A 72,089-nucleotide genomic window follows, 5' to 3' on the forward strand; every position below is an offset into this window, starting at 1 on the left:
AGAATTTTAATGCCCTTATCAGCTTCTTAGTCTTAGCCCTGCCTTATTGGGTATATCCCGTAGTCAATGCATTCCAAGAGATCACATTCCGAACACGAAGCTCTTCAAGCACTTTTTGTACTTTATGAGATGTACACCACATTTGACGTACATGTAGACTTAGTAATGCTACTGGCAATATACCCTACTATCTATGAACTACAAGGGATAACATTTCGGACAATATTCTCCTCGAGCACTTACTCTATTGCATTCCAAAACCCGATCGAGAGCCAAAATCTCCCAGATGGCACTCCGGTCGCGAGCCGACTAGACTGGCACGGAACCGGCCCCCGGTGAATCTTTAACGGCCAATAACTTGGCAACAGTAACTCTGATCACTGATCTGAAAAGACCGACGTGCTCACAAAGTGAGCACTTCAGGCCCGTGCATTCATTTCATTTGTGTCACCTCAGCTGCAGTTGCCCAATCCGGTACGGCTCTACAATCAACTTAAACTTCAAACTGCCATAACTTTTGCACCGTAGCTCGAATCAACGATTCGTAAAGACAGGCTGGTAGAGCACTTCAAGCATTGCAATTTAGATCATAATATCCCATTTGTGCTCACTTCAAGCATAGTCCTTTTCAGCATCATTAAGGCATGTTTTGGCCCTTTTAGCCGCATTTGACATACATTCAGCATTAAACTTGGCATGTTACCAGGCCCTAAACATTGTTCATTAATCATGTAAGCTTCAAAAAACTTGACGTGCATTTTTCTGGTATCTTTCGTAGCATGCGAGCGGAGTTGCATGACATCGTGCTTATCATTAGTGTGCTTGGGGTTTCTAGTCTATGGTAAGTCGGACTTTGGTGGACTTGATGTGTGTAGGAGTTGATTGATTAGTGATTAGAGTATGTTTAGAGTTAGTCTTGCTATGGATTATCTCTACTTGCAATGGAGAGGTATTCTCTTGAATCCTCTATTTCTATTCATCCGATGCTCGTGCTTCCATGCCCTAGCCAGGTTGCCGATCCACGGATTTGATAATTTTGTGTGGGTTGCAATTATGTCGTTGCTACAATGCCTCCCTACATTTGGTGCCGTTTTCGGGGATCGATAACCTAAGCTAGTGAGTTTAGGATGTTTAGAATAGAGTAATTTCCCTACTAATTTCATTGGTTTTTGAGTGTTTGTAACTCATTTTTTGTTTGATTTGATGATGTTGTGCAAGAAAGTGAAGATAATTATTGGATTATGAATACTCGAAACCCCCCAATTTCACTAATTTCATACTAACCCTTGCTAATTTGCTAATTGTACTAATTTCATGCTAATTTTTACTAATTTTTGACTAACTTTGCTAACCTAAATGCTAACATGTGAAGTGTAATATATGATTAATCTCCTTTTTAGAGGTGTAATCATCACTCTAATCAAGTTAGTTGTGCTAATTTATGCTTGATTTGATGATTTGAGTGTTTGATTTTTGGCCTACAATGGTCAATTTTTGGGCCGATTTGATGGTGTACACACTTGTGTGTGCAATGATGCTTCTTTGCATGGAGCAAAGGAATAGCTTGGAGTGTGATTACGATGTAGGTGTACTCATTTTCTTATGTCAATTCTTGACCGATTAATGTGGTTCAATGTGTGCTAATTATTTTCTAAAATTAGGTGTGTAACTCAATCGACCTACACTTTGCAACTAATTTGATTCACTTGGAATGAAATTGATGGTCAAATTTTGACTAATGAACTTTTTGCGTATCAAAATAATGCTTAATTCTCACGAATTCATGTGTGTGCATAAAAATCATTTTGTGTGTAATGCACCAAAGAGGGAAAAAAACTGTCAAAAAATTCAAGTGTGTGTGCCCTAATCTTGAGTGTGTGCATGCACAGAAATTGATATAATTGATAATACATGAGTATGAAATCATGTAATTGATGAGTATGCTAGGCTAACTCCATTATTGGATAAGCCTAATTGCCAAAAATTTGGGCACAAATTGCGTGTGTGTGCCCATCTAAGACCACTTGATTTTCAATGATTGATGGTCAATTGAGGCACCAAAATTCTTTTTGATTGTGAAATGTGCATGAAACGTATGTGCAATCATTAGGTGTATTCCTAAATGCATTGCCAATTGAGCCAAATTTGAATTTTTGTGCTTAATTTTTGAGTATATGCATTGCTTGATTGGGTCAAAATAGTGTTAATTTTTTAGAAATTGAGCATGCATGCATTCAATTATGCTTGATCGAGCTTGCAATTTGTGCATTGCAATGTGAAATTGATTTGAATTGCATAAAATTTTGGCCTAAATTTGGGTATGTGTGCCTACTCAATGGCGTTTGGTATTCAAATTGGGATGAATAATTGGTAGCAATTACCAATTATGATGATTATTAGACCTAAAAGATCAGTGTATATGAGATTGCTTGACTTTGGATGATTCAATTGGTACTCAATTGAAGATGATTTATGTGCATTACCTTTGTGATCACTATGCCAATTGGATTGAAAACGGTAAAAATTTCATTGATTTGTGCATTTGCAAATGCCATAATCAAGTAGCCTCACAAACCAAGATGACCAATCCAACAGGGTTTGAATGATGAGGGCTTTGAAAGATGAGCGATTAATTTTGCAATGATAAAAAATAGGGTTTTGAATAGGCGAGTGTTTTGTGCCAATTGGGTTTGTCTAAATGTGGATATTTGCGGATATGAGCAACTTAAGTTGCAATGATTGATCTAGTTGTGCAAATGAGGTGACAACCTTGATTGATTTGCTTATGAGCATTGCCCAATTGAGTAAAAAGTTTATCAATGTCAAATTCAAAATGGAATTTTTGCTCTTGAATTGAAAGCAATATCAATTGAAAATGGATTAATATTATGCTCAAATTGATGAGAATTTAGCTTGATGTTTCCATGTGTGAGATCTCCTTGTAGGCTGTGTGAAACAAAAATGGCTTGAAAATGAACTAAAGGAGCTCACAAATGTCCGAAATAATGTCAAAATTTGAGACGACTTGAGTGTGTGAATGATTGCTTTAGAGCCTTGTAGAACTGCAAAATTGAGTGTAGTCATGAGAATGGGAACATCCTCTTGGGAGGAGTTTCCAAGAAAAACAAATAAAAATAAAAATAAAACAAAGCTCACTCACACACAGTTTGGCTTTGGAAGCGACTGATTTTGGTGCATCTAGATCACACACACACACACGCCTTGGCACGTCTCCATTCTATCACACACCACTTGCCTTCAAATTTTGTCTACATCCGTGACCCCACAATGTGCCCTTGACGCTTGCCTGTAACGGCTCATGCATCTTTTAAAATCCCTGCCCCACTAGGCCATTCCCCCTATTTGTTGTACCTGCTCGATGGCTCCGCATCTATTGCTACTCTGTGTACATGTGTATGTGCAAACACATGCATGAATGTCTAGAGTGCATGCATGTTTTTGTGTACTCAACGTAAAAGATATGATGAAAGCATTGAATGGTACTATGCCATGGTTTTACAATAAGACAAATTCTTTGTCTATTGATTGTGCTTCACATATAGTGTTTTTTGAACTTGATGGTGTGTACCATGTGGTCAAGGGATCTCTTTCTTCACTGACCGCCCATTATTATGTAAATCTGCTTTGAGCAAAATAATTCAATATGTTGTCTCATGAACTTGATATAGAAATTCGTTGGGTGAAAAATAATGTTGTTAATTTTCAGTCTCATTGTCATTCTCTTTTTTAAGAATTCGATGTTTCTGCATCAAATTTTTTTGAGTCTGTGTTTGATTATGATGTAACGGTCAAGCGTTATTTGGATTCTCTATTTGCTGAATTTGTGGACGTCTTTCCACCGTATTTACCAGATGGACTTTCACCGTCTCGTGGATCCGATCTTGATCACAAGATAGAGATTTTTCCGGGGAGCCAATCCTTCTCTTGGCAACCTTATCGATTTAGCCTGAAAGAGGAGGATGATGCACTATGCACTATAGACTATGATTTACAAACTATGCACTATGCACACTGTCCTGAATGAGCTATGAACTATACAATATAAACAATGAACTTTGATTTCTAAATTATACACTATCAAGAATAACCTATAAAATATACACTATGATTTATGAAGTCTGCAATATACACTATGTGCTCATTGCTAATAGTGCATAGTACAAAAAATTATGAATTAGAAATGTGTGTACCCCTTAGAGAGTGTCCATCCCTTATAGAATCGATCTCCCCTTATAAAATAAGTCCACCCTTATACAGTGGAGTGGACCCATAGGTAGTGCATCTTGTAAGACCTCATTGTATTTTGACATGAAATCTCATCCAAATTCCCCTAGTAAACTCACCTACCCTCAAGGATATCTAGGATAATCAGAGGTAAGAAAAGCTGTACCGGGGGCCAGTACATCCATGAGCTTGAAGGAAGAGGCCTTGATACCATGTCTTCAGAAAGACATCTTCACTATTTTTCATACGATCTTAAGTGCCCTGCATCCAATCCTATTGACCTCTAAGGGCGTGTATTAAATTAGACTAGAACTCCGAAACCACCTCAGCAGAAGCAGGCGAGGCAACTAGTCCCCAATGACCTGAGTACATCGTGCTTGTCAAATCGACCAAGTGGCCAAGCCACTATTGAGCCTCCATCTTTGGGGTCTCTCTTGCTCCCAAGCTAATCCATTGGTGTAAGGCATGTCCTCTACTACTAGCCTATCATCTCTCAACTCTAAAACATCAACTGGTAGCCTTAGTCTCATGTTTGATGAGGGGCTAATGATGGACCTCTACCACTAGGAATATGCATCACTATATGTGCTAGGCATACAATCATGATATGCCAAATGTGGTGGACCCACGGAGATCTCAACAAGAGCCCAAAACTTCTCTCACAAAAAACCCACCTTGAGGCCACATAAATCCCATTTCAAACTGCAAAAAATTCCCAAATTCCAAATTCAAGATGGACTTTTCGTTTTTCTTTTTTTGCAAAAAAAGATGGCCTTTTCTAATGTCAAGAAGGGTTCATCAAGAACTTGTGGAGTTTGTGGACATAGCATGGTTTAAAATTTCTATGTTACCATATGTTTCACCTAACGATTCCCAGAATGGGCATCATAGAGCATCGATTTTGATCCCGTGGTGTCACCAACATGAAGCCTTGATCCAAGGATAAAGGTGTAAAAATATGCCTTAGTTAGGGTCTAGGGTGTCAAGGGTATATACATCTTTTGTACCATTCAATGCTTTCACCATATCTTTTGTAAAACTTTGGGAAAAGATTAGACCATTTCTTGATGTACTTCTCATGATCGGGGAGGATCAAACAACACTGGTCCTCAATGGGAACTACATTCAAATAGGAAATGTTTGTTCTGCTCTTTTGGTTTTGTGCTTTCAAGCATTTGAACTATTTGATTGGTGCAAACAACCCTTTGAGGGGCATATCGCCACAATTTTGAGATGATTACTTGACCGTGTCATATACTCAAACCAGCATAGACCATGACCTATATATTTTTTAAAGAATGTTGCAGATGGCTCCATAAAATGAGGTCTTGCATATATTTTCAAATCATAGAACCTGAGGATGTAAAAATTCACATTTAATTACAAAAGGAACAAGACACATCACTATGCATGATATAGTTTTATTCTTAAATGTTCTAAATTGGAGTGTTTTTTTATGGTATTACCATCTACTCTAACTCTTTGGATGAACACAAGCGACATCTTCAGGTAATATTTCAAGTTCTGAGAAAGAATAGGCATTTATTAAAGAAAAGTGAATTTTTCTTGCAAGAAATTCAATATCTAGGTCACATTATCTCTCAATATGACATCCAAATGGATCCATCAAAGTTAGAGGTAATAAAAGGATGGCCTATCCCAAGGAATTTGGATGAACTAAAAAGCTTTATAGATATGTGTGCATACTATAGACGCTTTCTAGAAAAATTATCACTAATAGTAGTAGGACCATTGCATGACCTAACTAAAAAGAACATTAAGTTTATATGGTCTCTTGAGGAAAACAATGCTTTCAAAAAGCTCAAGGAAAAGCTTATCTCTCAACCTGTGCTTACACTGTTGGACCTCTCAAAGCCATTTGAGGTCCAATGCGACGCTTGTGGTGATTGCCTTGGTGCTGTTTAGTTCCAAGAAGGGTACCCTATAGCCTACGAGAGTCGAAGGCTTAACCCTATTGAGCAAGCTCTAGGCATATATGAAAAGGAACTCCTCGCAGTTCTACATGCCTTAGACTCATAGAAGCACCATTTATTAGGCACTCCTTTCATACTACGAACGAATCACCAAAGCCTTAAGTACTTCATGACATAGACTAAGCTTTCCCACAAACAAATGAGATGGACAAATTTTCTCTCACAGTTTCACTTTCATATTGCTCACATTGCTGGGCAAACATAATCTTGTAGCCATGCACTCTCAAAGACGAGCGAGAGTGAATGTGGTATCAATAGCTACTCAATGATCTATCTATTATGGTAGATGAGGACGCTAATGATCCCAATTTCAAGGATGTGATTTCAACCCTTGCACTAGGGAAGAAAGAGGAGCCATTTACCCTACAAGATGGCTATTTTCTCTATGGCAATAGGCTATGCGTTACTAGCTCACTATGTGAGAAAGTGATATACGAATCCCATGCTCCTCCTTATGCAGGGCATAGAGGGATTCAAGCTACCTTAAGAGGGATAGAAACCTACTATAAACTCAACTATGAACTATGTACTAACAAAGATGTTAGCACATACTATGAAATCAAGTGGACCCTAAGCCCTAAACCCTAAGCCATAAACCCTAAACCCTAAATCCTAAAAGCTAAGCCGTAAACCCTAAACCCTAAAACCGTAAACCCTAAGGCATAAACCCTAAACACTAAAACGCTAAACCATAAATCCTAAGCCATAAACCTTAAACCCTAAACACTAAAGTCTTGAACTATCAACTAAGGGTGTGCAAGCAGAACATATGTGTGGAAATATATTCACAAGCTGATTCCAAAATGTGGCTCTTGCACTAGCAACTCCTCGTTCATTGTTTATATTGTATAGTTCATAAGGCATAATCGATAGTTTGTAGTGTATAGTTTATAGTTCATGGCTCATATTTCATGATTTATAATTTCTAATTCATAATTTTTTGTACTATGCACTATTAGCAATGAGCTCATAGTGTATATTGCCGGCTTCATAAATCATAGTGTATATTTTATAGGTTATTCCCAATAGTGTATAGTTCAAAAATCAAAGCTCATTGTTTATATTGTATAGCTCATAGCTCATTCAGGACAGTGCATAGTGCATAGTTTATAAATCATAGTCTATAGTGCATGGTGCATATTTCATAAATCATTTAGTAACTTGTAACTTGAGGCAACACAACCCCACCATCTCCAATCCACAAAGATGCTATACTAAAAATATCTAGATATACATCTATCTATGTATTTACCTATCCATATATCTATCTATTAGCTAGATACACACAATTTCATAGTCAACATGGTGATTTTTAAAAGCATGCATCAGTTTTGAAAATCATAACACTTAGATGTTTATACCTCTACAAGGATAAACATGGACCTCTTGGTTCTTCCTTGTGCTATGCACCTCAACTTTGTTTCTTTTTGCTGCTGTGCAAGATTATGTGCCTATTGCAACTAAGGTTGCGTACCTATGTACTTGTATTATACACATATTATTAACGTACACTGCATGATTCATAAATTATTATCAATGTACAATGTATAGTTTATAATTCACAATTCATAGTGCAGAGTGCACTATTTATTATTGATATTGTATAGTTTATTATATACATGTGAAACATGCATGTATCAATGATAGTCCATAGCTCATTTGATGGCAGTTCATTCTTCAAAATTATATGGCAGTTCATTCTTCGTTCATTGTTCATATTGTATAGTCCACAGGTCATTTGATGATAGTACATAGTTTATAGTTTATAGGTCATCATGCATTGTGCATAGTTTATAACTCATAGAGTTTATATTCCATAGTTTGTATTTTATGCAAAATGCAACTAGCCGTGGTGCTGCCCTTTGCGAGACGATGACATTTTGAAACGCCGCCGATGGCTATACCTTAGCGATGATGGCTACCCTTCCACCTTCTCCTACCTGCTACATTTTAAAACATTGTCTAGTGATCTCCTTGAGACGGCGAGCCCCATGCTCGTAGCAACGACACCCTCTGTCATATCGTTTTAAAACACTGCCGACAAGGATGGTCCCTTGTCCTCCTTTGGGCACAACCGACTATCTTGGCATCATGGAGTGTGAGCTTGGTAGAACCTCCTTAACAACCGCTTACGAAGAAAATGGGCTTGAAAGAGAGACATAGAAGCAGCCTTTGGAGACCGAGTTCACGGAGGAGATCTTGTTATTGGTGAACGGCTTGGGATTTATGGAGGCTACTCCTTGGAGTGTGAGAAGGAAAGCATCAATTCATATCTTGTAACTTCAATTTGCCTCCCTCCCTCCCCCCCCCTTGCTTGACCGCTAGCAAGAGTGAAAAAGACCAACAAAAACCATCGGTTATGGATAATCGATCGACCAACCAGTTAACAACCTATGCTTACTTGAAGTTCTCAAGGAAACCGGCAAGTTTCTTGGCTCAGGATTATGAAGCCAAATGCAAATGCATGAATTCGCTAGAGGACAAAGGCAAAGGCAAGCTTGATAGGGATGGATATACCAGTGCTCTGGGTTGCATGATTCGTTATTTGACATTCATTTTATTCGTGAATAGTGGTCGGTTAATACGTTCTAAAGATTTATTTGTATGTATCATTCGCTGCCACCTCAGCTTTTTTCAAAAAAACGTCAGATAGGTTTTTGATTGATAGTATAAATCGATCTATATATTTTCAATCGATATAGTAGTAGTATATAAAGCTCAAATTTGCATGTTGTATCTACAATTCCCTTCACCAAAATGTCAGGTTACCTCCGACATAGAAAGGTTGAGTTGTCAACTTAAAAAATCTTTAATTTTTTAAGAAAATATTATTTTTAATGTTTATACATTAAAAATAAAATAATGATATAGATTTGAATCACTTATAATTCTTAACAATAGAAGTTATCCTTTAACTCTATTGATAAGATTAAATAAATTATTCTAAGCAATAGAGACTATACATTGGCTCTACTTGTTTAAGAATAGATAAATAAATAATTGTATGCATTAGAGGCTACTTTTTTAGCTATAGTGCGAATGTATAATCCTAAATATTAGAAGCTATATTGTCAGCTCTATTTGTTTTAAAATAGATACTAAAAGTGATATTTGATGGTTAAAGTCTATCATAGCTATAATATGTGCACAAATAATAGTGTTAGTTCATACATTTTGGAACATATACACATACATGTAGGGTCTTTTGGTTGTCATGAACAAATGTTCTTACCTCCGTATAGACATAGAATAGGTCCACTTAGTGCCTCTTGGTTGTTATGAGATGATTCTCTTACTTCCAAGTGAGGTTTAAGGTATGAAGTAGGATTCACTTGGTTGCATAGAAAAGGTCCACTTACTTAGGGACAGCATTTCAAGACACCCTTGCTAGTGCTAGTAAGTGAGTTTCCTAGGGGTTGTAGCAAAATTGATAGCCTCTCAAAATGCAGTATCATTGCAGGTGACTAGGGGGTGTGCTCTATGCATTTTGAAATGCATGCTATTTAGTAAAGGCAACGACGAAGCTCTCAACCTTAGAATTTCAAAACCTTGTTGCAGAGCACTCAGTAGAGCTCAAGGCCAGTGGTAGAGTGAAGGGAACCACACACACACACACACACACACACACACCCCGACGTCATCAGTGATGGTTCATGACCCGAATTTGCAACTCATTTTTTTTGTTTTGATGATTTGTGGAGTCTAATTATAAAAATAGACTTATTTTATCTTGAAGCATGTTTACATGAATGTAATGACAAGAATGATAAACCCCTCAAGTGATTCTCTTATGATTATGATTTTATTCTTGTAACGAGACTAGACTCTACCCCCGCGAAGATGAATGACATCGATGTAAGACCTTCCCGACCTAGATATTGACTGCCTTGTGAGCCTAGGATAAGTGCCCTTGTGAACCGTGGCAATGTATCTGCTATGACATTTGCCATGATGTATCAGACACTAGGCCTAGATGTATCAGTAGTTCGTAGGATTACACTTGTAAGCCAAGTTTGTTTCAATCCATCAACAAGTTTGTTTCTTACTTTCAAGTGAGGTTTAAGGTATGAAGTAGGATTCACTTGGTGGTTATCGAGCTTATGCTCTTACCTCCAAGTGAATATGGTGGATTACCTATAGAATTCACTAGGTTGTGATCGAGCGAAAGCTCTTACCTCCTAATGAATATTAGTCATGTTGCATAGTACTTAGGGAGTCACATGGATGTTATTGAGCTCATGCTCTTACCTCTATGTTGATATAGAAATTAGAGAACTCAGTTATTTTAGGGTCGATTGGTTGTGTTTGAGCAGTAGCTCCTACCTCCCAGAGACATAGATAGTGGAATGTGAGATGACTCAATCGCTCATTTAGGTTGTCTTGAGCAAACGCTCTTTACCACCTACTAGCCAAGAATGATATATCCATTGGTGATCTTTCCTAAAATATTATCTTAACACTATTCATTTATCATTTTAATGTAGCAAATCATATCTATAACCTTTTATCTTTCTCATTGCGCTATTATGGCAAAAAATTATAATCATAATGTATCTATTGATTGTAGGATATATTTTGTTGAAGTCAGAAATCATGGTGCGAGGAAAAGAGTGGTCGTATGTGGAGGAAAAAGAGAGAGGCAATTTTGGAATGCAAACATTGTGGGCAAAAGTGGCATGGCAACGCAACTCGCATCAAAGAACATTTATTCGCCACTAGTCCCGATGCGAAAGAGTGTGGAGTACCACCTAACGACATATGGGTCCATTTTGCAGGGTATGTAATGAAATGTAAACATGTAGGACTTCTTCCTAAGAGACAGAAGGACATGACAGGTGCGTCATCTATCAACAGAGAAGAAGTGAGTGTGGATGAAGAAGACATGCGAGCTAACCACGGATCTTCAATGGGAACAACCCGAACACCTCAAAGTCCTTACACTTTTCCAAATGGTACCATGGGAGGGATAGATGCTAGTCCCGGGACATCCAACAGAGCCGGTATGCCTGGGACTCTACAGGCAGCATTCACTCAATAGGACATGCTCGAATTGCATCGAAAGTGGACACAAGCCTTCATGGCTTGTGGAATCCCATTTAATGTCATAAGAAATCCTATTTTCAAAGACGTCCTAATGTACACTGCAAAATAAGGATTCATCTATCCTGATTATAATAAAATACAAACAGAGTATGTTGACAAATTCAAGAGCAGTACATAAGCGATTCTCAGGCGAGCAGTGCTTGACTTTGTTCCAGCGTTTGGATGTACCATAGCCCTCGACGGATGGACCGGCTGTCAGAAAAAACCATTGATTAACGTCATGGTAATTTGTCCCAAAGGTGCAATGTTTTTGGAGGCCATTGATGCCCCAAAGGTATATGAGCGGGCTATTGCTCGACTGGGTGGACCGAAGAATGTGATAGCTATTGTTATAGATAATGCTTCAAACTACAAAGGAGTGTGTTTAGCCATTATGGAAAAGTACTCAAAAATTACATGGATTGGATGTGCAACTCACACCCTGAATTTACTTCGAAAGGATATGGACAGATTATCATTCATAAAACAGGTTCTTATTGACACCAATCACATATTCAAGTTTATACGGGAACATCAGTTTACATATGCTTTATTTCACTCCAAGTCTCCAAAAAAAGCACTTCAAATCTTCTGTGTCACACGGTTCTCTACATCATACTATGTTTTGAATAATGTCATTGAAGTGGGAGCGGATCTTACAAAAAATGTTTTGCAGATTGACGTTGGGAGGCTTGGCTCAGCAAGTATCCAAGCCATCGCGAAGCAACTCAAAAACGTCTGTCCTTGGTGCAATCTCGTCTCTTTTGGTGGAACATTAACAAACTTGTTGGGGTTAGTAAGCCCTATGTGGAACTACTAAGGGTTGTCGACATGGATAAGTTTGTCATTGGAATGGTTTATTGGATCATGTTCGAGGCGTTACGTCAAACCAAAGAATACAACCACTATAGTGCAAGAAAGAGATCACAAATCGTGCATCTTGTGGAAAAACGATGGGCTCAAATGCACACACCATTGCATGGTGCTGCATTTGTCTTGGATCCAAAGTTCTAGATGAACGGACAAGCCTCCAACAAAAAGGTGATAAGAGACTTTAGAAACGTCTGCTCGCAGTTATTGTCAGGCAACAATGGCATGGATGCATTCCAGCAGAGGGTGGATTATGCCAATAGGGAAGGAACTTTCGGAGATCCTTAGGTTCTTAATAGCGTAAAAAAGATTTCAAGCACAATATGGTGGAAAGAATATGGAGGAGACGTAGTTGAGTTACAACACCTGGCGACCAAGGTGCTTTCGAACGCCGCATCCAGTGGCAGTTGTGAGCGCAATTGGTCTTTTTATGGCCATGCACTCAAAGCGCAGAAATTGCTTAAGTCCTGCTCGTGCCGCAGACCTTGTGTACGTCTTTTGTAACATGCATCTCCTTAATGCACCCACAAAGATAGCCACACATGCGATCGAAGTACTCTTTGGAGTGCTTCAAACTCATGAAACTGTGGTGGAACGGAGATGTAGCGACGATGAGATGGAGTGGCTACAGAATGTTCAGACAATGAAGAGGTTGATGACCTGGTGCCTGTGATAGATGGAGCATCTTTTCATGATAATGTATCTCAACTTTTCTCATTGTAGCTCCCTATTGAGCTATATATCTCCCTTTTTTGATTTAGTAGCAACAAAGTAAAGTATTGAAGAGAATTCGCATAGACATAAGTATTGAGGACATTGCTTGGCAATCAAATAAAAAGACATTACTTGACTCTCAAACAAAGTCATCAATTAGCAAGTCCAGAAAAAATTCATTGCTATAAACATAGAGAGAATACAATGCGTCTCGAGAGTATGAGGTAGAGAGTGAGCTGTGTGACAACTAGAAAGCTCCAAAATCGTAATCGATCGAAAACGTACACTACAAGAGGTTGTGTGCTCTTGTGACGCTATTAGCGACGGAAATACACTGGGTTTTTATAACCCCCGACGTCGCTAATAGCGTCGCTAATAGCGTCGCTACGAGAGCATCGCTATATACGTCGCTATATAGCGACGCTCATAGCAACGGTCATAGCGACGGTTATAGCGACGTTTACACAGAAGTCTATAGCGACGCTCATAGAGACGCTACAGAGCCATAAATAGCGACGGTTATAGCGACGCCCGAGAGAATTTTTTTTTGGTGACAGGGCATTGAATGCCCTGCCACCCACCAAGCATATTGTACTTGATTCACTTTTTAAAAAAAGTGCAAGGGTAGATAATAGACCCAAAATAGTCACCCACAAGACGCATTGTTTGCAAAATTGACAAGCGTAAAATTGACAATTGTACACATCATAGGCAAAATGAATTGATTGGCAAATGTAATAATGACAATTGTACAACATCATAGGCAGAAAGAATTGATTGGCAAAATGAACTGCGGTGACAAATGTAATAATATACATGGTTCAAAAAGACGTATAAAATCCGTCTCATGATACATAAGCTATGAGAAACCCTAAACTAATGCTATCTAGCTACGGCTAAACTGACGTCGTTTAGTCAGACGTCTCATCGCGTCCAAGCGGCGTATCTGTCGGATTCTGCAAAAAAAGACAATAAGACAGCTTTCAGTAAGTATAAACATATAACGACATTTATAAAACAATACAAAAAATAGAAAAGAGTAAACCCTAATACTAACCATGCCGCCGCGAGAACTGAGAATTTCCATCAGGGCATTTAAACCCTTCCTGCCTGCGTACTCGCGCTCGTACGGTGTGGGATCACGTCCTGTCATCGACCACTGTCAAAACATACAAAGATTTCATTATGTTAGAATTAAAAAACTCATAAACCCTAAACTATCGAACATAAAGAGAAATGCGAAAACACTTACAAAATCGGCTTCAAATGATGCCCATCCACCGCTCCCCAAGTGGCGCGAGCTCCCTGCCTCTACTCGCGCTCTGGCTGCATCCTTTTGTTGCTTCCACTTGTCAGGATTCTCGCGCGCTGCTTTCTTCGCATTCTTCCAATCTTCTTTAGCCAGCCAATCTGGCCTGTTCCACCCATGTTTGATTGCTTTTTGCACTTCGGAACGCTTGTGTTTGCAGTATTCGCGCATTCGAATCTTTATCAGGTCTTCATTGAAGCGCTGATCCCGTGTTGGAACGGGAAACTCATCATGAAGTATGCTGATGACTTTGTTTTTTAAATCACTTGGTACTTCACTCCATTTGTTTAGTATGTAGTGTCTAAACAGCTGAGAGCAAAGACCACGCATGCGCGAGATCACCTTCTTGCCGTCATCATCCATGATGATGCCGCCGCTGAAGTCGACGGAGTAAGGCAAGCCCTCTGGCCGGTGACGCGTGAACCTGGGTGTCCCGGCAGGGGTCTCTAGCGGCGTGTCGATGGGGGTACGGACGTCAAGTGTCTCCACCGGCGTCTGGGCCCCGAAGCGAGGAGTGTCGAGTGGGGTGGCTCCTGGCGGAGTAGGTAGAGGTGTGTAGCTGCTAGGAACAGTCAGCCGTGCAAAACCTGACGTAGATGGCGATGCTGTGGCTGGTGTGGGGGCGGGCAAAGAAGGGGAGGGTAAAGAGCCTCGTCGAACACGAGGCGGTGTGGAGGCATCGGCGGCTGAATCCCACAACAACCGCCACCACCACCACTAGAGCGCCGGTGTTTAGACGAGTGTGAAGATCGTCTCGTCGACACCGAAGCTTCGGAGCGCGTCGAATGCTCCGAAAGAGAGGGAGATGCGGATGGAGTAGGAACGCGCGATGATGGGCCAGAGCGATGACGCTCCACGTACCACTGTCTCTGCTGCGGTGATAAAGAAGAAAGAAACTCCTCATCATCCATACCTGCATTAAACACACGAATATTTAAACTTAATATTGAATGAATAGAGTAGACAATGACGCAAAGACCATTAAATACAATGACGTAATGACGCATATAAATACAATGACGCAATGAATTGAGTGATAGAAGAGGCAAGTCGAAAACTCAGAATTTTCAATCAAAAGATGTGAGCGCTAGTAGAAAAGAGCGTTATACACCATGGAAGGTACTTAGAGAGCCAGAGCTTTTACAACACGGAGCAAAATTGTTCAAATACAATATTTGTGGCTTTACGAGATCTCTCTCTCATCTTCGCATAACTCAGCATAACTTCCTATATCTATATAGAGCTCTCCGTTTAAACACATATCCTCTGTTTCATTTTGTAGCTCCTCTGCATGCACCCCATATAGAGTAGTAGCATCTTGATGCTCGTCTGGCACCACCGCAGCGGCTTCTGATTGAGCATCTTCTCTGATCTCCTCCATTGATGCCGTTGTGATTGGCACATGGTAGCCTTCATACGTCCTTGCACTACGAGGGGCTACCTCTATGACGTACCACCAGTTTGATGTAGACTTTGTAGGATGAAATATTACCTGTCAGAGCCACATAACTTACATGAGAGCTTTCAAGCACATAACTTGTAAAAGGGGGATGTTAACTATTTACATACTTACTTGTTCACAATGCTCGGGTAGTACAAAAGTATGTAACTATTTACATACTTACTTGTTCACAATGCTCGGGTAGTACCTGAGCATTCTGTTAGCCCGGGATAGTCATGCATGGTCCACATTAGAATGCCTCTGATCAAAGCATTCCGTCGTCTTGTGTGTCGGCTCATATCCACCACCTCTATGCCAATCCACAATTGTTGTAGCTCTTCCAATAGTGGACGAAGATACACATCCATATTCTCCACTTTATATTGCCCTGGCACAATCAAGCTTAGCCATAGGTGCCCTTTTTTCGTAGTCAACCACGGGGGAATGTTGTAGTTGACGATGACAATGGGCCATACACTGTAAGATGTTGATCTTTGACCAAATGGATTTACGCCATCCATAGCTAGGCCTAAGCGCAAATTTCGAGCTTCCCTGGCAAAATCCGACCATGTTCCATCTATATGTTTCCAGGCTGCGCAATCTGCAGGAATTCGTAGCACACCATCCGAAGATTTATTCTCCTCATGCCATGATGCTAGGGCGGCCATGGACTTACATTCGAAGAAATGCTTGATGCGAGGAAGCAGAGGAAAATGTCGCAAAACCTTTTGTGGAATTTTTGTCCCGTGGAGATTTACTTGATATCTTTCGGAATCACATTTCGGACACTTCTCCATGTCTATGTATTCCCCTCTGAAAAGAATGCAGTCATTAGGACAAGCGTGGATAGAATTGTAATCCATCCCCAAGTTTCGCAAAATCTTTCTTGCTTCATCTCGGGAATCTGGCATCACATTGTCAGCTGGTAGTATGTGCTCTTTAAGCAATCTACACAACATAAAAATACGATAGAGTCGTGTAAAAATCTATCAGATCATTATACATTTAGAGTTTTATTAAAGTAAACTAATTGTAATAGATCACCTGAAAAGCGCTGTGACGCTAGTATCACTCCATCCACACTTTGCCTGCATGTTGAGAAGAACCAGGAGTGCTTTCAATCTAGACATACGTGCTCCATTATACAATGGCGTATCGGCTTCACTTTTCATATCATCATAGATAAGCCTTTCTGAATCCATGATCGTCTCGATCATTTCATCAATCTCGGGCTCAAACATTGCCTCGTTGGGAATGTGCTCTGCATGATCATCCCCCGAGATGTCAGAGGCTACATCTTGTGGCCTCACATATGCTGCTTGACCAAAGTGCCTGCGAACACGTCTATTGGGTTGCAAGATTGCTGCTTGTTGGCCAGCGTCAGAGTCCGACGAGTTATAATTGGCAACAACTCAATCTATAATAGATGGATCGAACTCGCCAAATTCGCGAACGTGCTGCAAAGAAACACGTCTTGTCCGTCGCACAGCATGCTTGCATTGATTACAAGGACATAAGACCCTCGTTGAGAGATAGGGTTTCGGTTGGACAGTCCCACATCCTCGTCACTACTCTTAATGAGGATAAAAATCTTATAACTTGGACAACAAATTTAATATTCTATTGGCATTCTTCGTGTTATCTCTCTCTCTCTCTCTCTCTCTCTCTCTCTCTACCTCACATTCTCTAGTCATGTCCAATCCCCGCACACCTCGGTCTAGAGGTGCACGAAGATCAGAACCACCGGGTTATAATCTCGTCTTTATTGGTCAATACCTATATTTGTGGGTACAAGAAATCTACAGACCCACGTCTACATGATACTGCATGTAGTGGACAAAACCCCTTTGCCTCTTCTCTAGCTGTAGCACTTCACAGCATCTTAACATCTTTTCACAGTAGATCTTTTCACTGTTCGTCTAACTCTAAACCCTAAACCGTAAGTAATTCTTGCGTGGACTCGATCTAACGTAAATAAGCGTAAATCTAAATAAACGTAAATCTAACTAAAAATAAACCTAAATCTAATTTAACGTAAGTCTACATCTAACCTAATCTTTAACGTCTTTTGGGATAGTTTCCTACGACGTTAAAACTCTCTTCTTCTTGTGTGTGTGTGTGTGTGTGTGTGTGGGTAAACCTAAATAAACCTAAGTCTAATCTAATATAACATAAATCTAAATCTAACGTAAATTATGTTATATTAAAAACAAAGAACTAAACTAACAGGGATTATAAGAACCTTAAAACTGATTTAACACATAATTTTTCACATAACTCGGCAAGAGTTGGCATTCTCATCACTAAAGATGTGAGAGTTAACTTCCGGCGGTGACGCTGCCTCATCTCCATCCACATCTGACGACAGCAATTGGCCCTTTGGACCGTTCTTGCTCTTGTTACTAACTTTGAAGTTGCTGTTGAATGACTAGAGGTTGTCTAGATGGTCATTGTCGGGGATTTAGTGACTCTTGCCGCCCTGAAGATCCACCTTCTTCCCTATCTTCTGAAGACATTTCACCAGTACTTTTGGATCGACGGAGCCCACCATGAGTGAAGGCAGCAATACCCTATATTTCATTGAGGGCTTTCTTCACCCGCTTCATGCAGGCATCGCAGTCTATGGAGACCTAAATCTAATCTAATATAACGTAAATCTAAATCTAGCGTAAATAAATGTAAATCTAACTAAAAACAAACCTAAATCTAACTAAAAATAAACCTAAATCTAATCTAATTTAACTTAAATAAACCTAAATCTAATTTAACGTAAGTCTACATCTAACCTAATCTTTAACGTCTTTTAGGATAGTTTCCTAGGACGTTATAACTCTCTTCTTCTTGTGTGTGTGCGCGTGTGTGGATGTGTGTGCCAATAAAAAGAGAGAAATGGTATAACCTTTCTATCACCCATGCCAAGTATGATAGATTGGTTATGCCATTTCCCTCTTGAATAATAGGTCTTGAGTTCAACTCCTCGTCGGCTAGATCTTTAGGTCTTTTAATTTTAATTAGTTTCCTATGACGTTAAATTAGTTTCTCTCTCTTTCTCTCTCAATGTGTGTGCGTTTTTTTGGATCATATACATGTTTTCTCTCTCTTTTCCTCTCTCAATGTGTGCGTTTTTTGTTTATGCATGTTCTCTCTCTCTTTTCCTCTCTCAATGCGTGCGTTTTTTGTTTATGCATGCTCTCTCTCTCTTTTCCTCTCTCAATGTGTGTGTGCATTCTTTGTTTATGTATGTGTGTGTGCGTTTTTGTTTATGTTTGTACTCTCTCTCTCTCTCTCTCTCTCTCTCTCTCTCTCTCTCTCAAAAACACTATGTGTACGTGTGTGTGTGTGTGAGAGAGAGAGAGAGAGGGAGAGAGAAAGAGGGGAAGGGAACATGAGAGTGAGGAGAGGGAAGGAGCATACCTGGCTCTCCTTCCTCTCCTCGTGTGTGTGTGTGTGTGTGTGTGTGGAGAAGAAAGAGAGAGAGAGAGAGAGAGAGAGAGAGAGGGAGAGCGTTACCTGCTCCTTGCTTGAGGGCGCCGAAAAACTCAGATCTGAGATCTGAGTTTTTGGGCGCTCTCTGTTATTTTTTTAGCCCAGCCGACGTCGCTCATAGCGACGCCGGGATTTTTTTTTTTGAGACGTGTGAGCGTCGCTAATATGAATAACCTCTTGTAGTGGTATTGAACAACGACGTGCATTTTTTGAATATAAATCTAGCGTATCGATCGATATTGTACCAATTGAAAATACCACGTATTTTACGATAATACGCGAATAATGATGATGAATTATTCGATATAAATTGCATTATTAAGTCAAATAAATGCAACGCAGCCAGTGCTCAATTAGTTGTCTCCTCCGCCACCCCGGTACCTTCTACTGTGAGGTTCGAGATCCGTTGTTATCAATGCGAGAGGACGCTTTGTTTGACTCAGGAGTTTGAAGTCAAAGGCAAAAGCAGGGACTCATATGAAGACAAAAGGCAAAGGCAAGCTAAACAGAGATCATGCTGGAAAAGTATTGATAGAGGAGATCGACATGGCACACGTGGGGATATCCACAGTGGCCACCACATCAAATTTCTAGTCAAATGGTAGTTGTTGCCACTAACTTCAGCCACAGAGAGGCTTGTGAGTGGCAGAGAGGGACGGACCATGCTCCCATATAATTGATTTGAACCCATGAGTTGGAGTTCAAGTTCTCGGTGTTTGGACCTGTGGGTCGAAGTTCAAGACTCCCGCATTTGGCAAGGAGCCAATCAGACGTATCTAAAACACTGTGGATGTATGCGTCAATTCATTGTTGTTGGTCTGATCATGGACGGGATGTGTTCCAATAGTTCATAATTTAGGAATGTTTGGACCTGATGTGGTCACGATCCACGAATACGGATTCTTGGACGTAGTGTGTTTTACACTTCAATTTTCTAAAAGGCAATCGATGCTCAATATGACATTCTTATAAGGTAAAAAGTTGAGGGTAGTAGATCCGAGGTGTATCCAACAAAACAACAAGGAGCTGTTGCTAGAGTGTCCATGGTAGCTTCTTCATCATTGACTTGGTCTCACTATTGATGTGCACTATGAGCTGCAGTTAAAGTTTAGGCATCTCAAGTGAACTGCCCAATGTGAACCCATGCTTATTTTGGCTTTAGGTATTTTATTTTACTTATTTGTCAAATTGTGGGGGTAGGGCAAATTACTAACTTTCCTATATAAGCAACCCTATCTCCCCATTGTAAATCACTGATTCATTGCCAAGGTTGGTTGGTTAGAAGAGGATGGTTCGAAGAAACTCTTTCTCTTTCTCTCTCTCTCTCTCTCTCTCTCTCTCTCTCTCTCTCTCTCTCTCGTGTATTCTCCCCCCACTAGTCTCCCCTTTATAAAGTAAAACTTTGTTGGGTGAAAAACTATGTTGTTAATTTTTAGTCTCGTTGTCATTCTCTTTTTTAAGAAAGTGATGTTTTTGCATCGAAAAATTATGAGTCTATATCTGATCATGATGTAACGGTTAAGCGTTATTTGGATTCTCTATTTGCTGAATTTGTGGATGTCTTTCCATCGTATTTACCAGATAGGCTTCCACCATCTCGTGGACCTGATCTCGATCACAAGATAGAGCTTTTGTCGGGTAGCCATCCCTTCTCTTGGCAACCTTATCGATTTAGCCTGAAAGAGGAGGATGATAGACAACTTCAGGCCTTTCATTGAACCTATGTAAGTCTCCGTCGGGTGCTCCAGTTCTTCTCGCTAAAAAGAAAGATTGAGGGTCTGCGTATTTCACAAAGGTCTATGAAAGTGAAACTGTGAGAGAAAATTTGTCCATCTCATCTGTGTCATGAAGTACTTAAGGCTTTGGTGATCCGTTCGTAGAATGAAAGGAGTCCCCAATAAATAGTGCTTCCATGAGTCTAATTAAGGCATGTAGAACTGCGAGGAGTTCCTTTTCATATATGCCTAGAGCTTGCTCAACAGGGTCAAGCCTTCGACTCTCGTAGGCTATAGCATGCCCCATTAGGAAAAATATGAACCCTCTAGGGGCCCTTTGGGATTAAGGTTAATTAGAGGCCAGCCAATGAGAAGAGGGTGGTGGACACACTCTATGCCCTCAAAAATGTAGGGGAACAAAGTAGTCTTACACTTCTTAAATGGGCTCTTACCTAGTGAGAAGGTGGGGTTGGGGGGGGGGGGGGGGGGGGTGCATGGGCCATATGGAACCTCCAACTTCCCTCCTTTTTAATCCGGTTCTGAAAAAATCCCAAAAATTTGAAATTTTTCAAAAATTTCAAAACTCAAATTTCATCTTCTGAAAACCCCCCTAAAACTATTTTATGGTCAAAAAAGCATTTTTTGATCTCAAAAAGTCAAAACGTGCATCCAAAAACCCTAAAATTCAAATTTTTTAAAAAACTTAAAAAAAAACTTTTTTTGCTATCCAGAACTCTCCCAAAAGTAGTTATTAGGCAAAAAGTGATTTTCTCTCTCTAGAACCCCTTTTTCAACCCCTCCTTGGTTGCAACCATCACACTCATCCTCTACTCCAACACTCTCTCTCTCTACACCATCTCCATTGCTGTAGCAAGGAAGCTCCTCTCTCCTCCCCTACCACCTTCCATTGCCACACCAAGCAAGGGTTATCCACCTTCTCCTCCCAGTGCCACACCAAGCAAGGGTTGTCCACCTTCTCCTCCCATTGCCACAAGGGTTAACCACTTTCTCATATCACTTTATTCCACCTACATTGTAGCAACAAGCAAGGTTCTTCTCCTCCTCCTAGTTTTCTTTGCTCAACCATGGCCAGCTCTACTTCGCAAAGGCGGCCAAAGGATGAGGTCACAGCACTTGCATGCCACAACACTAGAGGTGTAGATGATGAGTGGGTGCCACAAGAGTTCACCAAAGGTTCTTAGGTATACATGCAACCATCTGATGTTGGCCCTCATCGTGTGCGGAATCGTGCAAACTTGGATCTTCATTGTAAAGGAAAGCTCCTTGGCTTCAAGAACCGCAAAGACAAGGGGACCGTAGCCATTGTGCAACATGTTTTCTCAATGTCAACTATGCACTTGCAACAACCACCTCGATTTCCAACACATTGTAAGTACATGTTTTGAGAATACAAAGCTAGGTGTGAAATCACAGTGTAATGTTATTATGGATTCATATTTAACATTTGTCATGCATTTATAGTCATATTTCCATCCACGTTGGTGGAGGAGCAGCCACTACATAGTCTCTCCGGCACATTCAATGCTATACATGCGGATATTGGAGCAATAATGTTCCCACATCTTTGCCCAACCAAACTGGTTCAAAGAAGGATTTTCTTCTATTCTCACTCCTATATTGTCCCTACTTCTACACAAGCATTTGGAACGCTTGAACCCATCAAAGTATCTTCCTGATTAAGTATGGAGTGGCTGGTCCCAGATTTGTGGTCGGTAGCATCTTTCAAGCAAAAGATGATAATGGATGTCCAAAACTCTTTGAAATACTCTAAAGCTTCTAGGTCTGTGGGCTTGAGTTGGTGTTTGCCTATTCATTGTTTTGTGCACATTTTTAAAGAGTTTGGATTTGTGGAGACTACCACAATGCTTGTATGTAAAGATGCGCATTACGAGGAATTAGGAAGGCTTTTAGAAGAGGACTGGGGTTTTGTGGAGGGCATGCACAACGGGGACCGGTACCGTTGTAAGGTTGGAGCTTCAGATATTGGAATGCGCTATTTGAAATCCCGCACCTCCTTGTACATCGATTTCACTATGATCGTTGGATGTGCAAGCTGTAACAAACTGCTGACATGTCAAAGCCTAAAGAATGGAGCCAACTTACAGATGTCGGCCGAGGGGCCTAAACCCTAAGAAGAACAAGCAGTAGAAGAAGTGTCACAGAGTGAGGACGTGGTTGCCCGAGTGCAGAAAACCCTAACCCTAATTTCTGCCAAAAAACCCTAATTGCTACAAACCTTAATTCTGAAAACCCTAACCCTAAAACCTGCAACCCTAATTTCTGCCAAAAACCCTAACCCTAACCCTAAGGCAGCAGACAAATTCCGACAATTGCGCTGACATGATGATGGGCTGTCACAAGGCGGGCACCACGTGCCAATAGAAAATAACAGACTGAACAGACTTTTAGCACTTCAATAACAACTGAACTGAGAGAGAGAGAGAGAGAGAGAGAGACGACACGCGACACAGAGTGGCGGAATTACACCCCAGAGAGTATTGGCCCCAAACCTTGGCGTCCCTTTCGGTATTTCTTTATATTGCATCATCAAAGTACAAGCCGGTACTCCAGACTCTGCACCTTCTCCAGGAAGCATGCCAGAGAATGAGCCCTAGCCTCATATTTAAAGGCCCTTGGCCTAAAAAGCAGTTTACATGAAAAGCTTTGAAACTCAAAAGCTTCTGGTCGAAAAAGTAGTTTACATGAAAAACTTTCATTCAAACTCAAAAGCTTCTAGTCCAAAAAGCAATGCCAAAAGCTGCCAGCACAATTTACGAAAATCCGTACAGCCTGCCACGTCATCATGTCAACGCAATTGTCAGAATTTGTCTGCTGTCTTAGGGTTAGGGTTAGGGTTTTTGGCAGAAATTAGGGTTGAAAGTTTTAGGGTTAGGATTTTCAAAATTAGGGTTTGCAGCAATTAGGGTTTCTTGAAGAAATTAGAGTTAGGGTTTCCAAAATTAGGGTTTCTGGCAAAAATTAGGGTTAGGGTTTTCTGGCAGAAATTAGGGTTAGGGTTTTCTGCACTCGAACAACCATGTCCTCACTCTGTGACACTTCTTCTATTGCTTGTTCTTCTTAGGGTTTAGGCCCCTCGGCCGACATCTGTAAGTTGGCTCCATTCTTTAGGCTTTGACACGTCAGCAGTTTGTTACATCTCCCCTTCTTGAAAGAGAGTAATCATCCACGATTACAGCATATCTGCAAAACAACTCAGGTTAGTTCAAAAATTTCCGAGGGTCATTCCGAGGGACAATCAATTTGCTCTTTTAATTAAGGAGTTAGCTTCTCCTTTCTGCTCTTTTGATCAAGGAGTTAGCTGCTCCTATCGTCCAGATCGGAACTCTTGATATTCCGGCGTAGTAAAATTAGCCATCACACCCAGACCGTACTGATCTTCCTCGGGTGTCTTGATGCACTAAAATTACATACCCAGGCAATCTCATCCAATTAGGAATATTCAGTGGTTGGCACATCACAATGAAACACAAATGCTCACATATGCATGTTACAAGACATAGAAACATAAAGCCGCCCATGAACACTCCTCCCGCATAACCTAACAAGGTCCAGGCCGGGAGATATTCAACGACTCCCTCATCACTCCTCCTGCATAACCTAAAAAGGTCCGGGCCGAGAGATATAGAGGCCTTTTACAACTAAACGCCCCCCAGACCGTAGCTTGCGTCGTTTGGAGGTGCTGAGAGTAACCACTGCTCAGACTTCTTAATACTCCTCTCGCATAACCATCCATGTCCGGGCCGGGAGTCACAACAACAATTATTTTACAAGCATACAACCAAACGCTCCCCAGGCATCGGCCTGCGTTGTACGGAGGTTTAAACAATACCAAAACAGTATTTACCACTTCTCCACCCGGGAGTAAATTCACCAATCATTGAAACCAGTATCAAACCAGAGTTTCAAGAATTAGGGTTTCTGGCAGAAATTAGGGTTAGGGTTTTCTGCACTCGGGCAACCATGTCCTCACTCTGTGACACTTCTTCTACTGCTTGCTCTTCTTAGGGTTTAGGCCCCTCGGCCGGCATCTGTAAGTTGGCTCCATTCTTTAGGCTTTGACACGTCAGTACTTTGTTACACAAGCTTGGAGTGTGGACTCCCTTACAGAGTGTAGACGGCGCTATTGCAAGCTTTGACATTACACTGAAGATGCCCAACGATGCTTTGGAGGCAGTCCAAGTGAACAAGCATTGGACTCTCAGTAATGTTCGAGAACATTTGGTTATTATGGGTTTTGAGGCCCTTCAACAAGCACAATTTCGTTTACAAGGTCTCAAGGTGAGAATCCTTCCACCACATTTTCAATACATCATGGTTTGTCGATCATTAGATGCTTATTGTAATGAATGTCCGTAGATTGGGAAGAGAATGGAAGACAAATTGAAGGTCGAGGAGGACTGGGGGATAGATGGAACTATGCTATCGATCTTATAACTTTGTAACTCTTGCAATTTTCATATTGATCCCTCTGTAATCAACATGATTTGCTTCGGCAAATCATGCCTTTGAATATAATTTTTTGCATTGGGATGAGAAATCATTTTTTGGTGAAAGTGCTTTTTTTTTATGTCTTAAAAAAAGGGTCCATTATAAAAGGGGGGCCACCTAACTCATTCACTATTTTCACTTTTGCAACTCTTGAGCTCCTCCACTCTCTATCCACACCCCAGGTTAGACATGGATGTTGCCACAACCTCTGCATCTGCACCCACATCCACCCCTTTGTCACGCTTCATCCTCTTCCTCGAGGACACCAAATACAAAGGGAAGTTGGACCTCCACACCTTTTTTACTCGTCTCCCTGACCTTGACGCCACAGTTGCCCTTCACATGGATGCATTTGAGGAGATTTCTGCGTTCATGGAGGAGCACATCATAAAATATTCTGTATCTATCCCCCCACATGCAGGGATCTGGGTGCCTTGCGATCTTTTGCACTATATACACAAAGGTGATCGCCCATTCTCCAAGCGGTTTCAACGATTCCAAGAAATTGCAACCGATGCAGGCCATTACTTGGACGAGCAAGCCCCTGGGGTGTCAGCGCTCAAGAAGCGCAAGTTGGGGGTGGATTACCTTTCTCAGCTCGCAACATTTATCTTCTTGGTGAGCGAGGAACCTGATTTGGAGGAGCTCCGCTTACCACACCTTCAAGTTGGGTCCTTTATCAAGGACACCAAGGAGCAGCAGGTTATCCCCATGAACCCTTCAACGGAAGGAAAAGCACACCGGCTCGAGTACCCTAGGGGTCTTGAGGAAGTGGTTGAGAAATCCATAGTTGTGGCTGGCCCTAGTGACACTCCAGTGCCACTACCACTGACGGATGTGGCAATCCCAGAGGTAGAAATCAGCCGCTTCTCCTCAGTGTTAGTGGATGGGGAGGAGTATGTGTTCCTGCATGATTTAGAAAAAGCATTTGGCCTGCGCATGGATGAATGCTTCAGCGTGCTATGCAACAGTAGCAAATGTCCCTTAGACAATACGCCAGATGCCCTAGAAAGCAAGCTCTTTCCATATGGGGACTCTGTTGCTGACACTATTGCAGTTGTATGTGCGGAGGTCCTGGCAGCAGAGCAGTTGCACGTGGCTAATGAAGATTTCCAAGCCACCCAAGCCAAGGTTGAGGCTGCTAGGATGCCTATGTCATTATGCAACCTCCCATCTGATGATCCAAAGCTTGTATCTGTGGTGCATGGGAGCATTGACTTGGATGCAAAGGGCAACAGGGAGGGGGACGACAAGGAGCAGGAGGTAAACTGTATCCTAATTTTCATGTTACTATTTTATCCTTCATTGTTTTTTTTCTTTACCTTCATAGGTTTATGACAGGATGTTGTGGAGGTTGATGATTTTGCTGCAAGGACGGGTTGCAAGCGGACGGGCTTTGGACCTCAAGCTTCCCTTGCGCATTACCTAGGACAACTCTCCCCTGGCGATGTGGCCATTATCCATAATGAATTTACTCCCCAAGCCCATTTTATGACTTGGTCGTTAAAAGCTTTGAGCAAGTTTTTGTGTTTGAGCACCATTGCTCAAACTGCGCATCAAGTGTTCCTAGTGCGTAGATCCCTTGTATGCACAGCGTTTGGCACTGGCTTTCGTGGTAAAGTGCTTGCCCAGATAGGGATACATACTTCCATTGGCTCAACTGACCCAAATGCCATAGTGCAGCCCCTCTTGACTAGGGAGTTGCCTTACGCGCAAAATAAGCGCCAGGAAATGGTCAAAAAAGTTATGAACTCCTCAGATACATGATGTAAAATCACCGTGCTGGAAGGAATAAAAAATATTTGAAATTGTCTCTCTATATTACAAATTCTTTTGAATATGATTTGTCAATCTTGAAAATTGTTTCAATTGATGATATGAATTTTTTTTTGATTTGTGACTTTGTTATTTCAAGTTTTGTATGTAATTGCAGTCAATTTCAGTATATTTGTGCTTTTTAAGTACCCTAGGGGGTAGATTAGCCTTATAAGAGGCTATTTGCGCGCCCTTGTGGCCAGGAATTTTTTTGCCCCTTATAAGCCAATCTACACCCTAGGGTACTTAAAAAGCACAAATATACTGCAATGGATTGGTTTTGCATCATTCATTTAAATGCACCCTTTTCATATGGCAATTCCAGCATATGTTCAGACTCAAGGACACTAGAAAAGCTGAAATCAATTATCAAATGAATTTTCTAGCACACTATCACCTGCTTTAGCTCTACCTAGTACACCCCTCCACCAAAAAGTCCAATTACATTGGACATTTGAAAATTCCAAATTAATGTTGCATAGACACTTGGTTTCACAATATGTTATTTGTTTTGATATCCTATAAGGAATTCAAAGCTTGAAATGACCAAAAAAAGGTGTCCACAAGGATCCATGTAAAATATTGATGCAAAACCAATAGGTTTTAGTAAATTTGTGCATTTTAAGTACCCTTGGGGGTAGATAAGCCTAAAAGGGGCAGAAAAAGGCTTGGCCACAAGGGCGCGCAAATGGCCCATCCATCAGTTTTGGATGGGCTATTTGCGCGCCCTTGTGGCCATGCATTTTTTTGCCCCTTATAAGCCAATCTACCCCCTAGGGTACTTAAAAAACACAAATATACTGCAATGGATTGGTTTTGCATCATTCATTTAAATGCACCCTTTTCATATGGCAATTCCAGCATATGTTCAGACTCAAGGACACTAGAAAAGCTGAAATCAATTATCAAACGAATTTTCTAGCACACTATCACCTGCTTTAGCTCTACCTAGTACACCCCTCCACCAAAAAGTCCAATTACATTGGACACTTGAAAAATCCAAATTAATGTTGCATAGACACTTGGTATCACAATATGTTATTTGTTTTGATATCCTATAAGGAATTCAAAGCTTGAAATGACCAAAAGAAGGTGTCCACAAGGATCCACATAAAATATTGATGCAAAACCAATAGGTTTTAGTAAATTTGTGCATTTTAAGTACCCTTGGGGGTAGATAAGCCTAAAAGGGGCAGAAAAAGGCCTGGCCACAAGGGCGCGCAAATGGCCCATCCATCAGTTTTGGATGGGCCATTTGTGCACCCTTGTGGCCAGGCTTTTTTTGGCCCCTTATAGGCTTATCTACCCCCAAGGGTACTTAAAATGCACAAATTTACTGAAATTGACTGCAATTACATACAGAACTTGAAATTATAAAGATAATAGACAGAGTAGACACAACTGTTGATCATATTGTCATTGGAAAGTCAAATCATTACAAAGATAAGGGTGTGCAATACAAAAAGAGGAATAACTTCGGCTAATGCTCGAAGTCTCGTCGCAATCGACGTGCAAGCTGCATATCTTTTGGCTGTATTGTCACTCGCTTTGCATGAATGGCGCATAGGTTGGTATCTTTCAACATCGAAATGATGTGGGCCTCTGCAGCTTCTTGAATAGCCTCTAGCACTATTGCTTGCATTCTATACTGATTTCCATAGCTTTGAAGCACCTCCTTCACAGTGCGAGCAAAGGGGGCGCGTCGAATCAAGAGCTCCGTCGTCTTCTGGTAGTGGCGGATTTCTGCAAATGCCCTTGCTATTTTTCGGCGCCGCTGTGATTGTCTTGGGGGCACTTGCACATTTGCTGGCGGGCGGCGTTTAGGCTTCTTGAAAAACTTAGACTTGCGCATATTTACATGCTTAGGGGCTGGTTCTGCAGTCTCTTCTGATTCTTCTTCTTCCCTTGGTTGCCGATCTTGTCGTGTGGGGAGAGCTCCCTGGCCTTGAGGCAATGTCTTCCCCCCAACGGCCACCCGGTGTGTGCGCGGTATTTTTTCTCGCAGCCATGGTGGCTCACTCTCTGATTCGATGTCTGTACGAACCACCCGAGTCCTGGATGGTCCTGCTTGTGATTGTGGGCGCGACGGCTGCTCCCTATCGGACTCTGATGTTTGCTGGCCCTCTACTTCTCTCCAGCGCTGGGCACGTTGCTTCATTCTCTTTCTAGGTGTTATATCTTGAGGAGGTGGAGATTCAACAGTCCTTGATGACTCTCGTGCCCTACCACCATGACCACTACCAGAAGAGTTCCTGGAACGTCTAGGTGTTCGTGGCCGTTTTCTTGTGCCTTTAAGCCATGACGCCTTCTCACATCCTTGGAGGGTGTTTTTGTTGGCAGGCGGATGCTCTTTCGTGGTTTGTTTGGTGCGCTCCATTTCGTTGGTAAGAGCTCACCTGTTCTTAAGAAATGAGTGATTTATAAGAGCATGCAATATTTATAAGGGCCCATTTAAAAAGGGCCCTGTTCACACTATTTTTTTTTAAAGAAGTATTATTTTTTAAATAAACATGTCGCTAAGAGTTGGACCCTGCGTTCACGTTTAGTGACTCGCGTAGTATCCACTTTGATCCTTGTCGCACTCTGCATCGCCGCCATGCAGCATGCTTGGTGGGACCTTGCGACATTTGCCACTTGTTGCTATACTCTTGACGACTCCATTTGTGCACTTCAATAGCAATCTTGGATTGTCGCGCACGCTCCATTGTGAGCTTACGAGCAAATGTTGTGCGAAAAAACCAGTTGAACATCTCCTCCAAATAATTGGATTGCACCGTTCCACCACTATGTCGAGTATTTTTGAAGTACACTCCCCTTGCTCGATAATGGGACTTCGCCATGCCTTGAGTGCTAAAAATTTCAAGCGATCCATACTTGTGCATAAAAAATGCACCATGCGCAAACAAGATATGCTGTTCACATGAGTAAACGATCCACATTTTTAAATAAAAACAATCCCTTGTAATGAATACACCATGAATGACTTACCATGTAATGTGTGATGTTATTTTCACCCCAAGAAAGGGTGAAGACCTTGGTAAAATCCGCCAAAGCTTCTTGAAATGATTGACGTTGTTCTTCTGTTGTGCTGTTAAGGCCCATAAGCTTGACCATTTTATCAAAATGGGCCCAAACTTACTTGCGCTTGTTTGCAAGCTCGCCATTTGAATCATTGTCAGTAGTAGCTTTGCATAACTCCTTCCAAAGCTCCCAAAGGTTACCTGCCTGCTGGTTGGAGCTGTTTTGAGCATCATATCGACTTGGCTTTCCTTGGGAAACTCTCTTCAAAAAGTGTCTAGCTTTTTGTCCACTCATTGACACTTGTTGAGCAATTTCATGGGCCTCCCCTGTGTTCTTTGCAGCAACTATAGACACATTTCCACCGTGACAGACAATGGAATTCAAGAGTACCTCCACTCTTTCGATCGCTTCCTGGGACTTTTCCAACGGTTTCATTGTGAAAGCATAGTCAATGTGGAGCTTCAATAGCCTATCAAAAATGCATGTAATGTACAAAAATGTACATTCGATAGAGGAAATCGAAAGATTGGATTCCAAGCGTGGTCCTTTTGATCACGGTCTGGGGCATTGAGCATGGGACATCTCAGAATAGACGCTTCCCATTCTCTACCTTCATCTCCGACATCAAGACAATCTAACCCTTATTCTCCATGCCCTTGCCATGGAAGCATGTAACCGGCCTTTGCAGTGCTCTTATGTGATTTTTGTCCATTAGGTTTGTACCCTCGAGTGCAAAATGGACAAGGCATGAGAGAAGAAGCCCCTTGTTTGCATCCAAGCAAACACTTTATGGTCTTCAAATCCCCACCTAAGTGCCACTCCACATCATAATTACCAAAGCCCTCAATCTCCAACTTCTGACCTGCAATTTGGGAGTGTATTACTTCTGTGATCCATGGAGTTCTCTCAAAAATCCATGAAAGCACTCCATTGGTCTCTTTGGGCACCTCAATAGCACTCAATCACCAAATGTCTTTCTCTGATTGCACGCTAAAAGATAAGGGTGGGATATGGATCGACTGAATCCCTTCGCTTGGTTTGCAGAAGGGCCTCGGTCATTAGAGTGACACTTAGCCTCTCTAACCTTCGGCCTTTCACTATTTGACACTCATCGAGTTTCAGCACAAAAGCGACTTTTGTGCCAAGCACTACAAAATAAATAGTGCTAAGACCTTAAACTTCAGCATCTATGATAAAAATAATACCAAAGAAAAAAGTAAAGTGTGTCACCTTCTTCAGATAACTTGTAAAATCTAAGCATGGCTTCTTGAAGCCTTCTAAGATCCACGAAAATATTGTTCCACATTGTGTAAGGAAAGCCCTTCTCCGAAGGTCTTATGGATTGTTTCTTACCTTTTTCCTTTGTCTTTGTTGCACACGAAACATAAAGGGAAGTTGGCATTGTGTCCTCAATGTGTAGGTATGTCCCAATGTGGGAGAACACATCTTCGTTTGTGGCCTTCTTTGCGAGCTTGACCTTGTGAGGAATGAGAAATAGGTTTTCCACAATGCGATGTTCTTTGAGGGCATCCTTTAGGAGTTGAAAAATAGCCTGATAGACTTTGGTGCTGATTCCACACTCATCACAAGCTTGTTGAAAATCATCATCACTAACCACATTTCTTAATTAATTTACGCATAAGGTTCTCAGTGACTGCATCCTTAATGTGCTTACCTCCAGGTGATTGTAAGATAGAAATCACGTCCTCGATATTGAGACAACTAGTGAGAAGGTTGACTCGATTATCTTGGCTTGTTCCACCGCATGCCTCCTGGATGAAGTTTTTGGCAACAAATAAACATAAATGTTAGAAAATAGTGTGAAGTAAGAATGCATCATGCAAGTAAAGACCAAATCACCTTGTGGCTGTAACTCGTTGTTTGCGTGCTCCTCCGGAATGTGCAAGAGTTTCAATGGATGAATACGGGCGTTTGCGTTCCCTTGCATCAAGGGGTGTTTCTTTCAAGTATGTGATGGTGTTGGTAAGCTTCTGGATGTGGGACTCCTTTTTTTGTATTTGTTGTTCAAGACTTTTAACTACCCTCTCCGAAGAGGCAACACTCTCTTGTAATGCCGTCGTCTTGAGGTGAAGAGCTTGACATTCGTGCATCCACATATGCAAAGAAGCACCTGCACCCATACACAGCCGCTTGCAATAGCCTAACAAGCCTGCTTCTCCCCTCCAAAGAAATTGAAGAAATGTGGAAAGGCTATTAAACGGTGGATGGAAGCCGCTTATAGGATCGTAAGGGTACAAATGGCCATCCACCCAAATGTCAACATTGGTCTCACAAGCGGTGCGACGTTCCTGTGATGACCTTTGATCACCCTCACTAGTGGTCTTCGGTGCAAATGCCGTGGGTAAACGAATATGTATGCTTTTGGTGTGCGGAGTACGTGGTGGTGGAAGCAAACCATTTGTGATGTCCGTGAGCACCATGGAAGTTGTTGCGTGAGGAAGCAAATGATGAAAAGATAGAGGGGGAAGGGTAGAGAGGCCGAGCAGGATGGGAGGAGAGAAGGAGGGAGGGGAGGGAGGGAGAGATTGGGGAGGAGGAGGAAGGTAGGGGCAGAGAGGGAGAGGAGAGGGAGAGGGAGAGAGGAGGGAGGAGGGAGGAGGGAGGAGGAGGAGAGAACAAAATGTTTATTACTTTTTGGGGGAAAAGATTTTTGAAAAAATGGACTTTCTAAGCTTCCGGGTTAAAAAATAGGTCAAAAAATGATTTTTGGATATGTATATATGTTGGGAGGGAGTTTTAAGTAAAAAACAAATAAAAATGATTTTTTTTAAAAAAAGTCAAATTTTGACTCTTTTTGACCCACGGAATTGCTGATGTAGACACACCCCTATGCTTCCTTCACTTTTAAAAAAGCTAAAGAGAGAAATCAACCCTTTAGGTCCACATCCTACATTTGTCTTAAAAAAAGGCTAGAAAAGCCTACTCAAAACTACCTACTTCAATGCCCTTGCCCCGTAAACCCCACACAACATTAGCCTTAATCCCTAAAAATTAGGATTCCTTACAAGGCCCATGCAAGGTTCATATTTCTCCTAATGCTTCTTGAAGCTAAACAGCCCCAAGGCAATCACCACAAGCGTCGCATTGGACCTCAAGTGGCTTTGAGAGGTCCGATAGTGTAAGCACAGGTTGAGAGATAAGCTTTTCCTTGAGCTTTTAAAAACCATTGTTTTCTTCAGGAGACCATGTAAACTTAATGTTCTTTTTAGTTAGGTCATGCAATGGTCCTGCTACTATTAGTGATAATTTTTCTAGAAAGCGTCTATAGTATGCACACATACCTATAAAGCTTCTTAGTTCATGCAAATTACTTGGGATAGGCCATCCTTTTATTACCTCTAACTTTGATGGATCCATTTGGATGCCATATTGAGAGATAATGCGACCTAGATACTGAATTTCTTGCAAGAAAAATTCACTTTTCTTCTGATAAATGCCTATTCTCTCTCAGCACTTGAAATATTACCTGAAGATGTCGCTTCTGTTCATCCAAAGAGTTGGAGTAGATGATAATATCATTGAAAAAACTCGAGTGTAGGATATTTAGAATAAAACTATATAATGGATATTGATGTGTCTTGTTCCTTTTGTAATTAAATGTGAATTTTCACATCCTCAGGTTCTATGATTTGAAAAAATATGCAAGACCTCATTTTATGGAGCCATCTGCAACATTCTTTAAAAAACATATAGGTCATGGTCTATGTTGGTTTGAGTATATGACACGGTCAATTAATCATCTCATAATTGTGGCGATATGCCCCTCAAAGGGTTGTTTGCACCGATCAAATAGTTCAAATGCTTGAAAGCACAAAACCAAAAGAGTAGAACAAACATGTCCTATTTGAATGTAGTTCCCATTGAGTACCAACATTGTTTGATCCTCCCCGATCATGAGAAGTACATCAAGAAATGGTCTAATCTTTTCCCAAAGTTATACAAAAGATATGGTGAAAGCATTGAATGGTACAAAAGATGTATATACCCTTGACACCCTAGACCCTAACTAAGGCATATTTTTACACCTTTAGTCTTAGATCAAGGCTTCATGGTCGTGACACCCTGGGATCAAAATTGACGCTCTATGATGCCTATTCTGGGAGTCGTTAGGTGATACATTATGGTAACAGAGAAATTTTAAACCATGCTATGCCCACAAACTCCACAAGTTCTTGATGAACCCTTCTCGACATTAGAAAAGTCCATCTTTTTTTCCAAAAAAAGAAAAAGTCCATCTTGAATTTGAATTTTGGGAATTTTTGGCAGTTTCAAATGGGATTTATGTGGCCTCAAGGTGGGGGTTTTGTGAGAGAAGTTTTGGGCTCTTGTTGAGATCTCCGTGGTCCTACCACATTTGACTTATCATGATTGTATACCTAGCGCATATAGTGATGCATATTCGTAGTGGTAGAGCTCCATCATTAGCCCCTCACCAAACATGAGACTAAGGCTACCTGTCGGTGTTTCAGAGTTGAGAGATGATAGGATGGTAGTAGAGGACATGCCTTACACCAATGGATTAGCTTGGGAGCAAGTGAGACCCCAAATATGGAGGCTCAATAGTAGCTTGGTCACGTGGTCGATTTGGCAAGCACGATGTACTCAGGTCATTGGGGACCAGTTGCCTCGCCTGCTTCTGCTGAGGTGGTTTTGGAGTTCTAGTCTAATTAAATACACGCCCTTAGAGGTCAATAGGATTGGATGCACGGCACTTAAGATCGTATGAAAAATAGTCAAGATGTCTTTCATAAGACATGGCATCAAGGCTTCTTCCTTCAAGCTCATGGATGTACTGGCCCCCGGTACGGATTTTCTTACCTCTAATTACCCTAGATATCCTTGAGGGTAGGTGAGTTTACTAGGGGAATTTGGATGAGATTGCATGTCAAAAGACAATGAGGTCTTACAAGATGCACTACCTATACATATGTCTCCACTACCTATGGGTCCACTCCACTGTATAAGGGTGGACTTGTCTTATAAGGGGAGATCGATTCTATAAGGGATGGACACTCTCTAAGGGGTACACATATTTCTAATTCATAATTTTTTGTACTATGCACTATTAGCAATGAGCACATAGTGTATATTGCAGACTTCATAAATCATAGTGTATATTTTATAGGTTATTCCTGATAGTGTATAATTTAGAAATCAAAGTTCATTGTTTATATTGTATAGTTCATAGCTCATTCAGGACAGTGTGCATAGTGCATAGTTTGTAAATCATAGTCTATAGTGCATCATCCTCCTCTTTCAGGCTAAATTGATAAAGGTTGCCAAGAGAAGGGATGGATCCCCGGCAAAAGCTCTATCTTGTGATCAAGATCGGATCCACGAGACAGTGGAAGTCCATTTGGTAAATACGGTGGAAAGACGTCCACAAATTCAACAAATAGAGAATCCAAATAATGCTTGACCATTACATCATGATCAAACACAGACTCAAAAAATTTCGAAGCAGAAACATCGCTTTCTTAAAAAAGAGAATGAAAATGAGACTGCAATTAACAACATTATTTTTCACCCAACGAAGTTCTATATCAAGTTCATGAGACAACATATTGAATTCTTTTGCTCAAAGCAGATTTACATAATAATCGGCGGTCAATGAAGAAAGAGATCCCTTGACCACATGGTACACACCATCAAGTTCAAAAAACACTATATGTGAAGCACAATCGATAGACAAATAATTTTTCTTATTGTAAAACCATGGCATAGGCCTTTTGTAGCATTCAATGATTTCATCATATCTTTTACGTTGAGTACACAAAAACATACGTGCACTCTAGACATTCATACATGTGTTTGCACACACATGTACACACACACACACACACACACACACACACACACACACACACTATTCATAGCATTGATAACAAGTGAGGGAGGCAAATGACACCTACCTTTTTTACCTTTACAAAATATTTTTTAACATGTTTTCTAAATTGATGGTAATAGCTCTCTCTCTCTTCCTCTCAGGGTTGTGATTAGATGTTGGTCTACTATGGTAAGTCATAGTTGACCTGCCAAATTGGCCTTCAAATATGCAATCTACATTCAAAACTTCAAAACATGCATTATACATTCAAACATTTTTTGAGATATGCAATCAAATATACATTCATATATACATTTGTATAAATATTAAAATATAGATGTAAATAACACCTTTTGATTCTAGGAGATGGTGTTTCTCATCACCTGGCAAGAGGCACCTTTTCATTCTAGATGGGCATGTGAGCCACAATAGCTCAAAGGTGGTGGGTGGAGAAGAGGGCAAAAGAATTAGGGGGACACACAAGGTCATATAGTAACTTCCATTTCTATCATACAATTAGGCAAAAGAATTCGGGGGCACACAAGGTCATATAGTAATTTCCATTTCTATCATACAATTTGATACAAATCTCATTATTTAGAGATTCAATCTTAAACAGGTATACTTGTATACTATATGCAGTCAAATATGTATCATAACATGGAGATTATAGATAATATACATGATAAATATACATCTCCCATGTAATATGCAATCAGATATACATCTTTAATACACAATTTGAATGTATATTTGAATGTGTAATACATATTTGAATGTGTATTTGAACATACCTGTCCACCTCCAAAAACTCACCAAGCTTGATTCCCTCTTCTTGCAAAAGATTTGCAAATGTGTCACTCTAAAGAGGATTGTAAGCACAAACTTTAAATAAATTGAAGCAAAGATGAATATTGATGTACATTTGTATACTATATTGTAAAGATATACTCCATGATGCCAAGATAGTCGGCTGTGTCCAAAGGAGGACAAGGGACCATCCTTGTCGCTAGTGTTTTAAAATGATATCATAGGGCAGTGTTGTTGCTACTAGCATGGGGCTCGCCGTCTCAAGGGGATCACCAGACAACGTTTTAAAATGTAGCAGGTAGGAGGAGGTGGAAGGGGTAGCCGTCATCGCTCAGGAGTAGCCATCAGCGGCGTTTCAAAACGTCGTCGTCTCACCAAGGGGAGTACCACCGCTAGTTGCATTTTGCATAAACTACAAACTATGGAATGTAAACTCGATGAGTTATAAAGTATGCACAATGCATGATGACCTATAAACTATGAACTATCATCAAATGACCTATGGACTATTACAATATGAACAATGAACTTAAATTTTTGAACTATACACTATCAATACTAAACTCTGAGCTATCCATATAATTTTGAAGTATGAACTATTATCAAATGAGCTATGGACTATCATTGATACATGTCTGTTTCACATGTATATCATAAACTATACAATATCAATAATAAATAGTGCACTATGCACTATGAATTATGAATTATAAACTATACACTACACATTGATAATAATTTATGAATCATGCACTGTACGTTAATAATATGTGTATAATACAAGTACATAGGCACGCAATCTTAGTTGCAATAGGCACATAATCTTGCACAGCAGCAAAAAGAAACAAAGTTGAGGTGCATAGCACAAGGAAGAACCAAGAGGTTCACGTTTATCCTTGTAGAGATATATACATCTAAGTGTTATGATTTTCAAACATGATCATCCTTTTAAAAATCACCATGTTGACTATGAAACTGTGTGTATCATAATACATAGATCATTGAGTAGCTATTGATACCGCATTCACTCTCGCTCGTCTTTGAGAGTGCATCGGCTACTACAAGATTATGTTTGCCCAGCAATGTGAGCAATATGAAAGTGAAACTGTGAGAGAAAATTTGTCCACCTCATTTGTTTGTGGGAGAGCTTAGTCTGTGTCATGAAGTACTTAATTAAGGATTTGGTGATACGTTTGTAGAATGAAAGGAGTCCCCAATAAATAGTGCTTCCACGAGTCTAAGGCATGTAGAATCGCGAGGAGTTCCTTTTCATATATGCCTAGAGCTTGCTCAACAGGGTCGAGCCTTCGACTCTGATCGTAGGCTATGGCGTTCCCTTCTTGAAGCAAAACAGCCCCAAGGCAATCACCACAAGCGTAGCATTGTACCTCAAATGGCTTTGAGAGGTGCGATAGTGTAGGCACGGGTTGAGGGATAAGCTTTTCCTTGAGCTTTTTGAAAGCGTTGTTTTCTTCAGGAGACCATGTATACTTAATGTTCTTTATAGTTAGATCATACAATGGTCTTGCTACTATTAGTGATAATTTTTCTAGAAAGTGTCTATAGTATGCACATACCTATAAAGCTTCTTAGTTCATGCAAATTCCTTGGGATAGGCCATCCTTTTATTACCTCTAACTTTGATGGATCCATTTGGATGTCATATTGAGAGATAATGTGACCTAGATATTGAATTTCTTGCAAGAAAAATTCACTTTTCTTTAATAAATTCCTATTCTTTCTCAGAACTTGAAATATTACCTGAAGATGTCGCTTGTGTTCATCCAAAGAGTTAGAGTAGATGATAATATCATTAAAAAACACTCCAATGTAGAATATTTAACAATAAAACTATATCATGCATAGTGATGTGTCTTGTTCCTTTTGTAATTAAATGTGAATTTTTACATCCTCAGGCTCTATGATTTGAAAAAATATGCAAGACCTCATTTTATGAAGGCATCTGCAACATTCTTTAAAAAATATATAGGTCATCGTCTATGTTGGTTCGAGTATATGATACGGTCAATTAATCATCTCATAATTGTGGCGATACGCCCCTCAGAGGGTTGTTTGCACCAACCAAATAGTTCAAATGCTTGAAAGCACAAAACCAAAAGAGCACAACAAACATGTCCTATTTGAATGTAGTTCCCATTGAGAACCAACGTTGTTTGATCATCCTCCCCGATCATGAGAAGTACATCAAGAAATGGTCTAATATTTTTCTAAATTTATGCAAAAGATATGGTGAAAGCATTGAATGGTACAAAAGATATATATATATATATATATATATATATACTTGACACCCTAGACCCTAGCCAAGGGATATTTTTACATCTTTAGCCTTAGATCAAGGCTTCATGGTGACACCCCAGGATTAAAATTCAAGCTCTATGATGCCCATTCAGGGAGTCGTTAGGTGAGGCATTATGGTAATAGAGAAATTCAAGCTCTCTGATGCCAATGCTGAAAGTCAGTCATTGGATGAGATTTCTAAGAGTGTGAAGCTTCAGCTAAGCAAGGCTCAAGAATCTTATTCACGGCAGTCTAATAAGCATCGTCAGGATGTTTCGATCAAGGAAGGAGATTGGATGTATTTAACAATCATGAAGCAACGTCTTAAGCAAGTTGGAAAGAAGTGTCTTTTTGTATGTATGGTCCATTTCCAGTCATTAAAAAGATAAATGAGGTTTCAATAAAATTGCAGTTGCCTAACTCATGGTCAATGCACAACGTTTTCCATGTTTCTTGGTTGAAAGTGTTTCAGGGAACACCTCCAAAGGACATTTCGGAAGAAGAAGAACCGGAGATCATCGATGAAGCTGAAGTCATGGAGCCGGAGCAAGTGTTGTTGCATCGGTTTAGCCATGGTTCGAAGAAGCAAGTGCGGCAATATTTTTTGAAGTTCAAGGATCGAGGAACCCATGAAGCGGTGTGGGTAGAGGAAGAGTTCTTCAAGGATTATCCAAAGTTGTTGGCAGACTACAAGGAAGCGATACAGCTCAGTACCAATACCTCACTTTAAAAAGGAGGGGATGTCATGTGACACATGCAACCCTATGTGTCCGCGGACAAGCTACACCATAACAGGGTTTGCGTCAAGTCCAGTCAAGTCTAGATTAGAAGTGATCCGGCACTTTTGTGAGTCTATTCGTAGACCGTTGCCCTATTTTTGATATTTTTTACTTATTAATTTAAGTGACTTCCCAACAAAAGTAGGTAGGGCAATTTAGGTAAGAAAATATATAAGCAAACCAAAGCAAGCACTCTTTGGCAGATGAGCATTAAGGAGCACAACAGGCCTTAGGCAGCAGGTACTCCTCTCTCTCAGCAAGACATCTCAAAGCTTTCCTTGGCGATCCCATCACCCCTTCAGCCTAGCATTTTTGCTCATCGCCAACACCCCATCCTGTATGGCGTTTCCAGCATTGGTTTGACCGCAACAGTGCCAAGTAACTAGAATTTTCAATTATCGCTAGCAAGCTGCAAGCAGCAAGCATTTTCAACCTTCATTTGCAGCAGAGATACCAACATTTTCAGCATCAACTACAACAGTAAATTCAGCCATAAACATCTGCAGATACACACCATTTTCAGCCTTCCAAAAACGCAGCAAACCATCTTTTTTCAGCAGATTAGTAGATAGCGTTTTGTGGACAGCAGTTAGAAGGTTGCAGATTTCAACCCTTACGTCATCGTTGACGTCCCCGTCGTCGTCACCGACATAGTCACGAGTTGCATCAATTTTCCATACATCATTATTGTACCACTTTGTGCAATCAATAGTAGACCACTCTCGCCGACGAGAGTGGGGCCTTCGGAGGAGGGTTTTACGTCTCTGGTGTCGTATCTCTCTTCTCTCTATCTCAATCTCATACACTTGCACGCACAATATCCACTCACTTTGTTCGTGATCACAACACTCTGCATAAAGAACGGAAGGCTCTCCCTTCCATAAGAACTAAAAGGAACCTTGAGCAAATATGGATCACTCATCTTGAGAAAATACAACATTCATTCCGTTGCACCTTGCAAGGCACCACTTGGAAAAACATTAGTGTTCTTAAGAAATTTCTCACTTTTGTTTTCGAGGACAAAAGCTCTTCTTTAAGGGGGGAGTAATGTCAGGACAAGGGCAAGGCCGGGCTAGGCAGTGTGGAAAGGGAGTCCAGCTAGGGTAAAGGGGTAGGAGCCATGCTATATAGTGGGAGGTTGGGAGGTGGACTCCAAGGTACTAGTTCCCCTTGTCTCACAATACTCCCATTTACTTCTGTCTTCATCAAGATACTGCTGAAGAATAAAATCAGAGGCGGTGGTCAAGCTTCCAGAAAAGCTCTCAATGGAACCAGATTTGGCAACGAAACCCCAATCCAAAATAAATAACCTCTTATTTTCATTGCCAATGCTTCTAGCAATCATGATAATATTCTCTTGGTGTATATCCCTGTTCACTATTCCTCTTTTGTGTGCAAATTCCAGTATGTCCACCAGATCACCCACTCGAAGTATAGCTCTGTAGCAACACATATACTAGCGAGTGAAGGGCTCACCAACAGGTTCTAAAACAAGTGCCGATGAGCTAAGGGCTAGGTGAACTCTGGGTATCCCATCTATACCTGCAAGCTCGTTGAGAAACTTCAGATCATTATCAAGCCTATAACGTTTATGTGCAACTTTCACAGCATACATTTTGGAATCATCTCCAGAAACCTAGTGGACAGTGCTTGTCCGACCATGGCCCAAATGGTGCAGCAACATCCAATTAGCTGGTAACAAGGATTCCCAATTTAGAGTTGTTGTCACGTCTAAAGAGGTAGGGTGAGCTTGTAAATATGCAGAAAAGACTTCCATGATGTTTGAGGTGGGTGCATCCCTCCAAACATTGAAACCGTTCAAATAACTGAGAAACAACGAATCTTCTTCAGCACGCTTAACTCGGACGAATCTGATCATCTTAAAATCACCGACACCTACCACTATAGATGTTCTTTCAGGCCCAGCCTTTGATAGAAATAACTGAGCCATGCTGATAATCTTCCCGACATCTGTATCACTATCATAGCAACCTGTACTGGAACTTTGTAAATTAATTAGGACACCAATTGCCTTCCATGAACGCAAAGAATGACCCTTACGTATTAGCAGCACATCTGGCTTGAGGTTGTCAACAGTTTGTATTGTCCCTCCCACTTTGAGTTTAAAAAAAGACCCTCTCAAATCAGCAGCATCCACCAGGGCTTGCATTGTACTTTCATGAGATGTTCCCATCGATAAAATTTTAACCCAGTCTGCCTGTTTCCAAGGAAGAGTTGTATGTATCGGGTTCCTTGGTAAAGTTGGATCAATAGGACTCCCTTTTGCCACTACTCCCTTAGCTTGGTGAGTGTGTGAAATGTTATATTGCAATAATGCATTGTCATTACTAGAAATGCTCCACATACATGCAGTTTAAACTTACAAAATTAAGCAGTATCATCGGCCTCTGTGCACCAAGTCTCCACAAACATGCAGTTTAAACTTACAAAATTAAGCAGTATCATCGGCATCTGTGCACACGAAGAGTTGAAAACTTACATACTGAATGAAAGACAAACAGAGCGAAGTAAGATGCAGTTGATTACCTGGCTTTGACAAAAAGCATGCTGCAATTGCAGTGGCATCAACTTTTGTAGTACCTGGCACTAGATTTTCAATAGTTCCCACAAGACAAGCTGGTTGCTTTAGTGCCAGTTCCTTTAAATGCAGACAAGACCTGGTGAGTTGCACTGCCTGTTTGTGGACTCTTGAGCCCGGCTCGTCGTATAGCGATGCATTTTCTGTCACCTCCTGAACAACTTGAGTGCGATTATCCAGACTAGAACTGCTGTTTGAGGCTCCTACCCCACTCGAACCCCTCCTTTTGTTGATCGGGCTGTGTATCTGTGCAACCGATTGGTTTCTGCATTCTTCTGCCAAACCTTTCATGAATTCATCAAGACAAAATTAAGCAAGATAAAATAATCCAAGAAAATTTTCACTGCTGAAGCACTTCCTGCATCCAACCCATGAAAGAACAAACTCTGCACACACACACACACAGAGAGAGAGAGAGAGAGAGAGAGAGAGAGAGAGAGAGGCAGACTGAGAGGTCCTGTCGAAAAGAAGTTGATGGGACCTTCTTTTTAGAATCAAAGGGAGAGTAGGAGACGGGTACCGCGTTGTCAGACTCAGAGCAAGTCTGCATAGGGCTAGCTCGGCAAGATTCCGCAAATGGTGTTTGAACAAGTGATAAAATCACCAGCCTGCTAGGCATGACAAAAATTTCTTTTTGACATGCAATTTTTGAAGCCCCCTTTCATATGCTTTGCTTAATGCAATTAACTTATATAATTTGCCATATATAACGTTAACTTAAAGATATAAATACAGAAAATGACAGGTAATTTTGAGATTGTTTTGATAGGCTAAATAGCCCTTGACAAAAAAAACAGGCGTCAATTTTAGGTTTTGATATGAGGCTAGATCCCACTTTAAAATCACTACATCTCTAAGCTTTTAAAAGAAAAAAATAAGCTAAGAGAATTGAATTAAAAAAACACTTTTAAGCTATACACCCTAAGCTTTAAAGCTTTAGATCCCTATGCTCTACACCCCACTTTAAAAATTCTACATTTTTAAGCTTTAGAGCCTTTTTTACAAATTTAAAATTGTAGATCTCTAAGTTGTAAAGCTTTAAAGTTCTAAGTCCTAAAACTCTAGTGTCTCCGGGTGATCCATATAACATTTTCACTTTTTTTTAATTCAAAGTTTTACCTTGTAATAAAAAAAAACTCTAGGTCCTCATTGGATCATTGGAGACCTCACTTTAAAAGTTTTACATCTTTAAGTTCTAAACTTATCTTTAAAATCTCTAAAAATAAAAATAAAAAATCTTTAAAGGTTAAAGCCCTAAATGATAAATTTCTTCCATAAAGTTTTAACTAACGAAAATGACAACTTTAGTCTATTACCTCACGTTTCAAGGGGTGAACCAAATTCTCAAAATGAAAAGGTGGGTAAAAGAACTTCTCAAATTTCACATGAAAAGGTGACTCTTGGGATTTGTGGAGCCTCTAAGGCTTTATCATTTAACAAATAAGGTTGTCAACGTTCATGCTTCCAAAGGCATTGGGCAACCCAAAATCTTTTCCTTGATATATGAGAGTTCATTTCATATCTCAAAACTCAAAACATGTCCATCATTAGATTTACACAATTCATTTCAATGAGTGCCCACTATCTTCTTTCAACCAATCAACATTTTTGACCTATCAAAAAATGCTTAAAAATACAACTCAACCTTTTCCTATTTTAGTCAGCAAAAAGAGAAGGCAACAGTATAGCCTTGCCCTTTGGGCAGGCCAAAAAATCATTTTCCCAGAAGCATTAATCAGTTTGCAAACAAAGAGATTTTTTACAGAAACGAGTGCAACACCCGTCCTAAGAACGGAAAAGGGTCTCAGAAGATATCTTTTTGACAACATAGAAACTCTCTCTCTCTCTTTCTCTCTCTCTCTCTGGTTGCGCGCACTGTGTTTAGTGAGGCTCTAGAAATGAAAAGCTCCTGCCATGTGTCAAACATATAAAGCTCCCTACTTTTAGGGTGTTCAATGTCCTTTAGTATATAGTAAGAAATCCTATGGAGTGGAATAATTTTGTGTGTGTGTGTGTGTGTGTGTGTAGCAGAAGAGAAAGACATTCGGGGTCAACCAAACTGCCTCCTCCGTTGAAGTAGAGACCTTCTTGGTCACCATGCGCAGGAGGCAGACGCCATTGAATGGACTGCACAAACAAGAACAAGACACTGGTTTGGCAAAGTGAGGATGAACACAAACAAGAACTTCAGGGGCTATAAAATGCGGTTGTGTGCCATGGCTTCCTACTTCTCTAGAGAAATTAGATTACGTCCTCTAGCAAGATAGGAGAGGAACCCACGCAGAAGATGAGGTATCTGCAAAAAGGGGTTGCATGATAGGCGAGACCCCATATTGTGCCCTCATTGGTGATGACAGAGACGGTTGGAACTAGATGCCATACTTTTTCATTCTTTTGATTCTCCTTGGTCTCCCTTAAGATGGCAATCATTGAGGTGATTGCTTATTTTTTGAAGTTCTAAGAGGCTAGTTTTTGCATCCTTAGGTTTCGAGCAGCTTGACTTCAGATTTGTGAAAATACGATGGGCCTCATTTTTTGGAATCATCTAGAACATCTAAGTCTAGAATATATAAGTCATCTTCTATGTTGGGTCAAATAGTTGACATGGTCAAGAACATCTAAGTCTAGAATATATAAGTCATCTTCTATGTTGGGTCAAATAGTTGACATGGTCAAGAACTTAGTGAAGGTTTGCTTGCACAACCAACAGATAGTCTTTATGCCTCAAAGGATAGCCAAACAAGCATAGCTAACCTGTTTTGGTTTTAATGTAGTTCCCATAGACCAATGCTTTCTAATCCCAGGTCATGAGCAGTCATGAACAAATAGTCTTTATAGCTCAAAGGATAGCCAAACAAGCATAGCTAACCTGTTTTGGTTTTAATGTAGTTCCCATAGACCAATGCTTTCTAATCCCAGGTCATGAGCAGTCATGAACAAATAGTCTTTATAGCTCAAAGGATAGCCAAACAAGCATAGCTAACCTGTTTTGGTTTTAATGTAGTTCCCATAGACCAATGCTTTCTAATCCCAGGTCATGAGCAATACATAAAAAATGGTCCACTTATTTTTTGAAATTAATTAAAAGATATGGAGAGAGCATCGAATGATACAACTCACTACTCGAGGAGTCAATTATGTGATGAGATATTGCTAGACTTTATGTTTCCATGTACAATATGTGGATTACACACTTCGTGTAGATAAGCCAAGCATTGGCAGCTCCTTGTGCTATTCTTAGTCGAGTAGGTCAGTCCAATCTAGAAGCACCGTCATAGTTTGAGTGAAGCCAATCATATAGGCTTCCATTCTCCATGTAAGAATAGATGAAAAACAACTTCTTCCCTAACTCTCTATCCATGTGTCCACAATGTCTAGTCAGCTTGTCATAATAATCAATATCTAATTCTCCTAAATGATTTTCTCATATTAAACTGATCATTTAATGTGGGGAAGTGCCAAGGGAGAAAAAGCTAGAATATTGGTTAAGTTAGCAGACCGGCCACAGTAGGGATCCAAAGGAGGGAAAATAGGGATCCAAAGGGGGGGCCATCTGCAAAAGAGCCATGTGAAACAATGGGCTAAAAAGACCCTAAGGTTCAGCCCATTAAGACTTCCAAAATGCTAAGGTTCCAAAATTCAAAGATTGTGTCCAAAGGTCAACCTTAGGGAAAATTGGATGCTTAGTGTGTGCCCAAAAAGTCTTTCTACATTCCTACATGGGAGGGGGCGAGCCCCAAAGCTAGGGGATGAGAGAGAAAGCCACACACACACACACAGGCTCCCTTTACACAAAGGGAATGAGGGACACATGTCAGCTCCCTAGGCCAGATGCCCACAAGGTGTGCCCAATTCCTATTGGAAGACCCTTGAAGTGGACCAATGAGAATTAAGCTAGAGTAAATCTAGTTTAATTAATTTAAAAACATTTAATAAAAGAAACCAATAAGAATTAAGTGTCCTAGAAGACTATTGGGCAGTCTCCCAAGGGGTCCAATGAGCATTCAGGAGCCCCATGGCTTGCCTGATTCCTATTGGCCAGGAGGCAAAGGGGTCCAATGAGAGTTTAGTTTAATTATTTAATTACCTAAAGCTCTCACAAAAGGGGAAAGGGGGACACATGTCAGAAGGCTATCACTTATGCTGCTTAATCCCTATTGGCTTGACCTGGGGAGGTCCAATGAGGCTAAAGCCAGACTAATTTAGCAGCTAGGGCTCGCCCAAGAGAGAGGGGGGGGCTGATTTTTGCTTGGCATTGACACACACACTCTCACACTTGACCATGTGTGAAGGGAAAATACTCTATCTCCTCCCAAGCTTTAATGGAGAGCTCATCACCTACTCCAAGCTTGTGAGATAGAAGCCTACAACAACACTCTCTTGGCATGTGGATGCAAATCCAACCAAGAGCCAAGCTTCAATGCATGCTCATCTTCTCTACCAAGCTAATTACTAAGCTAAGCTATGCTAATATGAGTGATTATGTGAGGAGATGTACTTCTTTCTCGTAAGATACTTCTTTTTCCTCTCAATCTACTCTCATACCCTGCTAGCTCTCACCATCTTCGAAGGTGTGTGAGGTCTTGGGTCTGAGAACGGGGATAATTCAAGTTGTGTTTGATTAAGTGTTTTGCTTGGTGTATGAAGCTTCCATCTTCATTGCACTAGCTAGTCTTGAAGGAACACAAAGAATTGTATTGTACAATGTCTCTCTTGATGGGAGAAACCATAATACAAAGCCTTTTGGAGGGGGGACCGGCTCCATGAAAATCCGGTCCTCAACTGTTGTCAATAGCTTAATATCTCTCTCTTTTGAAAGTATTGTCGATGCTATCTAACTAGGTGTTATGCTTTTGTTGCTCTCTCCACCCAAGCACTCTTGTAATTCTCATTAGGAATCTATTCTAATGAAATGCCCACTATGTTCATGCTAATTTCCGCTACACATAAGATTCTAGGCCATTAAATGTTACATTGGTATCAGAGCTCAAGGTTTCTCTTTTCTTGCTCAAGAAGGGAGGTCCTCAAGCTAGCTACAAATGGTTGGTATTATTAATTTCCTGTGAGTAAGTAGAATAGGGATTTTTCAGCCTTGCAGTGCGCCTGCCCTTGTGCAGTTAACGGGGCATCACCGTCGAGAACTATGGTCTTAATAGTGGAGTCCTGCGGGGCTTGCCTACGGCTTAACCACTATTGAGCTATTAGAAGCTTGACAGGAGCCGGTGCTGTTCTGGTGTCGAAAGACCCTCTCTTCTATTCCTTGCAATTAATGGTATTCGAGCCGCGGGTACAGTAGCTTGAGTGCTTTTTCTAAAGGGGTAAAGAGGAGTAGCAACTAGGGCTTGAAGTGCCAAAGTACACCTAAAAAGTTTACACCTAAAAGTTGTTAGAATGGCTGACAATATTAAAGAGAGTGAAATTAATGTTGATAACTTTGATTTTGCTCATGAGCAAGCTACTAATGATGCTTCAATGCTTGTTAATTATCTTGTTTCTAGGCTTCAACAAGCCATGGGCAATCCATCTCTCCAAAGTGAAGTGCAACGGCAGCTCCGTGCTCACGGGATTCTCCAAGCTCATCACCATGACGAGAGAATACCTAGGAAGCCTCCTTGTGAGACTACCAAAAGAGGTCTCTCTCCGATTCGGGAAGAAGAAGAGAATCCATATGAAGGGCTCAAGAACTTACTTCTTGATGATGCATCTCCTTCCCAAAGGAGAACTCAAGAGCCTCCACCGAAGGAACGAGAAAGAAGCGAGTCTCCCGCCACCTCGGCGGAGATGACTCCACGAAGACGGCGGGCTAAACGCTCTCCATCACCACCAAAGCGGAGAAGACCATCACACTCTTCTCCACGCCATAATTCAAAGAGGGATGATAAAAAGCAAGAGAAGAAAAAGGCGAGAAAGAGGACACCCTCTTCTCCATCTTCTTCATCCTCTTCCTCTTATGAAAGCTATGGTGAAGACGACAAAGATCAAGACAAGAAAAAGGCGAGAAAGAGGTCACCCTCTTCTCCACCTTCTTCAAATTCTTCATCTTCTGAAGAAAGTGATGGTGCAACTTTTGAACCATCAAAAAGAAGAGGCCATAGGAAATCCTATGCCGCATGGAAGAGGTCGTCCAAGCTGAAGAAATTCAAAGAGGGAGGAAAGAGCATCTCTTTCCTTACCTATGATGGCACCTTCGGTGCTACAGACAAAGTTTTGGCCTTTATCCAGCAATTCGATGCGGCGTTTGGAGATGAGGGCTTCACGGAGTCCTCTAAGCTACGCCATGTAGCTATGCACTTTCAAAAGTCCGCCAGACAATGGTGGTCTAGCCTACGAGCCAACGGTGAAGCTCCACGAACATGGAAGGCTTTAAGAGCTTCCATTATGAAGCAGTTTTTGGCCACCGATGCCAAAGACAAAGTACTCACCGAATGGCGAAGCTTAAAGCTCTCTCCCAATGAATCCATCCACAAATATGTAGACAAGTTTTGGGACCTACAACTCAAAGCCACTGTCTTCAAAAAGTTGGATTTTGGAGAGCAAAAGCAACAATTTTGTGCGGGCTTAACCGAAGAAATGGCGGAGTATGTCAACTCCCAAAGGCCACGTACCATATCGGCGGTAATACACCATACTATGGTGGCCTCGCGAATCAATTTCCAAACGGGGGGTAAAAGAAATAATAAGCCCCCGGAAAACAAGGGTTCCAATGAGCCTAAGGGGAAGGACAATGTCCAAAAGTCTCCTAAGGGCAATTCCAACAAAGCTAAAGAGAAGGGAGTTTACAAAGGAAAGAATAAACTCTCTCCTGAGAGCTTGAGCGTTATCGTAAAGATAACCGGTGTTTCAAGTGCGGCGAACAAGGGCATGCGTACCGCGCTTGTCCCCAAAAGAACAACTGCCAAGATCCTCCTAGAGCTTCTTTGGTTGAAATCCAAGAGGAGGAGATTCACCAAACTCACCACAAAGGATCTCCTCTATGCCATGCTTGGGGAAAGGTAAGAGAACATGATGCTTTTATTCTCTTTGACCCTGGTTCTACTCACAATTTCATATCTATGGAGTTAGCCACCAAGCTAGGCATACAATCCTACGAGATGGGAGATATCCTACCCGCAGACAGTGCCTTCAAGGGGCAAGAAGCTTCAGTCACTCCCTTAATCGGGAAATTGAGGCTTCATGTCAAGGCTATGTGGACAAAGAGGACTTCTTTATCTCTCCTCTCAAGCATGAGGATGTAATCCTAGGGGCACCATGGTTTGACCGCCTGGCTGCCCATGTTAAATTTCCTGAAAGGAGAATCTCCTTTAAGTTCAGGGAAAAGGACATGTATATAGATGCTAGGGAGATGGGTAACACCATCCCCATTGTACATACACCAGCTTTCAACAAGTCAATAAAGAGCTCTATTTCCGTGTACATGATTTTTGTTAAAGATTCTCAAAATGAACCTAATGCTTTAGCAAAAGAAAATAAAAGCAACCAAAAGGAATTAGAGTTATCCAATTTTCTCAAGGGGTTTCAAGATGTCTTTATTGACGACATCCCTTGTGAGCTACCTCCTAAACGAGGTAATGACGACCATGCAATTGAACTTCTTCCAGGAAGTTCACCGCCTAACAAACCTCCTTATAGAGTTTCTCAAGCTCAACAAGAGGGGATTATGCGGCAAGTGCATGAGTTAGTTGAGAAGGGCATGGTTAGGCCTAGCTCATCTCCATTTTTCTCACCTGTGCTATTAGTGCAAAAGAAAGACGGCACATATCGTATGTGTGTCGACTATAGAGCACTAAATAGGATCACTATCAAGAATAGGTTTCCCGTTCCACGGGTAGAAGACCTATTTGATAAGCTACAAGGATCGACCTACTTCAGTAGGATTGACCTAAAAAGTGGCTATCATCAAATAAGGATAGTTGATCAAGACATTGTAAAGACCGCATTTCGTACTACATTTGGTCTTTACGAATACATTGTCATGCCTTTTGGCTTGACTAATGCACCAGCCACATTCAACCGCTTGATGGAGAAGCTGTTCAGGCCTCATCGAACCTTCACTGGAGTGTTCTTTGATGATATTATCATCTACTCTAATTCATTGGAGGAACACAAGCAACACCTCCAGGTAATATTTCAAGTTTTAAGAGAGAATAAACTTTATGTTAATCGAAAGAAAAGTGAATTTTTCTTGCAAGAGATTCAATATTTAGGTCACATTATCTCTCAAGATGGAATCCAAATGGATCCATCCAAGTTAGAGGTAATAAAAGGATGGCCTAAACCAAGGAATCTTCATGAACTAAGAAGCTTTATAGGTATGTGTGCATACTATAGACGCTTCATAGAAAAGTTCTCACAAATTGCGGGACCATTACATGACCTAACAAAGAAAAATGTTAGGTATACGTGGTCTGCTAAGGAGAACAATGCTTTCGAAAAGCTTAAAGAAAAGCTTATCTCTCAACCTGTGCTTACACTACCGGATCTCTCAAAACCATTTGAGGTCCAATGTGATGCTTGTGGTGATTGCCTTGGGGCTGTTCTGCTCCAAGAAGGGCACGCCATAGGCTATGAGAGTCGAAGGCTCGACCCTGTTGAACAAGCTCTAGGCATATACGAAAAAGAACTCCTTGCAGTTCTACATGCCTTAGACTCATGGAAGCACTATTTATTGGGGACTCCTTTCATTCTGCGAACGGATCACCAAAGTCTTAAGTACTTCATGACGCAGACCAAGCTCTCCGACAAACAAATGAGGTGGGCAAATTTCCTTTCGCAATTTCATTTTCATATTGCTCACATTGCTGGCAAGCATAATCAAGTAGCCGATGCACTCTCAAGACGACCGAGAGTGAATGCGGTTTCCATAGCAACTCACAATGATCTATCTTTAATGATAGATGAGTATGCTATTGATCCCGATTTTAGAGATGTGATTTCAGCCCTTGCATTAGGGAAGAAAGAAGAACCATTTACTTTACAAGATGGTTATCTTCTCTATGGCAATAGACTATGCGTTACTAACTCACTACGTGAAAAAGTAATGTATGAATCTCATGCTCCCCCATATGCGGGGCATAGAGGGATTCAGTCTACCCTAAAGGGAATTGAAACATATTTCTATTGGCCTACCATGAAAGTGAACATACATGAGTATGTTTCCAAATGCGTGGTATGTCAAAAGACAAAATTTGATAGAGGGAAGCAACTTGGATTGCTTCAACCCTTGCCAATCCCTAATTCACCGTGGGGGAGCATATCCATGGATTTTATCTTTGGATTGCCTAAGTCTATCCATGGGAATACGGGAATATGGACAATAGTAGACAGGTTTAGTAAACAAGCTCATTTTATACCTGTCAAAAAGACTATCAAAGCCCATCAAATGGCAACCCTCTTCATTTCACAAATTTTCAAGTACCATGGCTTGCCAATGTCCATAGTGTCGGATAGAGATCCTAGAATGACCAGTAATTTCTGGAAGGGTCTCTTTGAGAATTTAGGAACAAGGCTAAACTTCTCTTCGGCCTATCATCCACAAACTGATGGCCAAAGTGAAATAGCTAACCTAACTATTCTCGATCTACTAAAAGCCTATGTAACGGAAGTAGATCAAAGATCCCAATGGGAGAAGTACTTACCCTTAGTAGAGTATGCTTACAATAACACTGTACATACTTCTACAGGAAAAGCACCTTTCGAGGTAATTGAGGGAAGGTCAAAAAGTCCCTTGCTACTTAAGGTACATGGGAAGATCTTTGCTGCAGATGAGTATAGCCGAGACCTACAAGAATCTTTCCAAAAGATTAAGGATGCTATCTCTATCTCACAGCAAAGGCAAAAGGCTGCTGCTGACAAGCACAGATACCAATGTAACTTTTAATGGCCTAGAATCTTATGTGTAGCGGAAATTAGCATGAACATAGTGGGCATTTCATTAGAATAGATTCCTAATGAGAATTACAAGAGTGCTTGGGTGGAGAGAGCAACAAAAGCATAACACCTAGTTAGATAGCATCGACAATACTTTCAAAAGAGAGAGATATTAAGCTATTGACAACAGTTGAGGACCGGATTTGCATGGAGCCGGTCCCCCCTCCAAAAGGCTTTGTATTATGGTTTCTCCCATCAAGAGAGACATTGTACAATACAATTCTTTGTGTTCCTTCAAGACTAGCTAGTGCAATGAAGATGGAAGCTTCATACACCAAGCAAAACACTTAATCAAACACAACTTGAATTATCCCCGTTCTCAGACCCAAGACCTCACACACCTTCGAAGATGGTGAGAGCTAGCAGGGTATGAGAGTAGATTGAGAGGAAAAAGAAGTATCTTACGAGAAAGAAGTACATCTCCTCACATAATCACTCATATTAGCATAGCTTAGCTTAGTAATTAGCTTGGTAGAGAAGATGAGCATGCATTGAAGCTTGGCTCTTGGTTGGATTTGCATCCACATGCCAAGAGAGTGTTGTTGTAGGCTTCTATCTCACAAGCTTGGAGTAGGTGATGAGCTCTCCATTAAAGCTTGGGAGGAGATAGAGTATTTTCCCTTCACACATGGTCAAGTGTGAGAGTGTGTGTGTCAATGCCAAGCAAAAATCAGCCCCCCCTCTCTCTTGGGCGAGCCCTAGCTGCTAAATTAGTCTGGCTTTTGCCTCATTGGACCTCCCCAGGTCAAGCCAATAGGGATTAAGCAGCATAAGTGATAGCCTTCTGACATGTGTCCCCCTTTCCCCTTTTGTGAGAGATTTAGGTAATTAAATAATTAAACTAAACTCTCATTGGACCCCTTTGCCTCCTGGCCAATAGGAATCAGGCAAGCCATGGGGCTCCTGAATGCTCATTGGACCCCTTGGGAGACTGCCCAATAGTCTTCTAGGACACTTAATTCTTATTGGTTTCTTTTATTAAATGTTTTTAAATTAATTAAACTAGATTTACTCTAGCTTAATTCTCATTGGTCCACTTCAAGGGTCTTCCAATAGGAATTGGGCACACCTTGTGGGCATCTGGCCTAGGGAGCTGACATGTGTCCCTCATTCCCTTTGTGTAAAGGGAGCCTGTGTGTGTGTGTGTGGCTTTCTCTCTCATCCCCTAGCTTTGGGGCTCGCCCCCTCCCATGTAGGGATGTAGAAAGACTTTTTGGGCACACACTAAGCATCCAATTTTCCCTAAGGTTGACCTTTGGACACAACCTTTGAATTTTGGAACCTTAGCATTTTGGAAGTCTTAATGGGCTGAACCTTAGGGTCTTTTTAGCCCATTGTTTCACATGGCTCTTTTGCAGATGGCCCCCCCTTTGGATCCCTATTTTCCCTCCTTTGGATCCCTACTGTGGCCGGTCTGCTAACTTAACCAATATTCTAGCTTTTTCTCCCTTGGCACTTCCCCACATTAAATGATCAGTTTAATATGAGAAAATCATTTAGGAGAATTAGATATTGATTATTATGACATTACCTCTCTCTTGAAATCATAGTCGTCCTCGACTATGGTGTAGAGAAGATAAAGCATATGCATGAGTCCTTTTCTTAGCGGGTAGAGGATCCCTATGTTACCCTACGACATCATTCCATAATGGATGACTAGTCCATTTGGCGCTTGAGAGCCTGAGGCTGCCGCAAGCATGTCTGCACATTAGTCCTATCAGTCTTCCATAGTAGAGTGACAAGCTCTACTTGGTGTTCGGGAGACGTCGTCTCCGCAAACTTGATCTAAGCATGCATACTACTTCATTTTTGTGCACAAATAAAGAAAAAGAGAGTCTTATAAGACAAAAAGATTTTGTTCATTTTTAACATTTTGTACATTTGCTTACTCTTGGGAAGCATTGTAAGCATTGACAAGGTTTAGGTTATCCTTTAATTGTATGCCTTGCATCCATCTAGCATCTTCAAAAGGATAATTCTTAAACTTAATAAGATATCGTCTGATAGTCTTACCGCCTCTTAATACCTTGTCTTCATGTCGGAGAATGGACTCGGGCTGCAGCACCTCCTCGTGGTCCTCGATCTCCGGTGGGTCTTCAATAGTTGGTTCTTGAGGTGGCTCTCCTTTGTAAGGCTTTAAGAGGCTCACATGAAAAGCATTGTGTATGAGCCAATGATTGGGCAACTTAAGTTGATAGGCCATCTCATTGATTGGCCTAAGAATTTGGAAGGGACCATAGTACCTTTTTGCTAGTTTAGCATAGTACTTTTGGTGGCCCGTAGGATTCTTGCCCGTAGTGTGCCTTAATCGAGCCTTAGGAAACTTTAACAAGACCCAATCGTTTTCTTTAAAGGCTTGGGCTCTTCTGTGCTTGTCAGCAACAGCCTTTTGCCTTTGCTGTGAGATAGTGATAGCATCCTTAATCTTTTGGAAAGATTCTTGTAGGTCTCGGCTATACTCATCTGCAACGAAGATCTTCCCATGTACCTTAAGTAGCAAGGGACTTTTTGACCTTCCCTCAATTACCTCGAAAGGTGCTTTTCCTGTAGAAGTATGTACAGTGTTATTGTAAGCATACTCTACTAAGGGTAAGTACTTCTCCCATTGGGATCTTTGATCTACTTCCGTTACATAGGCTTTTAGTAGATCGAGAATAGTTAGGTTAGCTATTTCACTTTGGCCATCAGTTTGTGGATGATAGGCCGAAGAGAAGTTTAGCCTTGTTCCTAAATTCTCAAAGAGACCCTTCCAGAAATTACTGGTCATTCTAGGATCTCTATCCGACACTATGGACATTGGCAAGCCATGGTACTTGAAAATTTGTGAAATGAAGAGGGTTGCCATTTGATGGGCTTTGATAGTCTTTTTGACAGGTATAAAATGAGCTTGTTTACTAAACCTGTCTACTATTGTCCATATTCCCGTATTCCCATGGATAGACTTAGGCAATCCAAAGATAAAATCCATGGATATGCTCTCCCACGGTGAATTAGGGATTGGCAAGGGTTGAAGCAATCCAAGTTGCTTCCCTCTATCAAATTTTGTCTTTTGACATACCACACATTTGGAAACATACTCATGTATGTTCACTTTCATGGTAGGCCAATAGAAATATGTTTCAATTCCCTTTAGGGTAGACTGAATCCCTCTATGCCCCGCATATGGGGGAGCATGAGATTCATACATTACTTTTTCACGTAGTGAGTTAGTAACGCATAGTCTATTGCCATAGAGAAGATAACCATCTTGTAAAGTAAATGGTTCTTCTTTCTTCCCTAATGCAAGGGTTGAAATCACATCTCTAAAATCGGGATCAATAGCATACTCATCTATCATTAAAGATAGATCATTGTGAGTTGCTATGGAAACCGCATTCACTCTCGGTCGTCTTGAGAGTGCATCGGCTACTTGATTATGCTTGCCAGCAATGTGAGCAATATGAAAATGAAATTGCGAAAGGAAATTTGCCCACCTCATTTGTTTGTCGGAGAGCTTGGTCTGCGTCATGAAGTACTTAAGACTTTGGTGATCCGTTCGCAGAATGAAAGGAGTCCCCAATAAATAGTGCTTCCATGAGTCTAAGGCATGTAGAACTGCAAGGAGTTCTTTTTCGTATATGCCTAGAGCTTGTTCAACAGGGTCGAGCCTTCGACTCTCATAGCCTATGGCGTGCCCTTCTTGGAGCAGAACAGCCCCAAGGCAATCACCACAAGCATCACATTGGACCTCAAATGGTTTTGAGAGATCCGGTAGTGTAAGCACAGGTTGAGAGATAAGCTTTTCTTTAAGCTTTTCGAAAGCATTGTTCTCCTTAGCAGACCACGTATACCTAACATTTTTCTTTGTTAGGTCATGTAATGGTCCCGCAATTTGTGAGAACTTTTCTATGAAGCGTCTATAGTATGCACACATACCTATAAAGCTTCTTAGTTCATGAAGATTCCTTGGTTTAGGCCATCCTTTTATTACCTCTAACTTGGATGGATCCATTTGGATTCCATCTTGAGAGATAATGTGACCTAAATATTGAATCTCTTGCAAGAAAAATTCACTTTTCTTTCGATTAACATAAAGTTTATTCTCTCTTAAAACTTGAAATATTACCTGGAGGTGTTGCTTGTGTTCCTCCAATGAATTAGAGTAGATGATAATATCATCAAAGAACACTCCAGTGAAGGTTCGATGAGGCCTGAACAGCTTCTCCATCAAGCGGTTGAATGTGGCTGGTGCATTAGTCAAGCCAAAAGGCATGACAATGTATTCGTAAAGACCAAATGTAGTACGAAATGCGGTCTTTACAATGTCTTGATCAACTATCCTTATTTGATGATAGCCACTTTTTAGGTCAATCCTACTGAAGTAGGTCGATCCTTGTAGCTTATCAAATAGGTCTTCTACCCGTGGAACGGGAAACCTATTCTTGATAGTGATCCTATTTAGTGCTCTATAGTCGACACACATACGATATGTGCCGTCTTTCTTTTGCACTAATAGCACAGGTGAGCAAAATGGAGATGAGCTAGGCCTAACCATGCCCTTCTCAACTAACTCATGCACTTGCCGCATAATCTCCTCTTGTTGAGCTTGAGAAACTCTATAAGGAGGTTTGTTAGGCGGTGAACTTCCTGGAAGAAGTTCAATTGCATGGTCGTCATTACCTCGTTTAGGAGGTAGCTCACAAGGGATGTCGTCAATAAAGACATCTTGAAACCCCTTGAGAAAATTGGATAACTCTAATTCCTTTTGGTTGCTTTTATTTTCTTTTGCTAAAGCATTAGGTTCATTTTGAGAATCTTTAACAAAAATCATGTACACGGAAATAGAGCTCTTTATTGACTTGTTGAAAGCTGGTGTATGTACAATGGGGATGGTGTTACCCATCTCCCTAGCATCTATATACATGTCCTTTTCCCTGAACTTAAAGGAGATTCTCCTTTCAGGAAATTTAACATGGGCAGCCAGGCGGTCAAACCATGGTGCCCCTAGGATTACATCCTCATGCTTGAGAGGAGAGATAAAGAAGTCCTCTTTGTCCACATAGCCTTGAACATGAAGCCTCAATTTCCCGATTAAGGGAGTGACTGAAGCTTCTTGCCCCTTGAAGGCACTGTCTGCGGGTAGGATATCTCCCATCTCGTAGGATTGTATGCCTAGCTTGGTGGCTAACTCCATAGATATGAAATTGTGAGTAGAACCAGGGTCAAAGAGAATAAAAGCATCATGTTCTCTTACCTTTCCCCAAGCATGGCATAGAGGAGATCCTTTGTGGTGAGTTTGGTGAATCTCCTCCTCTTGGATTTCAACCAAAGAAGCTCTAGGAGGATCTTGGCGGTTGTTCTTTTGGGGACAAGCGCGGTACGCATGCCCTTGTTCGCCGCACTTGAAACACCGGTTATCTTTACGATAACGCTCAAGCTCCTCAGGAGAGAGTTTATTCTTTCCTTTGTAAACTCCCTTCTCTTTAGCTTTGTTGGAATTGCCCTTAGGAGACTTTTGGACATTGTCCTTCCCCTTAGGCTCATTGGAACCCTTGTTTTCCGGGGGCTTATTATTTCTTTTACCCCCCGTTTGGAAATTGATTCGCGAGGCCACCATAGTATGGTGTATTACCGCCGATATGGTACGTGGACTTTGGGAGTTGACATACTCCGCCATTTCTTCGGTTAAGCCCGCACAAAATTGTTGCTTTTGCTCTCCAAAATCCAACTTTTTGAAGACAGTGGCTTTGAGTTGTAGGTCCCAAAACTTGTCTACATATTTGTGGATGGATTCATTGGGAGAGAGCTTTAAGCTTTGCCATTCGGTGAGTACTTTGTCTTTGGCATCGGTGGCCAAAAACTGCTTCATAATGGAAGCTCTTAAAGCCTTCCATGTTCGTGGAGCTTCACCGTTGGCTCATAGGCTAGACCACCATTGTCTGGCGGACTTTTGAAAGTGCATAGAGAGAGGTAATGTCATAATAATCAATATCTAATTCTCCTAAATGATTTTCTCATATTAAACTGATCATTTAATGTGGGGAAGTGCCAAGGGAGAAAAAGCTAGAATATTGGTTAAGTTAGCAGACCGGCCACAGTAGGGATCCAAAGGAGGGAAAATAGGGATCCAAAGGGGGGGCCATCTGCAAAAGAGCCATGTGAAACAATGGGCTAAAAAGACCCTAAGGTTCAGCCCATTAAGACTTCCAAAATGCTAAGGTTCCAAAATTCAAAGGTTGTGTCCAAAGGTCAACCTTAGGGAAAATTGGATGCTTAGTGTGTGCCCAAAAAGTCTTTCTACATCCCTACATGGGAGGGGGCGAGCCCCAAAGCTAGGGGATGAGAGAGAAAGCCCCACACACACACACACAGGCTCCCTTTACACAAAGGGAATGAGGGACACATGTCAGCTCCCTAGGCCAGATGCCCACAAGGTGTGCCCAATTCCTATTGGAAGACCCTTGAAGTGGACCAATGAGAATTAAGCTAGAGTAAATCTAGTTTAATTAATTTAAAAACATTTAATAAAAGAAACCAATAAGAATTAAGTGTCCTAGAAGACTATTGGGCAGTCTCCCAAGGGGTCCAATGAGCATTCAGGAGCCCCATGGCTTGCCTGATTCCTATTGGCCAGGAGGCAAAGGGGTCCAATGAGAGTTTAGTTTAATTATTTAATTACCTAAAGCTCTCACAAAAGGGGAAAGGGGGACACATGTCAGAAGGCTATCACTTATGCTGCTTAATCCCTATTGGCTTGACCTGGGGAGGTCCAATGAGGCTAAAGCCAGACTAATTTAGCAGCTAGGGCTCGCCCAAGAGAGAGGGGGGGCTGATTTTTGCTTGGCATTGACACACACACTCTCACACTTGACCATGTGTGAAGGGAAAATACTCTATCTCCTCCCAAGCTTTAATGGAGAGCTCATCACCTACTCCAAGCTTGTGAGATAGAAGCCTACAACAACACTCTCTTGGCATGTGGATGCAAATCCAACCAAGAGCCAAGCTTCAATGCATGCTCATCTTCTCTACCAAGCTAATTACTAAGCTAAGCTATGCTAATATGAGTGATTATGTGAGGAGATGTACTTCTTTCTCGTAAGATACTTCTTTTTCCTCTCAATCTACTCTCATACCCTGCTAGCTCTCACCATCTTCGAAGGTGTGTGAGGTCTTGGGTCTGAGAACGGGGATAATTCAAGTTGTGTTTGATTAAGTGTTTTGCTTGGTGTATGAAGCTTCCATCTTCATTGCACTAGCTAGTCTTGAAGGAACACAAAGAATTGTATTGTACAATGTCTCTCTTGATGGAAGAAACCATAATACAAAGCCTTTTGGAGGGGGGACCGGCTCCATGAAAATCCGGTCCTCAACTGTTGTCAATAGCTTAATATCTCTCTCTTTTGAAAGTATTGTCGATGCTATCTAACTAGGTGTTATGCTTTTGTTGCTCTCTCCACCCAAGCACTCTTGTAATTCTCATTAGGAATCTATTCTAATGAAATGCCCACTATGTTCATGCTAATTTCCGCTACACATAAGATTCTAGGCCATTAAATGTTACACAGCTTCTTTATTGCAAACCAGAATCCATCTCCCAAATCAGTTTTTGTAAACAATACCAGACCCACCCCAACCTACAACGCTTGCTAAATTAAAAAAAATTGTTGCTTTCAAGAGGTCTCCTACAAAACAAGGTCTTGATTATTCCAAGACACTATGACTAAACTATTGGAAAAATTGCAATCTCTTGAGCTTTCAAGGGCATGATGTACTGCTTTTAAAAGCACCCAGAACAATGCACCAACCAAAAAAAGTACCACCCCAACACCGAGAGAAACCAGTAAAAGAACTTTTGTCATTTTTCTTCTATTGTGGCAGGCCTGATAAATTGATAAGCGGCGACTTTAGTAACGCATAGCCTATTGCCATAGAGAAGATAATCATCTTGTAGGGTAAATGACTCCTCTTCTTCCCTAGTGCAAGGGTTGAAATCTCGTACATCCTTGAAATCAGGATCATTAGCGTACTCATCTATCATAATAGATAGATCATTGTTGTGACTAGCTATTGATACCCCATTCACTCTCGGTCATCTTTGAGAGTTTATCGGCTACAAGATTATGCTTTCCAGCAATGTGAGCAATATGAAAGTGAAATTGTGAGAGAAAATTTGCCCAGCTCATTTGGTTATCGGAGAGCTTAGTCTGTGTCATGAAGTACTTAAGGCTTTGCTGATCCGTTTGTAGAATGAAAGGAGTCCCCAATAAATAGTGCTTCCACGAGTCTAAGGCATGTAGAACTGTGAGGAGTTCCTTTTCATATATGCCTAGATCTTGCTCAATAGGATCGAGCCTTTGACTCTCGTAGGCTATGGCGTCCTCTTCTTGGAGCAAAACAGCCCCAAGGCAATCACCATAAGCGTCACATTGGACCTCAAATGGCTTTGAGAGGTCCGGCAGTGTAAGGACTTGAAGAAATGGTTAATTATAGAGAGTAGTCGAGTAGGTCTAACATAACAAAGTTGCCAAGGGCTAGCTCCTTTCATACCCTAAGCCATAAATCCTAAACACTAAAATCCTAAACCCTAAACCCTAAGCCATAAACCTTAAACCCTAAACCCTAAAATCTTGATCTATGAACTAAGGGTGTGTAGAAGGGATGTGTGGAAATATATCCTCAAGTTGATTCCAAAATGCAGCTCTCGCACTAGCAGGTCCTAGTTCATTGTTTGTATTGTATAGTTCGTAAGGCATAATCCATAGTTCGTATTGTATAGTTTATAGTTCATAGGTCATATTTCATGATTTATAATTTCTAATTGATAATTTTTTGTACTATGTACTATTAGAATGAGCGCATAGTGTATATTGCATACTTCATAAATCATAGTGTATATTTTTATAGGTTATTCCTGCTAGTGTATAATTTCGAAATCAAAGTTCATTGTTTCTATTGTATAGTTCATAGCTCATTCAGGACAGTGCATAGTGCATAGTTTGTGAATCATAGTCTGGGTGAAAGCATGTATAGGTGGCCTGGAAAGTAATGTCAAGGACATTGCTTTTTTGCGCTTAAAAGTGGGTGTTTTAAAAGTGCTTCAAATCTCAAAAAGGATATCACTCTCCTAAGGTACGTCAATTAAGTCTCCTAACGTACCACAATTAATGAGACTAAATGTAATTTACTGCTGAACGCTGGGTTATTGTCCGCCGCTTCTTTCCCGCTACAACCTGTCTGAGCTTTCTTTGTCTCTAAGATCTCTCTTGGAGCTCTATCTAGCTCCTCTCTGTCTCTCTCTCATAGAGCTCTTGCTGAGCTTTCTATATCGCTCAACCCTCTCTCTCTCTCTCTCTCTCTCTCTCTCTCTCTCTCTCTCTCTCTCTAAGCATGGATCCTCTTGTGTCTGAGCTCGCGCTCATCTCTCTCTCTCTTAGCACTCTTTCTCTCTCTCTCACGAACTCTATCTCTATAGGTTCCTCTTCTACTTGATGATTCTTGAGGTATGTAAACACTTATTATGCTTTGTTAGTATCTTGCTAATTAGTGCAAGAAGTGCCATGTATTAATTAAAAGTATAGCGTGTAGTTATGATTTGTATTGTATTTCTTGTAGAGCAATCCTTTGAAAGTATTGCAACTATGGAGCACAGTGAAGAACTGTCTATCAGCTCATCGTCATTGAGTAGAGAAGCTCAACTTCAGCGCATAAAATTAATGAGGGAATATTGGGCTGCTCAGAAACGAAAGCAACGTAAGGCAACGGTCAACTTTGTGACGGAAAGCAATACAAGGGAGATGGATGAAAGAAATAAACGAAGGATATGTCAATCTATGGTACAACACTTTGATACATTAACCGTGGGAATGGATGCAAGTGGTAGGAAGGAAATCTTTGATGAACTTCTTCAACATCCTTGCTTCCTTACTATGCAGAGTAAATCCAAAGAGTTGGAAGCAATTATGCTGAGAAACATCCGCAACACTTTGAATCATGTGAAGGTCCCAAGATCTTCAGACAAGTTTTTTGTGAAGAAATCAGCAATGATGATGTTGGTGAACGGTGGAAGCAAGGAGCAAAACACTGACATGAGCATACCGCAAGCTGCCAAGCTTATGGGGATCCACAAAAGAAACTTATATTCAGCCAAACATCACTTAATAGTGTCAAGTGAATCCGATGGTTCGTTCCGTGCATCTGCGTGTCATAGGGATGATGCACAGAGAACTCACATCACTCAAACTTTTAAAGACATAGTCTTTCAATTTTGGACGGATGAGACGAGGGTGTCCCCCATCAAGAAAGATGTTTGTAGTAAGAGACTAGCTAGATGTTCATATGTAAAGCATCCAATCCACCTTCTTGAGGAGCCTTAGGTAATTCATATATTTTTTTAGCACTTTTTATTGGTGCTACAACTCATTACTGCCACAACATTATGTTTCTATACTTCTTTTTATTAGTGCTACAACTTGTTTTGGTGTTTTGCACCACTTTCTAGTGCTACTGCAACATTAAAAAGTGGTGAAACATTACTATACTGGTCTCTAATTGTATATGAACCACTTCTAAAATTTGATCAATAGTTCTAAATGTTTTTGAAGCACTTTTACTTGTGTTTCCACACCACTTTTTAGTGTGTTTGAACCAGTTTTTAATGTTTTGCAGCAGGTTTTAATGTTTAAGAAATAGTTTTTACTAGAGATGCACCAACGCTTCACCGTAAACCCTACAAAGTGGTGTTCACCCACTAAAAAGTCTTGTTTACCCAATGCTAACAGACGTGTTTTACAAACTCGTAGGGGTGTTACAGGTGCAAACGTTTTTGGTGGTGCAGCTCACTTTTTCCAAGTGATGTAGCAGCTTTTAGTCATGGTGCAACAGTTATAGTAGTGCCATAGACTTTTTACTACTGCTGCATGAATGGTGCCCACCACCTTATGATGGTAACCAAAACCATATTAGTGGAGTTTGAACACATTTTGTTAGTAAACACTTACAAGTGTTGTCACACCACAATGAAGCGGTGCACACAACACTTACACGTATAAAAACCACTTTCACGTGGTGTTTGACCGCATTCAAGTGGTGAGAAGCCACTTTCATGTGCTAAGTCACTACGTCAGTCCATCACTCCATGCAAGTGGTGAGGCACCACTCCCAAGTGGTGTGACACCACTTTCAAGTAGTAACTAAAACCTTATCACTGCAATCAAGCGGAAAGTTCCCGCTTTCAAGTGGCCAGACACCGCATTCAAGTGACAAGAAAACGCGTTAAAGTGGTGACTGTCCACTTTGAACTAGTTTCTCACCACTCTCAAGTGGTCATCAAGTGGTGAGACACCACTTTCATGTGAAAAGTACTACGTTAGTCATCACTCCATGCAAGTGGTGAGACACCACTTTCAAGTGGCCGAACATCGCATTCCAATGACTTAAATCCGCATTCAAGTGGTGACTGCCCACTTTGAACTAGTTTCTCACCATTCTCAAGTGGTCATCAAGTGGTGAGATACCACTTTCAAGTGATAGCTTAAACCTGGTCACTGCAATCAAGCGGCAAGCTCCTGCTTTCAAGTGGCCAGACACCTTATTCAAGTGACCAAAATCAGCGTTCAAGTGGTGACTGCCCACTTTGAAGTAGTTGCTCACTAATTTCAAGTGGTCATCAATTTTCAAGTGGTCATCAAGTGTTGAGACACCACTTTCATGTGCTAAGTCACTACGTCAGTCATCACTCCATGCAAGTGATGAGGCACCACTCCCAAGTGGAAAGAAACCACTTTCAAGTGGTAGCTAAAACCTTGTCACTGCAATCAAGCGGCAAGTTCCCGCTTTCAAGTGGCCAGAAACCGCATTCAAGTGACCAGAATCCGCGTTCAAGTGGTGACTGCCCACTTTGAAGTAGTTGCTCACCACTCTCAAGTGGTCATGAAGAACTTTTCACAAGAGCTCCTCCACTTCCAAGTTGTGTTGGACCACTATCTAGTTCTGATGTTGGTCTGTCGCCTAGTATTTTGTCCCTCCCAGCTACTTTTTAAGTGCTAGATTTTAATTGGTGACTGGCCACTTTGAACTAGTCATTCACCACTCTAAAGTGGTCATCAAACACTTTTCACAAGAGCTCCTCCACTTTCAAGTTGTGTTGGACTACTATCTAGTGCTAATGCTGTTCTGTTGCCTAGTATTTTGTCCCCCCAGCTACTTTTTAAGTGCTAGTTCTGAACTTCCCCAGAACTTTCATGTCCTTACTCACCACTTTTTAATCGTTGCCCACCATATTCAAGCAGTGCACACCATTTTTTATTGGCGGTTCATCACCGTCAAGTGGTTTGAATTCACTTTTAAGTCGTGCCAAACCACTTTTTAGTTACGCTGAATGCGGTTTCTCACCACTATTAAGTTGTCCTCACACAACCTCTTAATATTCTACCTTTTTGTATGGTTACTAGTTTCTACACTAATTTGTATTTGTGGTGCATTATTTTCACAGGTGAAACAATACTATTGAATGTATCATTACTAGTTTTTAGTGGTGCACACCAATTTTTAGTGATATAGAATTACTTTTTAATGTTTTGAAACAATTTAACCAGTTTTGAATTCTAAGTTTATTTTTAACATTTGTATACATGTGTATTGCAGGTGGAGCTTTATTTAAGATTCAAGACAAAGTTTGCAGATATTCAGATTTCGCAACGTTGCTTCGAGTCTATGAAACCGTTCTTTGTCCGAAAATTGAGGGATCGCTACACTTGCTGTTTATTGTGCATGTAAAAATGATTTTCCTTAAAGAGGCAGTAAATCACATGCGGACTCGAAGTTTTGATCTTCATGGTTCTTGCTGCATGTGCAACTGCCCTATATGCCTTCATCATGATGAAGTTGTCAACCATGGATGCCTTGCATACAAAAATGCAAGTATGAGTACCACTTCACTGTTGGAGTCTATACTCTGCCCTATACTTGCAAAACATAGTTTCCATAGCTACCAATGCTTAATGGGAACATGCAATGCATGCGGTGTAGGTAATATTCAGATCTGTCCAAGAGAAGAAGTTGAGACGAGTAAGCAAGTATCTGTGAATTTTTTTGAAAATATAGTGGGTGCTACTGGATTAAACAATGAAGGTAGAAAGAGCACTGTGAAAGACATTGTCCACAAGAAAATGCTACCTAGAGAACTTTTGCGAGTGTACCAAGACCACTTGAAGAAGTATGTCACTCACAATTTTATATTTAGGTGGCAAGCACAATAGTTCAAGGACTGCATTTCTTTGTTTCCAGATGATGTGGTTGTCTCCGTCGTTGACTTTGCAGAGAACTACTCCTTCAAGGAGCAAAATGAGATCCAGTCAATGCATTGGTACACTAAGCAGGTCACTATCTTTGTCTTGATTACTTATTTCCGCATCGCATCAGGTGCAATAAAGAATACCATGCACTTTTTTGTCTCAGATGATAAACAACATGACACCTTATTTGTGCAGCATGCTTTTCTCTTACATGCTCAATGTTTGAGAGATCAAGGGCTAAGATTTAAAAAAAATTGGGTTTGGTCAGATGGCGCAGCTTCACAATTTAAAGCAAAGCGACTGTTTTACTTTGTTGCTAGATATTGGAGCCTTACTGGCATGGAAATGAATTGTAATTTTTTTTACTTAGGACATGGAAAGGGGGAACATGATGGGGATGGGGCTGTCATTAAAAGGGCTCTAACTCATGAGAAATTGAAGCAAAATAGCGTGCGGTTGACTTGTGCAGTTGAAGTTGTCTCTTTTTTGAGAATGCATCTCAGTACTGGAGCAACTACTATGTATGACAAGCAAAAGAGGGAGGTCAGTAGGGTGTTCTGGGAGGTCAAGCTAGGCGATGTTCAGCGATCCCATCAATGGGACTGCAAACCATTGAAGGGCTCAAGAGCAATGCACTGTGTGAATGGGTATTCTGAGAACAACACTTGTGCATTGCGATCAAAACGGTTGTCATGCTTTTGTTTTCCTTGCAGGCTTGGCTATTGCAGAAAGTGTATTAACAGATCACATGTGGAGACGTGGAAATATCACACTGGAGCCACTTGCTAATGATTCCCAGTGAGTTCCATGGTGCCACTTATGCAGGTCATTATGACTCCTTAAGCGATGCTCTCACACCTGGAGACAATTTTGCTGTCACTTCTGAAGAGAATAATGAGGAGGCTGTTGACTTCTACATTTTGAAGTGTGTAGTAGCTAAGGGCCTAACAACTAACGAGCAAATTGATGCATGGGGCAACAAGATAGAGAAGCATACTTATATGGTCACGGGCCATTGGTATAAATCCGTACAAGCAAACTTGTATGAGCTGTGGGATAACAAGCCAGTAGTTTTCATATATTCCCACTCGATAAGGGCAATAAAGTTTCCTATGGAGCATGTAGTGCTCGATGGCATAGGAGAAGTGTTCGAACTTTCCAATGAAAACCATGAGGCAATATACAATAGCATGCCCTTTGAATTGTAAATCAAATCTGATTTTATATCATGTAGTGAAAGATTGAACAAGATGGAATTGGTGTAAACGTACGATGGAATTGACATGTTGGTTTTTGAGAATGCTTCACCACTCCCCCCTCCCCCCCCAAAGATCACCACTAAAAAGTGTTGCAGTTTCAGAAAAACTCAATAAAAATTTACCACTTTTTAGTGGTACTAAAGTGGTTTAGCACCACTAAAAAGTGGTTTAGCCCCACTAAAAAGCGGTTTAGCCCCACTAAAAAGTGGTTAAGAATGCTTCACCACTCCCCCCAAACATCACCATTAAATGGTGTTGCAGTTCCAGAAAAAATGTTGCAATAAAATGCTTCACCACTCCCCCCAAACATCACCATTAAATGGTGTTGCAGTTCTAGAAAAAATGTTGCAATAAAAAAAGTGCTTAAGAATGCTTCACCACTCCCCCCAAACATCACCATTAAATGGTGTTGCAGTTCCAGAAAAAATGTTGCAATAACATAATAAAAATTTAAGCACGTTTTAGGGGTTTAGCACCACTAAAAAGTGGTTGTGAGACATTCAGAAGTGTAGAGACATGTATAGTGCAGAGACAGTAAAGTGTCAGAACTTCTGTATATTACAACAATTATCCAGAAACGTCTACATATCCACCAAGAATGTATAATATATAACGTTTCTGGCACTTCCGGATGTACAATCTCATTCATCTCCATTTATAACAAAGTGCTCAAAGACTAGACTCGAAAGTTCATCTTTGGGATTGCTGATGGGGTTTGCCTTTGTATACTCGACGATATTGGGGGTTAGTGCCCATTTGCACAGCCATGGAAACAGTGTGCGCGTGAGGTAATCAGGGTCTTGTTCTTCATCAAGAGGATCAAAGGTGGGTGGACATATACAGTTGTCCCAGACATTGCGCAGATTTTTATATCTGGAGTCATCTACCAGCAATGTCCGAGAGGAGTCGTATTCTGGAAACTTATTCCAAACATGGTAAAGGGGCTTGAAAGACACAGGTTCACCTGCAAGGTCTCTTGGAGCTCCAGCAATCTCCAGTTGGATGAGTTAAGACCTAGGCTATGAGGGAACAACAAATTATTCAGCAAAGAAGGAAACACTTGTTGGAATTAGGGTTGCAGAGAAACACACACAGCTTGGAGAAGACGAAGGAAGCTCAAGGCACACAATAGAGAGTGTGTTACTTAGTGTGCAATGGAAAGATAGATAGCCCTAGAGTGATGGGCGTATATACAATGCACGGGGGAAAAAACCTCCTAAAGAGGGAAAAAATGCCCCGGCGGTCCTAGTGTGTTCACACACATCACTACCACATGTATATGGTAACAAATCCCCCCTGGAGTGATGCGGTGAACGAGAGTTGGCACATGAGTAAAGGGAAGTGCCATGCCCTGAGGACAGGATCAGTCCACAAAGGGGAGTAAGCCCAAAGCTTTGCGGAAAGCTTCAAGCTTCTCACGAGACAATGCCTTTGTGAAAAGATCTGCAAGGTTGTCCTGTGTTGGCACATAAGCCAAGCTGATCTCTCCTGCTGAGAGCCTCTCCCTGACATAGTGGTAATGCCCCTCAATGTGCTTTGTGCGAGCATGAAAAACTGGGTTCCTCGCAACTGCCAATGCGCTCTGACTGTCAGTGTAGATAGTGTTGGCAGTGTCCTGTCCAACACCCAAGTCAGCCATAAGGCGTCTGAGCCATACACACTCAACCGTAGCTGTGAAGACTGCCCTGTACTTAGCCTCACAACTCGAAGTGGCCACAGTAGGTTGCTTCTTGCTCAACCATGATATACATGAACTGCCAAGCATGAAACAAAAACCACTTGTGGACACTCGCGTGTCAAAACAACCAGCCCAATCTGAGTTCGAAAAAGCATGTAAGTCTGGCAGCAATGATCCCCCCTTGGGATAAAACAAGCCAAGATGTAAAGTGCCACTAAGGTAGCGGAAAATCCTCTTGACAGTCTGCCAATGCTTAGACCCTGGGCTATGCATAAATTTGCTGACCTGTGAGACTGCAAACTGAATATCTGGCCTCGTGTTGCATACATAAATGAGGCAGCCAACAGCAGTTTGGTAAAGAGTGACATCAGCAACATCACCAGCATCATGTAGACTCAACCTTAAACCTATTTCCATGGGAGTGGCAATAGGTTTGCAATCCTCAAGTCCAAACTTACATAGCATTAATGTCTCTATGTAACTTTTCTGACACAAGGCAATACCACCATCACACTGCTTAAATTGTATACCCAAATAATGATGCAACAGCCCCAAATCTTTCATCTTGAAAGTAGCATTCAAATCAGCCTTAAATTCAGCAATATGTCTCTCATTTGGTCCAGTGATCAGCAAATCATCAACATAAAGAACCACAATGAGAAATACATCATCCTCACGCTTTACATACAATGTGCTTTCTGTTGGACTGTTACGAAAGCCTCGTTTAACCAAATGAGTGTCAGCTTTCTCATACCAAGCACGAGGAGATTGCTTCAACCCATACAAAGCCTTCTTACATTTGCACACTTTGTCCTCTTGTCCTTTTATGACAAAACCGCGAGGCTGCGTTACATAAACTTCCTCAAATATGTCACCATTCAAGAAAGCAGTAACAATGTCTGATTGATGTACATCCCAACCAAAATGAGCTGCCAATGCACATAGAAAACGCACAGTAGTCATACGACAAGTGGGAGCAAAAGTCTCTTCATAATCTATGCCTTTTTGTTGTGCATAACCCTTTGCAACAAGTCGAGCCTTATGGCGATCGATCTCACCATCCGGCTTGCGTTTCAACTTGTAAACCCACTTCGTACCAATGGCCTTTTTGCCAGGAGGCAAATCACATAAAGTCCATGTGTCATTCTCTATAAGTGCATCATATTCTGATTTCATGGCAGCAATCCAATTTTCTGAATTCTGTGCTTCATCAAAAGACAGAGGCTCCTCAACATCATGTAAACTAGACACAGCCAAAGCATAACAATCTGATGCATAAGATGCATGGCGAGAGCCTGAACGAGTACGACTAGATAAAGGTGCATCCAATTTACTGTCACGCAAAGTGTGCACCAGCCATTTTGGCATACTACTAGCCTACTCATTTTCAGCCCTTTCCTCATCAAGTACATCATGTACATCTGCATCAGTAATAGGCTGTTCTAAAACATTTTCAGAAACCCCCATAGGCTGTACATTTGCCCCATTGGAACTTACATTCGTATTTCCACCACTGAAAAGAGGCAACAAAGTGTCATAAATGTCCTGTGAGCTTACATTACTGTCTCTAGTACATGACAGCAAGGGTTGAACAGAATCTTCCACAAACACTACATCCCGTGAAACCAAAATACGTTTTGTTTGCGGATGATACAACCTGTAACCTTTGCTTTCAGCACTATAACCAACAAAAATACATTTGACAGCCTTATCATCCAATTTTCTGCGCTGCACTTGTGGCACCAAAGCATATGCCAAACAGCCAAAAACACGCATGTGCTCAATAGAAGGTTTTCTATCATGCCATGCTTCATATGGAGTAATAGACTGCAAAGATTTCGTAGGACACCTGTTAAGTACATAAGTGGCACACATGATGGCCTCAAGCCAAAAAGAATGCGGCAAAGCTTGACTTTTGACCATACATCGTGCCATTTCCGTTAGTGACCTGTTTTTCCTCTCAGCAACACCATTTTGCTGAGGTGTATAAGGCACTGTACATTGGTGTTTTATCCCACGACTAGCCAGAAATGCATTAAATTCATGAGACATATACTCCCCCCCTCGATCGGAACGGAGGGTGCCCATAGTACATTTTGAGACATTTTCAGCCATAGCCAAAAATTGTTTGAAGCACATAAAAACTTCGGACTTCGCTTTAAGCGGAAATACCCACGCATGCCTGGAGTAATCATCAATGAAAGTCACGAAGTACAGGTAATTGCCCAAGGACGGAGTTTGCATGGGCCCACAAACGTCACTATGCACAAGCTGCAACCTGCATGTGGCCCTAACTGAACCATCCTTTGGAAACTTAGAACGCTGCATTTTACCCAGAATACAGCCTTCACAAACATGTTTGATAGGTGCTTCAAGAGGCGGCAAAGAAGCAACCATATCAGATTTCTGCAAACGCAGCAAACTGGCAAAATTCAGATGACCAAAACGTGCATGCCAAAGTTTTGCATCTGAAATAGCCCTTGAATCTGCAACAGCATTTGCAAAATTTTGTCCACACTTGTCATACAAAGTGAGCTTATACAGCCCACGGCACAAAAGTCCAGATGCAACAATTTCATCACCAAAACTGAGATCATGAACTGTACATCTGTCATCCACAAATTTGACTACAAGTCCAAGTCTAGCAAGTGCGGATACAGACAAGAGATTCTTCTTGATCCCAGGTACATAAAGTGCATCAACAAGTGTGAAGGAACTGCCATTAGCAGCAGTGAGCACAATCTTTCCAACTCCCTGAACTGGATAAGAGGCGTTGTTGGCACAAGTGACTGAATTCCCATGAGGGACAGACTCGAGAGAGGTAAACAATTCACGATGTGAGGTAATGTGCTTTGTAGCACCACTGTCGAAATACCACACATGTGAATCTGCAGCAACTGACAAGCATGCATCATGGACAGCAGGATTGTAAGTGCACTCTGCGCTAAAAGCCCATTCTGCATCAACATCAGCATCACAATCTCCTTTCACAGAAGACTCAACAATGGCTGCATTTGTAGTGGAACCAGCATTTGCAGTGGAACCACCCTCTTTCTTCTTAGCCTCTTTGGCCTTTAACTTAGGACACGACTTGATCAAGTGATCATTGGCTTTACAATAATGGCAACGCATCTTCTTTTTGCCCTTATCACCAGAATTGCCAGACGAAGTGCTGCCAGCAGAAGCATTAGGAACAGAAATTTTGCCACTCGCAGCAGAACCATAAGAAGTGGCTGCATTACTGTTACCACCCTTTCTTTGAGAAGCAATAAAAGCATGTTCAACTGCACGCTGCCTAGTCCTGTTTTTTCTAGAAAGTGACTCTTGCAACAGCAATGTGCATAATGCATCAAACTTGACAACTTCAGGATTTCCTTGGGTCATCAGTCTCC

The 72,089-nt window shown here is 41.1% G+C and overlaps 1 protein-coding gene across 1 annotated transcript; it reads right to left on the reverse strand.

Moving 5' to 3' along the window:
• Positions 1–14,756: 14,756 nt before the first annotated feature.
• On the reverse strand, positions 14,757–43,122 carry LOC147440068 (uncharacterized). The gene is made up of 2 exons (XM_086484468.1): positions 42,508–43,122; positions 14,757–15,127 (listed from the first exon to the last, which is right to left on the reverse strand). Exons 1-2 carry the CDS (start codon positions 42,848–42,850, stop codon positions 14,787–14,789), a joined length of 684 nt encoding a protein of 227 aa, XP_086340594.1. The 5' UTR covers positions 42,851–43,122; the 3' UTR covers positions 14,757–14,786.
• Between the last annotated feature and the right edge of the window lie 28,967 nt (positions 43,123–72,089).

Source organism: Adiantum capillus-veneris, chromosome 16, assembly GCF_014529385.1.
Source record: "Adiantum capillus-veneris isolate H3 chromosome 16, ASM1452938v2, whole genome shotgun sequence".
Classification (NCBI taxonomy): domain Eukaryota; kingdom Viridiplantae; phylum Streptophyta; class Polypodiopsida; order Polypodiales; family Pteridaceae; genus Adiantum; species Adiantum capillus-veneris.

Coding starts and splice junctions, on each gene's coding strand:
- LOC147440068 (XM_086484468.1), bottom strand. CDS start 42,850: ATGAAAGGTTTGGCAGAAGAATGCAGAAACCAATCGGTTGCACAGATA. Junction 15,128..42,507: donor ATGCTTTTTGTCAAAGCCAG/GTAATCAACTGC, acceptor TGTTTAATGCAG/GTATGGATGATGAGGAGTTT.